This window comes from Notothenia coriiceps, unplaced genomic scaffold, assembly GCF_000735185.1.
Source record: "Notothenia coriiceps isolate Sejong01 unplaced genomic scaffold, NC01 NC01_scaffold00034470, whole genome shotgun sequence".
Taxonomy (NCBI): Eukaryota; Metazoa; Chordata; class Actinopteri; order Perciformes; family Nototheniidae; genus Notothenia; species Notothenia coriiceps.
The window spans coordinates 1-59,225 of NW_011367171.1; the positions used below are offsets into that span (position 1 = coordinate 1).

General features: G+C 42.1%; 4 protein-coding genes across 10 annotated transcripts; all 4 read right to left on the reverse strand.

The window, feature by feature from the left end:
- Positions 1 to 11,816: 11,816 nt before the first annotated feature.
- On the reverse strand, positions 11,817 to 23,672 carry pbxip1b (pre-B-cell leukemia homeobox interacting protein 1b). The gene is made up of 13 exons (XM_010790598.1): positions 23,637 to 23,672; positions 23,011 to 23,043; positions 20,934 to 21,023; positions 20,042 to 20,120; positions 19,667 to 19,755; positions 18,595 to 18,997; positions 17,947 to 18,021; positions 16,066 to 16,302; positions 15,899 to 15,922; positions 15,390 to 15,442; positions 15,014 to 15,127; positions 14,612 to 14,840; positions 11,817 to 14,488 (listed from the first exon to the last, which is right to left on the reverse strand). Exons 1-13 carry the CDS (start codon positions 23,670 to 23,672, stop codon positions 12,999 to 13,001), a joined length of 2,952 nt encoding a protein of 983 aa, XP_010788900.1. The 3' UTR covers positions 11,817 to 12,998.
- Positions 23,627 to 24,336, reverse strand: lenep (lens epithelial protein). Its single transcript, XM_010790576.1, has 2 exons — positions 23,955 to 24,336; positions 23,627 to 23,799 (listed from the first exon to the last, which is right to left on the reverse strand). The coding sequence occupies exon 1, from the start codon at positions 24,298 to 24,300 to the stop codon at positions 24,079 to 24,081; it is 222 nt and encodes a 73-aa protein (XP_010788878.1). The 5' UTR covers positions 24,301 to 24,336; the 3' UTR covers positions 23,627 to 23,799; positions 23,955 to 24,078.
- A 544-nt stretch (positions 24,337 to 24,880) lies between these two features.
- shc1 (SHC (Src homology 2 domain containing) transforming protein 1) lies at positions 24,881 to 36,353 on the reverse strand. Its single transcript, XM_010790577.1, has 12 exons — positions 34,553 to 36,353; positions 34,254 to 34,324; positions 33,749 to 33,812; positions 32,605 to 32,724; positions 31,393 to 31,446; positions 30,978 to 31,029; positions 29,693 to 29,819; positions 29,447 to 29,594; positions 29,103 to 29,160; positions 28,649 to 28,765; positions 27,804 to 28,060; positions 24,881 to 27,649 (listed from the first exon to the last, which is right to left on the reverse strand). Exons 1-12 carry the CDS (start codon positions 35,144 to 35,146, stop codon positions 27,521 to 27,523), a joined length of 1,791 nt encoding a protein of 596 aa, XP_010788879.1. The 5' UTR covers positions 35,147 to 36,353; the 3' UTR covers positions 24,881 to 27,520.
- A 9,240-nt stretch (positions 36,354 to 45,593) lies between these two features.
- flad1 (flavin adenine dinucleotide synthetase 1) lies at positions 45,594 to 53,168 on the reverse strand. 7 transcript variants are annotated; one of them, XM_010790579.1, is made up of 11 exons: positions 53,059 to 53,168; positions 51,779 to 51,867; positions 51,361 to 51,529; positions 50,471 to 50,848; positions 49,719 to 49,832; positions 49,361 to 49,628; positions 47,654 to 47,801; positions 47,225 to 47,323; positions 46,851 to 47,040; positions 46,047 to 46,120; positions 45,594 to 45,945 (listed from the first exon to the last, which is right to left on the reverse strand). In XM_010790579.1, the coding sequence occupies exons 2-11, from the start codon at positions 51,784 to 51,786 to the stop codon at positions 45,810 to 45,812; spliced, it is 1,584 nt and encodes a 527-aa protein (XP_010788881.1). In that variant the 5' UTR covers positions 51,787 to 51,867; positions 53,059 to 53,168; the 3' UTR covers positions 45,594 to 45,809. The 7 variants fall into 7 exon arrangements, with proteins under 7 accessions (XP_010788881.1, XP_010788882.1, XP_010788883.1 ...); XM_010790580.1 differs by lacking the exon at positions 53,059 to 53,168 and adding an exon at positions 52,801 to 52,859; XM_010790581.1 differs by lacking the exon at positions 53,059 to 53,168 and adding an exon at positions 52,674 to 52,787.
- Positions 53,169 to 59,225: the final 6,057 nt, after the last annotated feature.

Below are 59,225 nucleotides of genomic sequence, written 5' to 3' on the forward strand. Positions count from 1 at the left end.
GAGAGAGAGAAGAGGCGCGTTCACACCAAGTACTTTTCCCACAAAGGTTCCTGAGAACTACGATTTAGTTGCGTCACACCAAAAAGTCCCAGGAACTAAATTAGTTATAGAGAACCTTTTTTACCCCCTTTTCAGTCCCTTCTAGAGAGCAGGGACCTTCGTGGGAGAAAAAGGTTCCTGTGTCTGATTGGCTGGGCGGAATGCAAACCACGCCCCGTCAAACTCCCAAAAACGTTTGTGAAGCTGCCATTTTATTATCATCGCATTGCATTATTAGCATTAGCCCAGCGCAGAAACGCAGAGAGACTAACTTATGACAACACAAAATAAAACATGGGAGCGGTGGAGATGAGGAGGTGTCGGCGTTCTGGCCATTTACTCGGAAGGCCTCAGTAGAAGCTGCTGGGAGTCCCAGTAGCTTCTACTGAAGCCAGTCATAGATATATATATATATATATATATCTGGTGTTTATATATATCTATGAAGCCAGTCCCTAACTCCGGGGACTTCCAGCCGGGGATTTTGGGCGGCTGTAGCCTATACGCTGTGAAGTTGTTTGCGGCCTGCCAGTAAACCCAAAGCAGAAGAAGAAGTAGTGACGTCAGCGGCTTCAATGGCCTAATCCACCCCCAGGAACTAATTTCCGGTGTGGAACGCGATCTGTACTTAGTTCATGAGAACTAAAGAGTTCTCAGGAACCTTTGTGGGAAAAGTACTTGGTGTGAACGCGCCTAAGGAAACACAGTGAAGAATTGAGTAAGGGAAGTGGCAAAGAGAGATACTGCCATATCTTAGACACTCAGACATCATGCCATTGGCTACAGTTCCTAGGTATTTTATTAATATGAAAATATATTTACATGGGGGTCTAAGGAGGATAAAAGGCTTATTTTTAGTTATTAAGTCAGGGAAGAGAGCACAGCATGACCTTGGAATCCTTGTGCACAGATCAAGATTCCTAATTAACTCTGTTATATATTACAAAGTACTAAGATCAAGTCATTTTACAGCATTCCACTTCATGTTGCATGTGTGATATGATTAGAAAAATACTGAAATGAAATGTAATGATTTCAGTTAAAAAAAACGTATAGTTCTGCAAAAAACAGTTCTAATCAGCAAAGCAAATCTGGCTGAAATGCCTTTCATCAGGTTGAGACACTGAAGTGTAATTCTTCTACTTCTAATTTCTTTATCAGAGCATAAACATGAACATGAACATGGGAAAAAGGTGAGACACACAAGTGATGTCAGCATAGAAAAATAGGGACAAGGGGGGTTGCAGACCCTGGAGGATCTTGAGGTAAACAGAGCGAGAGAGAAGGGGTGATGGAAGGTTGAAGAGGAGGGGAGTCTCTGAGGTAAACACAATGGGAGCTGTGATCTCTGACGGTGGACATCTGATCCCCAGAAGCCAGCGTGAGGCCACAGCTTCAGATTACTGCCTGCTGCCCGTCTGCTGCTGCTGCACACCGCCCTTAAAACTGTACGAATACACTGCTTACTGTGCTCAAATATGAACATAACACAGTACCAAAAGATTAAACTAGTCTGAAACATCTAATGCTGCTGTTATTGAGAGGGTCTACGAGTCATTTAAAGCTAAACCATCATCTGAACATGAGACAAACTGTTTTAAGATTGGTTATTTCCACTCACTGCATATTCCTAGTTTGACCTTTGACATAGGCAATGGAAACACATGTATGCTTTCATGGGATTTTAAATCTTGTATCAAAACAGTGAGTTTGCATACTGAAACCAAGGATTAATTTGTTTCCTGAATGAGCTTGTTGATTAACTTTAGGCCTTTCCACAGAACACGTGTTGACATGTCACAGTAGGAAAAGCACAGGTGTAAATAATAAAACTAATGATGGCCCTGTTCCATTTAGCCGCTTTGGTTTCAGGCTCCTAGTATTGTGCATGGCGGCTCTCTGTTACAACGTCACGGCTCACTGGGACACCTGAATAGAACAGAACCATCCATAATGTCATTGGCGACGCCTGTGCTACTATGACAAGTTAAGATGTCTGCGGTGAAAAAGGTCTGCTGTCCCACGATGCAGTGCAAGAAGAAAATAGAGGAACTAATCACAGCAGTAATATATACACAAAAGTATATATACCTTTGTGGTGGTGATGAGAGATACATAAAGAACGTAAAGTATTGAACAGATACAAATACATTTAGTTCTGAAATGGAAAAATTATAAAATGAATTGTGTACTAACTGCAAAAACAGAGTATTATGGACATTTTTCGATATATTTTTGTTTGTTATGTTTACAGCAGGTATGTATTATTGAAGTAGGAATTATAGCTGCGACACAGTGTGACAATAATATCTCACTTTCACTTTTGATATTTGATACTGTATGTTATTGGTAGATAGCATGACATTAAGACAGCTGATAACACAGCAAACTGTGTGCTAACTCAATGCTAAATGAAACTGGCACCTAATGTTTCATCTTCAGACTTTATTAAGGCAGTGAACACAAAATAGTTCAGCCAGCAGAGGGGTCTCTTTAGGTTTCTGTTCCCATTTATTTTTCTGTTGTCTCAAAAAACTAGGTTTCTGTTCCCATTTATCTTTATGTTGTCTCAACAAACAACATTTCTAAGGCAACTGCTCACAGAATATAAAGAGGGCCTGAATGAATGCTGCAGATACTTGAGTAGAGTCGATAAGTATCGCAGCAGTGGGGAGCGAGGCCTTCCTGCAGGGTTTCCACTGAGTATTGGAAACTACCTGGAGGCAGCGGCGGCCACAGGATGGGTAATGATGAGGGGGGGGGGGGCCTGTGGCGATGTTGTCGGAGTAACTGTAGAAGCTGCTGAAGCTCCTATCTGACACAGTCGTCACACTTCAATGCTCAGGCTGAGCACCCACCCTGGCCTTCTCACTCACACACACACACACTAGAGAGGGACAACACCAATTAGGACTTCTCGTGCATTAACCTAATTACTGGGTGAGTGAGAGCAGGCACACACCCTGGATTCTGTTTCATGACTCCCTAACATGCCAGAACACACACACACACACACACACACACACACACACACACACACACACACACACACACACACACACACACACACACACACACACACACACACACACACACAAGCTTGCTGTTCATCATTATTTTATAGGTTACTATAATTGTCCCAACACCCTCTCTGAGACTAATAGCAGCATGGAGCCTGCAGACCGTGTGTGTGTGTGTGTGTGTGTGTGTGTGTGTGTGGGTGTGTGTATTCTTTACAGGCTATATATCAAAATGCCTGACAGGCCACCCTCCATTAGTGTCTTTTCCAAATGTGTAATGAAATAAGCACGAAACCAAGTAGTCTTCAGTCAGACCCGGAGACATCGAGGCCACAGAATTACACAAGGTGCCTGTCGTAGGGTTTGTCAGATAAGCAGGAGGTGGCCTGACAGGGAGTGTGTGCTTAGAACAGAGGAGGTTATCCTGCAGCCTCGGCATGAACGGATTATCTTGACTATGGTGTAATAAATGTTCGTGTGAGGCCCAGAGCATAGCTTGTTGGCTTTACTCATTATTTTTGGCATTTCACTTGAATGTTGCACCACACACATTAGTTCACTGATTCACATGTTTTTGGCTTGAAATAGGATATTTGTATGTCCATATGAACCACTGTCAGTTGCATAAAGCTACGATAGATTGATATTTTTTCTGCTACTTTTGATATTTTTCAAAGCCTAAAGTTTATTAAATAAATATAAAAAGCATCTGAACAAATAAAAAAATTTTTTTTTACTTTTCTATCCTGTTTCTTACAATACTTCAGACAAATATTGCTATCCCATTAAATTATGGTCTGACGATTGTAAACTGCATTATCCGGTTTTAAAATTGGTTAAGTTATAGTTCCATGTTAATATGTTAAAAATATATGCAACACATAAATATGGTTATCTTTTGGCGGAGTTTAAGAGCATTACATGTCGTCTCTTTTGCTTATTTTAGCATGTGTTTTTCTGTTATATCCTTTTCTCTAATTGGTCATGTTTTGTACCACTTTTTAGGCTGCATTCTTAAACTGGTCTCCCAGGTCAAGCATACAGCTTCAGGTAAAGTTATAAATAAATATTCATACATGTCTTATAATAAATGTTACTGTGTTTAAATGTGTCTTAGACTTATTTGTACTATGTATTATGTCATTTTACCTATATGAAAATGAAGCTCCAAACAATTACAGTTTGTTTTAAGTGTGTGTGCACCTACCTGAGAGAACAAATACAGCATTGTGGACTTACATACGTTGGTGAGATCACTCACTAGCTTTAAGGCTCAACAAGTCCAAACCAGTTTACAGGCATGTCAGGCATACGGCCACCCAGCTCAGGCCATGACCCCCCCCCCCCCCCCCCCCCCTCTGAAGCCGGACACCACAAACTGTCTGTCCATCCTTCATTTCTCGGCTTTTACCAGGCTGCACACAAAGCTCCCAGGCCATTATTCTGCTACTTGATAGTTCATGAGCTCCTGAGCATTGATAAGTCCCAGCGATCAGCTCCACCCTGCTCGTTTTGTTTGGGCTGGGTGTGATTGACTCATTTCCTCCATGTTATCTGTCGTCGCCCTGGTCGGCATTTCTCCTGCGCGTCACACCAGGTCAAAGCTACTCGAGTCTCGCTACCGGAGTCTTACCATATCGTTAATAATTCAGACTGATAAGAGCCCAAATCTGACCGTCGGTACAGTGATCAGTATGGCTGTTTAACGGGGCAAAAATGGCCTTGGCGCATATGCCAAAACTAGTCAGCGCACCGTGCGTAACGGAGATGTCAGGGGCTTGCCCGAGTTTACATTTGTCCCTAAATAATCCTGACAATTTGTAGAGAGGCCAGAGGAAGAACTGACACACCGCAAATGAATAAGTAAACGTGAGTCGAGACTCCGGTGTCTCTGGAAGTGTAAAGGGATGGGGGTTAAATTACCAAGGAGAACCCGATTCCTGTGGCCATCACGCTGGGTATGACAATAGAGACGCCCGCTAATTATGCAACATGTATGACACAGCAGAAGAAATAAATGTAACTTATTAAACAGCACAATTAATTACATAGACACGACAGAAAAGTATCAGACTCACCGTTAGGATAGAACAACAAAAGGCAAGAAAGAAACTGTGTCGGTTACTGCACTCCTTGTTTCTCACAGATCCTCCTCTTCAGACTGCGCTAGATTAACACATATCTTCTCCGTGATTTAACTGTTCACTCCTGCCAACGTTTTTTTCGTTGTCATAGGGCGTGTGCTTGGGAAAGAAGGAATGTGAAAAGAGGCGCAGCTTAAGCAACACAGACGTTTTGCACCAACTTTTTGTAACAAACATTTCCGTTGTTTAAGAAAACAGAACAAGGCTTTTTAATGTGGATTGGTTCATATTTTTTGTTTTTTAAATAGCTGTTTTTATATTTGAACTTTTTTGGCACACTTTCGCTCAACGTGTAGTGGCATGCGCGCACTCATGGCTAAGTGCGCGTGTGTTCCAAGATGTACTCATGCCACACCCTAAAACTGTACCCAGTGGTGAAACGAAGGAAAATATACTGTTCAATAGAAAGGACACTTTCAAACACACTGTAAAAAATCAAGGTCTGAGCAGCAAGGAACATTTTGTTTACACTTTATTTTCAGCTTAAAACACAACATCTTGCCTGCCAGCACAACAACTCCGTGTTCGAGAGGGAGATGAACATCACAAGACACACACACACTTTTTCTGACATTATCATTCTGAAACTCCCTTATAGACCTGTAAGCACAAGCAGCTATGAGTGTGTATGTCTGAGAAACAGCTAGAACTGGTTTTTAGTATTGCTAATGTTGCAAATTGTTCATTAGTGACTTGTGTGTCAGAGTGTGTGCCAGATGACAGTTGCTGGTGAGAGAACCAGGAGAAATAAACACAGACTACTCTGCTTTAGGGTGTTTTCAATTGGGCTTTTAACCCTTTTTTTCTAACTGGCACACAGACAAGGGAGTTACATGCCTGAAACTGTTACAGAGCATCTGAGGACACTCTATTGGCTGAACCCCTCCTATGCTTGTTTGGGAGATGCCCAATCAGCTGCCAGGACTCCTTGAAGTTGAGCTCTCCATCATTGTTCTTGTCCAATGAACTCATGAGCTGGTGAGTCAGCAGCATTCTGCAGGAAAACAGGAAGACACCACATAAAATACAACAAAAAAAGTAGTAGTTAGAGCTAGAGTGGACTGAGATATTATTGGTTGTGTGTGTGTGGGGCGAGGAGACAGAGGCAAGCTGACACCACTGGCACATACAGCAGTTATATAATTTATGCTTCGTCAGCAGAAGTGGTTTGGCACTAGGATCTGAAGCTCTGTCACCATCTAGTGACCAAAGGGAATATTTCAACACTCCATGCGATGGAAGCACATGGAATTTTCCACAAAGGGCTGCCCAGTAGTTTTTGTTTTGCCTCAGATGCTGCTACTTTATGCAATTGTTTTCTGGTTAAACACGGCAACACAACCACAAGTACACAAGGCTAGAAAGAAACTGAATTCTCCGAAGGTTGCCAACTCTTTCTTCCATAAAATACTCATTGTTAGTGTGCAGTGAAACATAAAATGTTCTAATATACTGTTACAACATGATATAACTACTCTAGATCCAGGAAGGAGTGAAATAGCTAAATATTCATTTTAAGTACTGTTGTTCCACTCAGAAGTAGAGTGAGACCACATGTATTTTTATGTAGAAGAACAAAAATGGCCTTTTGAACACAAGTATGACTAACAGTTAATTATATGGTCACAGCAAAAAGGGCCAATGTGGTATCCAGATGATAACCATTTCAATACGAATCAGCCCTTGTGAGGAGTTATGTTTGACATGGCAAACAAAGAGAGTCAGAGCAAACTTAGAACATCTTTTTGATTTTTTATCAGTTTAACTTTAAAATGCTCTTTTCTTTAGAGCAGGAAGACGGTTGCAGCTGATCCAAAATCTACAGATAAGGCCAGCAACATGTTCTTTCTGACTTTCAGCCACAAACCTATGTGTTCCTTCTTTGGATATCCAACCCCTAATACATCCTCATAAAAATGTTTATTGATTCCCTAAAACACTTCAGCTTTTGGCAAATGTTACTCAAGAAGAATAGAAATGTGTCATTTTCAGGCTTGCATAATGCACATTTGTACAGACAAAATTACACTCCACTGGTGCATCTCTGCAGTGTTGTTGTTAAACAGAAAGCCTTAGCTTGATAAAGTTAGGAATAGCTCAAATCTTACCCGTTTCACCTCTGCTCACAGTGTCAGAGGAATACCAATACGCCTTGAACTGGGACTCCATCACAAGCCAAGAGAAGGTCCGGTCTGATCTTCGGGCCTTTATTTAAGGACAGGAAGTATGGTGGATTATTGTAAAAATCTATTCTATAATACAGTTCATTTATGATGTGGATTAAGCCTAAATTGGGATGGATCAGAAACTGGAAACACAAATGAGAAGCTCATAAACTCAGGTATTTGTGTGGGTAAGTGGTGAGGACACCAGGGTCTTTTCTAGACAACTACTCAAATGTAAACCATGTTTCCAAAACACTGCTGACCTTTTTCAATGAATAGAATTTTCAGATTCAACCCCAGCTATCTAGAGCAAGATATAGTGGGGAAAAAAGTATTTAGTCAGCCACCAATTGTGCAAGTTCTCCCACTTAAAAAGATGAGAGGCCTGTGATTTTCATCCTAGGTATACCTCAACTAGGAGAGACAAAATGAGAAGAAAAAAATCCAGAAAATGAAATTGTCTGATTTTTAAAGAATTTATTTGCAAATTATGGTGGAAAATAAGTATTTGGTCACCTACAAACAAACAAGATTTCTGGCTCTCACAGACCTGTAACTTCTTCTTTAAGAGCCTCCTCTGTCCTCCACTTGTTAACTGTATTAATGGCAACTGTTTGAACTCGTTATCAGTATAAAAGACATCTGTCCACAACCTCAAACAGTCACACTCCAAACTCCACTATGGCCAAGAACAAAGAGCTGTCAAAGGACACCAGAAACAAAATTGTAGACCTGCACCAGGCTGGGAAGACTGAATTGAGAATCTGAATAGGTAAGCGCTTGGTGCGAAGAATATCAACTGGGGAGCCAATTATTAGAAAATGGAAGACATAACAAGACACTGATAATCTCCCTCGATCTGGGGCTTCCACGCAGATCTCACCCGTGGGGTCCCAAAATGATCACAAGAACCGGTGATAAAAATCCCAGAACCCACACGGGGGGACCTAGCAATGACCTGCAGAGAGCTGGACCAAAGTAAACAAAGGCTACCATCAATAACACACTACGCCTGCCAGGGTACTCAAATCCCTGCCAGGTGCCAGACGTGTCCCCCATGCTTAAGCCATGTACAGTGTCAGCGCCCGTCTGAAGTTTGCTAGAGAGCATTTAGATGATCCAGAAGTGGATTGGGAGAATGTCATATGGTCCAGATGAAAACCAAATAGAATTTTTGGTAAAACTCACGAGACGTGTTTGGAGGAGAAAGAATGCTGAGTTGCATCAAAGAACACCTATACCTTACTGGAAACCAATGGGGGGGAACATCATGCATTGGGGCCCGTGTTTTTCTGCAAAGGGACCAGGACGATTGATCGTGTAAGAAAGAATGAATGGCCATGTAATCGTGAGATTTTGAGTGACAACTTCTTCCATCAGCAAGGGCATGTTGCAAAGATGAAACGTGGCTGGGTCTTTCAGCATGACAATGATCCCAAACAAACGCCCGGGCAACGAAGGAGTGGCTTCGTAAGAAGCATTTCAAGGTCCCTGAGTGGGCTTACCAGCTCCAGATCTCAACCCTATAGAAAATGTTTTGGAGGGAGTTGAAAGTCCGTGTTGCCCAGCGACAGCCCCAAAACATCACTGCTCTAGAGAAGATCTGCATGGAGGAATGGGCCAAAATACCAGCAACAGTGTGTGAAAACCTTCTGAAGACTTACAGAAAACGTTTGACCTCTGTCATTGCCAACAAAGGGTATATAACAAAGTATTGAGATGAACTTTTGTTATTGACCAAATACTTATTTTCCACCATAATTTGCAAATAAATTCTTTAAAAATCAGACAATGAGATTTTCTGGATTTTTTTTTCTCATTTTGTCTCTCATAGTTGAGGTATACCTAGGATGAAAATGACAGGCCTCTCTCATCTTTTTAAGTGGGAGAACTTGCACAATTGGTGGCTGACTAAATGCTTTTTTGCCCCACTGTATTTGTTGCTGTATGAATCACCTCCTTCAAGAAGGACTAACAATCAGAGTAAGGACGCGTTTGGGCATACCACAAATAGTTTAATGTTTACTCACTTTATGCCAATGTGCAGAACATAGTCTCACATTTTTCCTAAGCTTTATAAGGGTGTGAAACTCTGGGAAAGAAGCTGCAGATAGCCCAAAAGAAAGCAGTACATCAGAAATAATTACACTGTGTTGAGAAAACCTTTGAGAATTGGGCACTTGGGTTTCACTTCAGAGGAATAGTATCATTTTAGCCAAAGCTCTGACAGGATGTGCACAATTGGCATATTAGGGATGCAGTTAGTGCTGACAAGCACACTGGCTTTATCATCCACATTTCCCCACACCTCGTTTTCCTGTCTCAGTTGCAAGACACACACTCACAAGCACACACACCCATCCCCTTACACCTGAAACAGCAGTCCTCCGTTCTTCTCTTCCATTCCCTCGGCCCTCTTTGAGGAGTGCAGCTGCTCTCACATAGTAAATGAGAGAGGGCGAAGAAATCACATACTGTAGTCCTATAAAAGCATCAGGGTTTTCCACAGGCACTTGTCTAATGATTTCTATATTTGTATTTAAGGACTTGTTGGTCAATATTTAAAAAATAATCCATACTTTTTGAATTCCTCAACCTGTTAATCCCTGAGCCTGTTTTTCAGGTCTCAGGCTCAAAAATGACATTCCCAGAACAATTCACAGAGTGACGCGTAACCAAAACCGGAAGCTGCGATACACTCTGGTGGCTACCATTAGCAGCTAATATTTATTCTCCAATTTTAACATAAAAATTGAATTATGGATTATCAATAATCTTTTCAAAGTGACAGACACATTGGATTAACCTATGGATTAACCCTCAGCAGCGTTTTTTATCATTTTAATGCCATTGAACACGACTTTTGATCAGAATAACAGCTAAGGTGAGACGATCTCCCGTGTTTGCTCCGTAATGCTACGTGTTGTGATGTCTGTGTTTGCTTCCCCTGTGGCGAGTTCTGATTGCTCAGCGATGATACTAATACCTATATAATCTGTGGAATCTCAGCTTTAATCGGATATATTGTATGTGCAGTTACAATAAGTAATAAGGGTATCTTTAACTTGAGTTCTGTGCCCAGTGTGTTAGCATTTTTTTCGCTCAGGGGTCATTTAGACGCTTCTTATGAGACTTGTGTTTTGTTTTGGTAAAAATGGTTCGCATCGTCAGTTAGCTGAGATTCTTCCCGTTAATCTGGTATGACACATTAATAGGTTATTAAATATTAAGAAGCCCTGAGACACTGTGTCGTAAAAAAAAAAACCTGCAGCCCCCTCCACCGGGGGCTCTCGGGCTAAACAGCTTGCCAAACTCACTGCTGCAGAAGTAGGCCCTCAGAGGAGATGCATTTGTTTTCTGCTTTAAGTTTCATGCAAATAAAAAAGTGTGGGAAACTCAGATGACCTTAAAGTTATATTTATATACAGTAGCAGCACTTAAGGGTTTATTTACGTGTCTCTTTTCACAGGCTTTTTTACTTGGTTATCCGTTACAGAGAGGTGAGCATTAGGGAATGTAAATCTGCATGGGAGTTAGCATTTAGTTGAAAAGACAGCAGTTTAATTGAGTGTTTTTGTGAGTGTGTGACATAACCGCTGAAGCTACAGTAAAGCAGATTGAAGACCTTATGAGGAACAGCTGCTCACATTGTTATATCAGTACTTCACATGCAGAGAACCACTGCTAATTCACTGGTATTACATGTTACTTATTACACGCTTTTATCCAAAGCGACTTACATACTCAATACTGTGGACAATCCCCACAGGAGCAATTTGGGGTGACGTGTCGTGCCCAGGGACACAGCGACATGCTGACTGCAGTAGGGTTTGAAACGGCACCAAAAGCCTCCATTAGTAGTATATTAGTTATGTATCTACAACATATCAATAGTATTTATTAAAAAGTATAGTATTTTAACAAGGCCTTTTTCCAGTTTATAGTCTCAAAAAGGCACCATGCCTGACTGACAATATGTGACTGAATGGCATGGAGTCATCATACTCAATCTTACTGTCTCGATTTTCATTATTGTTTTCCCTCTACTACCCTGGGCCAGTACCACACCCATCTGGATACAGGGAATATAAAAATGAAGAAACGTCCAAAAAAAGTTTCCCCCCTGAGGAGAAGTTACCGTCAGCCTGGGAAAGGCAAACCAAGGAGAAAGGAGGTGATTCATCTGCAAAGGAACAATAAATATATCAGTCATGTATCATTGATCTGTCAGCAAACAGCTTTTCACAGATCCCACTGGATTTCAAAAGAAATAGGTGGGACAACTGGTCAAACAACAATTTTGTTATTATGAATTACCAACAAAACAAAAACTCACCTTCTTTCGAAATGTGCAGAATCCCAAGGACTTGGACATCTAATTCTGACGAGGAGCTGAAATCAATGTGTGTAATTAAAAGCACATGTAAACCAAAACAGACAAAACAGAGTTATTTAATCCCAGCGATGCGCCACATTTATTATTCTGCTCTTGCAACAGTAACAGGGCCAAATAGAAAACATCCTAACATACAAAGTTTTCGATGCTGCCACAAAGCCCACAGCATGTGGTTCTGCAAACACCCTCCGAAGATCTCTATGTGGCTTTAGACCTTTAATTTAGCAACATGTAATAAGTTAGCGTGTAAACAGATAGCAAGTACTAAATGCGTTTTTGGGAAACTATGCCCCACGACCTCAGTGCTACAACCAACCTCATCAAGAAAAGCAAAATTCCCGATAAAACAATAATTAAGGAACCTTAGTGCACGACATAAACTCAGTACCTGAAACAAAAAAAGCTCAACATGTTGATATCTTATGTGCCAACCAAAGATATTTGTATCTAAATTATGCCAAACTCTATAAATAAGTGAACTATGTAATTCTGCATAGTCCTTAAACACATTTAATGCAATATGTACAAACATTCAAAACTAAATCAATACAGACTTCTCTACTTTCAAATTAAATATTCACTAAACTGTTTCAGCAGTTCATCCCACCCTTTCTAAAAACAGATGGTTTGAATATAATCTAATATTAAGTGCAAAGCTAAAGCAATACAAACAAAGAGGGCATGTAGGTTCAGTGAACAGGACATCAGTGCAGAGGTGTGTTGTATGATAAGACTATACAGCAGCTGTCAATGAGGAGTAGCATCAACGCTAATCTAACAGGTTTGATTTCTCCTATGCAAAGTGAAGGAGTAGAAATAACTTCCACACCAACGGATATTCAACATTAGCTGCAGCCACAAATAAAAGAGATGTGAGTTTTTGAAGAAAGAGCACACGAAGGCTATGTCATGTTTGCATTACACTTGTTTCTGTAGCCTCTTGTCTTCTATCCAAGTCCATCCCAACACAAATGCACTCTCTTTCTGCCTTATCAGGGACTAATGTGTGTATGCATAGGTCAAATACAAAACGTCCCAAAACAGTGAAATTGAATAATAAGTTGAACTTCTCGGACAACAGAAGGGTAAAATAAGGTCCTGTTAAAACGCTGACAGGATGATAAATGTATACTGGTAAGCGTTTGTGGTCCAATATCAAATGTTCCCTTTGAATACCCTCTCATCCGTCATGACTACTCTTAAGCTACTTTCGACAGATCCATCCATCCCATCATCAGCCGCGTCCTCTCTCCTTCCTCCCCTCCCCTTTGGCCCTCCCCTCTTTCTCCACAGCCACCACGGGCGCTGCAAACTTCTTTATGACCTCTTTTCCGAACTCCTCCATTTCGTCCTCTAGGTCACTGTCCTCTAGGTCACTGTGCTCTTCCTCTGCATCCTCTTCCACCATGTCTTCCAAGATATCTTCCAAATCCTCCACGAACTCCGTGAAGCTCGTCTGCTCGTGGACGAAGAATCCCTCCTTGAAGAATTTGGCGGCTAGCTTTTTGAGCTCGTCTGTTTTGGAGGCAGCCACCCCGGCCTCCTCTGCTCTGGACAGGTAGGTTTGGAGGATGGCCTCGAACTGGAGCAGGGGGACGGGCAGCAGCCCCTCCGCCTGGGCGCAGGTCTCCACTGAGCTGCACTGCTGCGTGGCTTTGGGGTTCTGCTGGAGGCGGTCTCTCTGCTGCTCCCAGTACTCGGGCTGATCCAGGGAGGGTCTGCTGTGAGTGGGAGGGGGCTTCCTGTCCACCCACAGAGGCTCTTCCTTGTGGTTTTTGTGACCATTAGATTTGTGTTTCTGGGAGCTTGATGCGTCCTTTTTCCGATCCCCGTTGTGTTCCCTGTCTTTCTCCCCTCCTCTCTTCCACGCCTCTTCCTTCTTTTCCCACTGTTTCTTCTCATCTTTCCTCTTCCACTCCTTCTCATCCTTCCACTGTTTCCTCTCCTCCTTCCCCTTCCTCTCTGGATGTTTCCTCTCCTCCCACTCTTTCTTTTCACCCTTTCCTTTGCCGTGATCTTTGCTGTTCTTTCCTTTCCAGTCACTTTCCTTCTTCACCCACTCTTTCTTCTCTCCCTTCTCTTTCCGATCTTCTTTTTCCCATTTCCCTTTGCCACTTTCCTTGAAGCCATCTTTCCCTCCCTTCTTCCATTCCTCCTTGCCCTTGTTCTTCTCTCCTCTGTCTTTTCCTACCTTCCAATCCTTCTTCTCTTCCTTCCCGCTCCACTGTTTACCCTCCTTCACTTTCTCATGCTTTCCTTTGTTCCAGTCTTTCTCCTCAGCTTTCTCTTTCCCCTCACTCTTTCCTTTCCACTCTTTCTTCTCTGCCTTATCCTTCCATGGTTTTCCTTCATCCCCTCTGCTAGACTTTTCTTTCTTCAAGTCTTTCTCCTTCCATTGTTTTGTCTCATCACTGGCTTTCTTCAGCTTACCTTCCTTATCTTTCTCCTTTTCAAACTTTCCTTGCTCATGTTTTCCCTTCTTCCCTTCTGCTTTACCCCCACCTTTGAGCTCATTCTTTCCTTCCTTCCATTCAGATTTCTCTTTCCACTCCTTCTTCTCGCCCATCTCATTTGTATCCTTCTTCACATCTTTCTTCGTCTCCTTCTGGTCCTCCAAAGGCTTTGTGAGCTGTTTCTCTGTGGGTCCAGCTGCTTCCTGTGTGCTGTCCTTTGTTTGGACACTAGAGGGCGGTGTGGTGAGCGTCACAGGAGCTGCTTCTCCTGCTGAAAGGAAAACAAAAAGTCACTTGAGAAAGATGAGATATGAAAATTGAATTAACAGAAAGAAAGAAGGGGAAGAACCATACTGCACTTTCCCTAGCTGTCTGATCACTATCATTCTTGTACCTGGGGGGAGTTTTAATTCAGTCACAGTGGATCTCAGAGTTTCTAGCTCTTTCTGTAGGGCAGGGCCAGACTCCAGCTCTCTCTTCAGCCTCTCGTTCTCTTTCTGAAGCACAGGGAGAGAAGCCATCTTTTTCTTCAACCTACTGTTTTCCTCCTCCTCCCTGCGCAGCCGCTCCTTTGCTCCCTCTGCTGCTTGTCCCTTGGCTACTTTTAGCTCTTCTCCCTGTGCCTGTTAGAAAGAGAGAGAAAAAAGAACGGGAAAAGAGGTTCCTGTGAGCATATTACAAACTCAGTGGCCACACACACACACACACACACACACACACACACACACACACACACACACACACACACACACACACACACACACACACACACACACACACACACACACACACACACCTGAAGTTGGGCTTGTAGCACAGAAATCTGCTGGTTCCCTTCGTCTAATTTATTTAGAAGCTCTGTGCTCTCAGCAACAACTGGGAGTGGAGGAACCTCTAGATTAAGCCACTCCTGTCAACAAAAGACACACAGCACAACGACTTTAGACATCTTAGATTCAAGATGGCCAGACAGACTAGTGGAGCAGTGAGGGAACATGAGTGCAGAGTTGTAAAGTTGGTACAAAGTAGGAGTAATGTTGCAAGTGTTGTGGGTGGTCACACTAAAGATGCATGAGGGTAGTACTCCTTGTGCTGTAAACTAGGGACACAAATGGTATTTATAATAAATAAGAGAGAATACACAGACTGAATATATACGGCGTCGGACTGACCTGTTTTCCGGGTACTTCTGCATCTTTCAGCTCCATTGTGCCATAGTCACTCTCTGCAAATGAATTATGCAAAGCTTAATGTTCATGTGAATGAACACACTGTCAAAGAAAACAAGCAAAAGCTGTGCATGTGATGGAAAATGCCACCTTCCCAAACAATATTAAAATAACAACAATGTGCAACTTGTCTGTTCCTTATACACTATTTTCCTAAAACGTTTTACAGTGATCATGCTAGGAACAGCAAACAAAAACCTACAAAATGGGCATTCCACTTCAAACGATATGATGTTCATACTCATCGGTTTAAATGTCTGGTGATGCCGGATAAGGATTGTGTTACATATCAGCAAACAAGCCTCAAGGAAAAATCATTCTCTCTTTCGCTCACACACGTCTGCATGCAGTGCTTTAAAGGTTTTTAGATGTAAAACAAAAAAAACGTTCTGCGTGCACATTCAGACACACAAACATGCACTGACTCACACACATGTTCACGCATAACCTACCCTCATCCAGGTCCATGAAGACACCTGCAGGTACAATACACCTCAGTCTCAGAGCACCCTTTGTCTGCTAATGCAGTAACTTAGGAAATATTCCTCTGACTAACTTCACTTATCCAAAGTTCAACACAGATGTTCAACTTTGCAAATGTTCATTAGGGGAATCCTACCTGATAGAAAGATGGTGCCAAGGCCCAGCAGAATGAGAGCACCCAGGATGCACTTGTTCACAGAGAACCCACTGTCATCGTCCCGCCGTGGCAGCTGAAACTCTTCCTCCACTTCCTCCGCCCGTCCAATGCGCTCCAGAGCTGCCAAGAGAGACCTCCTCCTCCTCAACTCCGGCTCTGGCTCCTCACCCGTCTTCTCAGTTCCCTCCTTACCCACCTCTGAATCCCCGGGGGAGTCTGGGTAGTGGAGAGGGAGAGAATGAGAGGCTGTTGTACCTTGCAGAGGTTTAATGTAGTCTATGAGTAGTTGAGCTGCAAAAAAAAAAATTGCGATTATTTCAACTGTAATTGCAATATGATCGCGAGATTAGAGAGGATGACACTTTTAGAAACATTAACCACATTGTCTTTGATTGCAAAAGGATCATGGTGAGACTTTTAAAGAAGATGTTGATGTTTTTAAACATATATCACCTTTACACAATATATCACTGACTGCAGTTTGAACATTTCACTATTGTATATTGCTATTTAGATCAAATTTAGATGAATTGTGCAGCCATCATGGTTACCCCGAGTCCCAATTGTTTAAAGGTCCCATGTCATGGCCATTTCTACTGATCATAATTCCATTGTTGAGGTATACTAGAATAGATTTATATTGTGCAATTTTCCAAACTCACATTGGTTTCTCATACAGCCTCTCTGCATAGTATGTGTATTCACTCCCTGTCCTAAACGGCTTGTTGGAGCTCCTGCCCCCCCCTCCCTATGAGCCCACTGTGCTCTGATTGGTCAGCTCGCCCACTCTGTTCTGATGAGTCCACCACTGTTACAGCGGAACATGTGATTATGTGTTACAATGTCGTTAGCAACCAGAAAATGACACCAGTAATGACAAACATGAGAATGCTGCGTGGGGTCTGGGTGCCGTGTTGGCGGGACGTTGCGGGGCTCGCTGCTGCGAGGAGCAGACAGTGTGAGCTGGGTTACTGGGGTCGTTTCCTGGTTGCTGCGTGGGCTCGGCGAGACACGGTGAGGCCTGGCCCGAGCTCGGCCGGAGCATACACACATAAAAAAAATGGAAAAGAAACTCTCCAACGAGGCGTTCTGGGGCAGCATAGACACGTCTTTTCTGTGTTAGAGTTTTACTCGCTACAGGGTGTACTTTGAGGGTTTGTGAATCTGCAGACCGTTTACATGCTGAAAAAGCTACATAACACACAAGGGGACGGGTAATAACCGGAAAAGCATGACATGGGCCCTTTAAAAACAGCTGATAATGTAATGTGAATGTGTCTATGAGACAATTACGTTTCCTCTCATGTTTGTTTTTTTCTAAACTGTTGCAATTACAAAGTTGATGTTAGATAGCACAGCAGCTTTAGCGCTGTAAACAGTCTGAAGCTGCAGTTTACTACAGCTGGGAGATCAGACCTGCTTCTTTATTGGCTCTACTGTGCATGGAACGCTGGTTAATTCACTGCATTGCTTTCCTCATGTTCCTTTAATTTGCATAAATAAGACTTCAATGTTGAATAAATGGCCCAGAAACTAATTAAAATGGTTCATTTTGGAACTTCTGCTAGGGAAACCTTCCAAACTACTGCCATCCCAATTTGTTGTAAAAAGAGCAATGGGACCATTAAAGGGCTCTGTAAATAACTCCCTGACGCTGAGCTCTAGTTGGTAAACAAAAAGAGGACAACAGAAATGCACAACAGAGCAAAAGAAGGCTCATTTTTTCATGCCGTAGCGAGAAAAATAGCTGCAGAGCAAAAACGCCACACTGCAAAAAACTTTAGAGGACCCAGTCCCTCTGAAGCCAATTAACTTCTGCAGGGTGTCATGCAGCCTCTGTCACATCATGCTGCCTCGTACCAACCAACGCCTCTGCAGACAACCTCCTGGCCCAGATACTGAACAATTCCAAAACCAGCTGGTCCACCAAGTACACTTCAAACACAAATAGTACATCCGGCTTAGTGTCCAACAAATAAAAGGAAAGGATACAGGCATACCAGGTGACCATCTTTATAGAAGAACATACATAGGATAAAGAGGCTGAGGATATAGAACAGAGAGTTAACCCAACAATCAAAAATACATGTTCCTCTCACCTGCAGTGCTATTTATCAATCTGGATTGTTTTGGTGTGAGATGCTGAGGGTTGGAGATACCGGTAAAAACGTCTGCCTTCTCTTTGATATTATGGGAATAGATGGCAATCATAACATAACAGGGTTACTCAAGATAATCAACAGACCTTGTTGTGAGCAGTTTCACGTAGGATCTATTGTTTTTCCACCAAACTAAAAATAATCCAACGAGTTAGCACAAGCCTGTTTATGTTAAGTGTGTCAAATGTGTTTTATTTGCTGCTCTGAGCACCGCAAGCGTAGTGCTATCTAGTTCTGTTATACGACAGATATCTCCAACACTGAGTAACTCACACCAAAACAATCTGGTGACAAGTATCACTGTCCCTTTTTTCTATTAATGACATGACTAAAGTTGTGTTGATCATACCTGCCTGTTTCCCTAAGTCAGCTGTTCTTGGGAAGAGGTCAGACTCCTCGCCTTCATATTGTAGCTCCTCCCCGTTCAGCGAGTGCAGCGTTTCTTCCTGTACGAGCCTCTCCACTTCCTCTATTAACTCCCCCCCTCCCAGAGTCTCTGTGCTCAGCAGGGAGGATGGGGGCTCATCAGGGGAGGGGGTTATGTGGGTGTAGGAGTCAGAAAAAGAGTCCGGGTCAGGGCTGGCCCCTGCCGGGCCCTCTGGGAGGCCCTCTGATTGGCTGAGTTCATCACTGCCAGGAACAAGGCTGTCGGAGACTTCCAGAGAGCTGGGAGGGGGGGCTTCAGTGACGGCGGCGGGCAGCTGCTCTGTTCCCGTGTCTTCACTTAGCTCTGCTGCTTTGTCTTCTGATAGCTGGGACAAGAATCAGGTCATTACAACTCCTGTGAGGTTTGAACTCAAGCTATGTGACTAATTCAATAGCACAAGACATGTTGAGCAGTATGGTAAATATAAAGCATGTTGGCTTAGTTTAGCTCATGTACCCGGGGGGGGGAGTAACACGATACTACCTAAAACTGTTATTTGTTCTTTATATTTAGTTTAATACCTAGGGAATTTTTTTTGTAAAAGAATCAATATAGGTACAAATAACAATCTTACTGTTTTACAATGGGATATGTGCTGGAAATGTTTTGGGCTAGAACCAGTTGCTAAGCAACCTTCAGGAAATTAACTGGCCAATAAATAGTCCAAAATGGTCCAAGAGGATATTGCTACCTTCAAACTGAGCCAACTGTTTCCAGTCTTTGTACTAAGCTAAGTTAGCCGGCTGTTGGCTGTAGCCGTATCATCATGGACAGAAATTAAATTAGTTTGGAGTGTCAATCTAATTCTCTGACAGACAGTCCATAGTGAGATATTGCTTTGAATTAAAACACAAGAAATAGGTTAAAGTGACATGGTGGTGCATTTCTGCATTTTGTGCACATGCTTTACATTTTTAAACTCAAATACTTGTACCGTTGTTTTTGAGCTGATTAACAAAAACATAATAGAAAATTATGTGTACTGCTGGCTCACCAGGTGGTGGCGCTCCTCAGGGAGCTCCTCCGCTGACCCTGCCTCCTCTGCGCCCTCTGCAGGCCGGCTCTCCCCAGGACCTGCTTCATCTAACACAGAAACAACGCAGGAAGGAAGACAGTTGTTAAATATATTTAAAACGGGACTATTTGAAATGTTAGCATAACTTACTTGGGATAAGTGTGTGGATAGCACAAAATGATCTGCTGTGGTAATGTACATCTTTATTTTAAATTGTTCCGGTTTTTTTTATTACCAAAGAAGACCCATGGGCAAAGCAAGTGATAGACTTGATATTATAACAGGTTTTTGTGTGAGATATATTTCCTGTGTCAAACACAATCTCACTATCCTGAAATGTATTGTGACAATCACCTGCTGCAGATGTGAGGCTTTCTTCATGGTGCTCCGTCCCCTCCTCCGCTAAAGGCCTCAGGGTTTCAGCTAAAGTCTCCTAGGACAAGCAAACAGTCAACAGGAAACAAACATTATTACCGTGTGTGTGTGTGTGTGTGTGTGTGTGTGTGTGTGTGTGTGTGTGTGTGTGTGTGTGTGTGTGTGTGTGTGTGTGTGTAGCCCTCAGGCCAGTGCCTCTAGAAACACTCCACCCACACTTTTCTTAAAGAAAACATTGTGAGCATCCTTTTATGATAAATAAATCCAAAAAAGAGAAGAGTCCCAATTGAATGAAGTAAATGGGGGGCCACGATATAAACAGAAAATTGAACAAAATAAATTCACAAAACATGCAGTATGATCCAAGTCTCATTTATCCAGTTTTATGAAATGCTCCCTTCTTCACATGCATTTCTGCTAATACCTAGCCATTTAAAATACTATGGACTCAGAAGGACAAGTAGCCCACCTGCATAGGCGTGAGATTGTTTACCCGGATGTGTTTTAATAAATAAGGCACTAGTTGTTTTCGAGAGACTAAACTGTTATAGTTTTCCTTGGTTTTAAACTCAGCACCATTAACTTCAATGCATGAAAAATATCTCCACTTTTTGATTCTTCGTTTACCATGCAAGACAAACATTAGTTTCTTTGAGAACTCAATGTAACACAGGGTAAGTAGTTAACAAACAAATAATTATTTAGAAGTTATGTTTTTCTTTCAAGGCAGTTTGCACTCCTGACGTCTTCTTACAATATCTACTTAATATCAAGGTGACCCAAAAGAAAATAAATTAGGACAAGGAGCTTTTTTCAATGAAATAATGATTTTTCAATGAGGTCATGCACAGTGACTTCCTAAGCTCTTAACTGAGTGGTGATACCTCAGGAGTGACGATGGTCCAGCTGTTGTTAGCACTGCTGACGCCAGACATGGCCCCCTAGAGGTTGTACCTGTCTCCTGTAACACAAGAGGAACAAACAAAACAGATTACAGAAGTTCACTGAGAATAAGACAAATGAAACATGTACTCTTTTGTGTGTTGTGTCTATACATCAAGCTGGTTGTGTGATCCTAAAACGATGCTAATCCTACATTTTTCTATAACGGCAATTAAAAAATGCACTTGTTACTGTAGCGACTGCCAACAACCCCATTGAGCAGGTGCATTACTCAGAAGATTGACACTAGCCCACAATTATGGTGACAGTGAGTACTGCAGCTAAAACATATTTACATATTCTCTTTACCCATGCTCTGGATTTGAATACATGGCTTTGCTATTCAGCCCCACCCATTCTGACAATAAAGGAGCTACTGTAACATATTACCCCGTGTGTGTGTGTGTGTCTGAGGACATGTGTTTAAGTGTGCAGGAAGTCCAGTTCCCTGAAACCATTGAGTCCTTCATTAGTAGTTTGTGTGTGTTGTGGGCCTTTTGGTCACCCTAGCTTTTGACTAGCTGGGAAATGTTTTGGCACGGGACAGGGGTAACTAAGGCTGGCACCATTCTTAAGATACAGACAGAAGAATGAGAGTTTCCATTTGAAAGTTACTGGTCTGTCTACAAACCGGTACATTCACACTGTATAATGGATATACCTTTTCCTATGTGGAATTTGGCTTCACAATGTACTGCAAGATAAACATACAGTGCTGTTTTCCTGAATCTCTGTCAACAGTTATGTTGCTGATTAACAAAACACCTTCCAGGATCCAGATCACTCAAGCGGAAACAGACTGACATTTCAATTTCACCTCCTGTTCAGATACAAGTGTCAGGTTTTACAGCTGTATGAAGCCCTTTCCTCTCAAAACAGCAGAGGAGAACATAACAGAAATACATATTTATCATGGGTCTGGCTTTTATCACTGAAAGCTAACCGCTTACATTAACACAACATTGTCTGGTAATGATGACACACTTCACTCGCCAAATTCAATTCTCTCCCAGCTCCGCAATTTAGGTCTTCTAATCGAGTGTCTCCCAAGAGAAGTCTACTGAATCTAGCCTAGGGCCCTCGGAGCATTGTGAGGCATATAGTGGAATGGCTTAAATAGATACTGGCTAAATATAGTTAGAGCGAGTGGAGACAGAGCATGTAGAAAATGGCCATAAGGAACAAAATAGAGATAGAAATGTATTCTAAGGACAGAGTTACAATAATTATTTTAACTGCACCACAAATCTAATGCTTTTAACAGAGGAAAATGTACTTTTCTATGTCCTGCACTTGGTTTTTACTCACAAATATAACCTGTTAAGCTTCTAAGAGGCTGGGTTACATCACATTTTCATAGCAGTCATATTTAAAGAGGCTACTTGACAGCCTGCCTGATCTCAAATTATTAATACCATGTCAAACAGTGATCTGCTATTAGTTTAAATGTAGCCTTTTTGTTCTTGAGCAAAACACAGCCAAATGAATGTTAACAGCTGTAGGCCAAATCTCACCATCTTGGTCTCAGCAGGGGAAATTACCAAAAAAGGTCAAAAGAATAAACCAGAGGACAGCCCATAAGGAAAACAATGTTAGGCTGTCAGTAAAAGCAGCATGTTTACAGCAGTTCACACACACAGCATCATAGAATAATAATGTATCTTTTAGTTATTGAGACCGCTTTAGAGAAGGGGCGTGATGTCTGTGACAGGAAATGTCATATGGCAGTGAGCACAAATAAAAATAAAACTTATAACCGAGATCAACTAAAAAATATCACTTCTGAAAAAAACTCATTGAAGACTAGTGTGAGCAGGCTTAAGCACTTAAGTTTAAAAAGCAAATAAATTAGATTACATTACACAACTTTCCACTTTAAGTGTCAACCGAGCTACCAGGAAAAAGTGAGTAAAACTACGTTGTCGACGCAATAGAAGAACAAAAAACAGACGCTGTTGCTTTGGAATATAAACACTGGTAACGTCAAAATGTAGGTTTATTCTTACCGTGGTTCGTCGATTTACTTCAGTTCCCACAGTCTGTCACAGATACAGCAGCAGACACTTCTGAGTCTTCCCATCCAACCTGCGAACTTAGAAAGTGCCTCATGAACTTGCAAGATTGCCCTTCTCGTCCAATCGCAGACAGCTTTGCCTCTGGACCCGCCCCGCTTCCTCCAACTCGACCAATGGCATGCGGCGTCAATGTGCTTCACTGGGAAATGTTCCAGGTTGATTGACACACACAGGTGACGGAGGGTATGTAAAACATACATCATCTTATATGCGTGAAGTCCATCAGTCCAAGGGTCAAAGTCCAAGGGTCGATTCAGATTATTCAGGTTTTTGGTTACAATATCCTTCAAGACAACTTGTAAAATGTCTCAATGTTTTTGTTCAATACCTAATTCATTAATTGGACCTCAATAAAGACACACTATTGTGCAAACTATGTCTAAGTCACATTAAAGTTGGACACCTAATCAATATTTCTATATATATATATATATATATATATATATATTCTTCAGCAGTACAGGTAAACTAAAATATTAACCAAAACAAAATGAAAAAACATGCAGACATAACGGTTATCTTTTTTCTATTCATCAGTTCTTTTATTCATTGCACACCAGTTTGTGTTGTACAGTGAACACCAGGGCTGCCATTCCTCAAGTAGTCAGATCAGCAGGGTTGAACTCAGGAAACTCTGACCCATTCTCTCAGCGAGCATTTGAAGCTTCTGAAAAAGTGCAAGTGTGTTTCCTGGAATCCAAGAAGAGCATCCTACAACCACTGAAAAACAGAGATAAACATTTTTCAACACAAACTATACCCCATAGAAATGGCTGCTTTCTAAAATTGAGATCCTCACTCTAACAGTAACATAAATTGCAATATAATCAAATTAGACTCAAGTAGTTTGTTGTCATATGAGACAAAACTCATACTTGCCAATGCTTTGCCAGAACTGCTGATCAAACGCTCCATTCTCAATTAAATAGAAGTTGGTTGAAATAACACTCAAGGAGCCGTCGGAAAAAAGTGAAAATCAATGTTCAACCACTTGATCTCTTAATCCAGGATCTCTTTGATGCACCAGCAGCAGAGCAGGAAATAAAGGCACTCCTTAACCGACTGGATAAAACCGTAGGCGACGTTTCCTCCCAATAAGTTCTTGCCTCTTCCCAGACCCATGGCCATATCCCGCAGATTCTGTCCCAGAGAGGAGGAGGAGGGCATGGCCTGAGGACGCTGGGGATGCATGGCTCCGGAGAGAAAACGAAGCAGAGGCATCAAAGAGGCCAGCCGAAGAGAAGAAATAGGAGGTGATGTCTGACAAGTTGAATCAGACTGTGCCAGTGCAACAGCTGAGGTCTGCTTCGTATTCCTGCCACAGTTAGCCCCTCTACTTATAACCTCCTATACAAGCTGCAGGCTGCCTCCATTCACATCCTGCTTTTTCGCGACTGTTCTCTGCTTTCAAACATCCGCTGATTGATTAAAGGCCTTGTTTACCTTTGCTTTGCACTATTCCCTTCTGTTGTATAGGACCCCACACACTCTCTCCCTGCACTCTAATAATCCCTGAATCAGCCCCCTACTGTTACAGGCTCATCTGTTAACAAACAAGAGGGTTCCAGTAGCTCCATCAGTACCACTGCCACTGCACCCCACTCTTTGTTCAGGACAGTACTGTATGTGACAGGTGATCATACCTACCAGCAGTGTCTGCTTTGTTGTTTATTTTCCAAAGTTGTTTGGTGTACTTTTATAGATAAATGAAGTTATCTTATAAATAAAGCCTTTACAACAAAGGGCCACACCCTCAGGCCTAACACACACTTATATCAGAAGCCAAACTCACAGAGAGAGATGAATGATATATGTATTTATATATGCAATCTATATTTTCAGATACAGGTGTAAACTAAAAAACAGAAACACAGAAAGTAAAAATCAATATCTTTGCACGCTATTCAAAATTAACCTTTGGCTTTCACAAATTAAAAAGTACAACAGCATCATCAACACTATCACCATCACCAACAACAAACACATAAAAAAAAAAGAAGGATTTTCATGCAACAAAGGCATCTGTGATGAAGGAAGATAACACAGGACTGGTTCACTAATGATGACGAGGGTCCAGTGGGTCAGTTTATGAACACACACTCACAGTATTGGCAGATATTAAAGCTCTGGTTTTCCCATCTCTGACCTACAAAAACCTAAACAGGCAGAGTGTGTGTGTGTCTCACTGACCCAGCTGTCAGTCAGGTATGTGTATGTGTGCATTACATATGAACCCACTTCAGGGTCTGACGACTAGTTGACAGTTAAGGTTTAGCTTAAAAGATCCCTTCTCATGTTTCAAGAGTTTGGCATCGACTTCTTTGACAAGTTCAATTGGATTCAAAAAGAGCTACCTCAGTGCTGTGTTTTTTTCTCATATAAGTTATTAAGGACATGAAAACAATAATCCAACACTGAACTGACCAATCAAAAGTCTATGTTATTTACAGATGGTCAGGAAATTACCCCTCCCTCCACGATGACATCAAGTATCTGTGACTATAAGCTGAATGCAAAAATGTGCATCAGAGGAGATTGCCATCACTGGATCTGTGTGTGTGTTTATTGGAGTGTCATTTTTGCAAAGTCTTTGTTTAACTTTGTTTAACTGAAAGGCTTGTGTGAGATTCTCCTGTAGTCTACTACATTTGAATTAAGTACATAAGGTGACTGCATTGAAGTGACGTGACTGCATTGAAGAAACAAGGCACAATTAAAAAGATATAAAAAAACAACAACATCATCATCATGAACTGAGGAAGGAGAAATGGAGAAGGACAAAAAATAGCGTGAACTTCTCCCCCCTAGGTCCTCAAAGTTTGTGAAAGCAGCACACTGAGGAGCAACATTTGGCTTAACATTAGCAATGCTCCGAAAACAGGTATGTACTTTTTGTTCAATTACCACCAAACCACCTCATTTTCTTTTTCAAAGCACATTATTCCCTCAAGTGATTGAGGGAATAATAAAAATAAAGCAACATCACGATTCACAAAATCACCTTACCAGTTACAATGATCATTTTGCAGAGGGAGAGTAATTGCATGGACTGTTCAATGTTTGCCTACATTTAAAGCACTCTTTTTTAAAACTCCTTTGCTTTCAGTCATAATCCTCCGTAAAGATATAAACCATAGATTGTCAGTGCAAACACACACTAAGTGTCAAATGATGCTTCTCTTAACATACTTGCTATTGCGTTTTTTTTGGTGACATCAATACACAATTTACTTACAAAATCTCAGTTTTGATTATGTAGTCAAACACAACACCTAGATTCTTCTCCCCCCTAAATCCAATTTTAATATGCATATTAAATCTAAACTTGCTCCCTATGCTGTAAGCCTACATGATAGATAACTGCTGATAGTTGCCATGGCTTTCTCTGCTGTTGGCAACCAATTCATGTTCTTTGGCATGACAGGTGGTGCAGACCGTGTGTGGTTTAAAGGTGTGTGTGTGTGTGTGTGTGTGTGTTTACAGAGGGATTAGGGAGATACAGCTGTTTAGATCCTCCTCAGAATGTCCTAGAAGTAATGAGTCCCAAGATAACAGTTACAAAAAAAAAAGGACGTGGCGATTGGCATAGCAATCCCCCAGTTTTGCATACAGGCTTTCATCATCGCCAGGTATCACTCCAGGGGTCAAAGTTCAAAAGTCCTTAAAAGGGGAGTGGCTTGGGGCAGCCTCCCCTGATTAGGTTAGAAGCAAAAACTCGTTTATGCATAATCCCCAGGCTTTTTTGCTTTTTTAAAGTCAGGTTTGCTGCTGAAGTGCTCCATTGACACTGGAAGTGAAGAGTCTATGTCTCTGGAAAAAACAATCATTAACATCCAGTTCCTGTTTTGCCAAATATGCTCCAGCGACAGTGTGAGGAGGGGAATAATTTCGCTGAATGAAACAACACACGGTTACAAACACTGAAAATCTCATTCAATGTCCCATTAATGCTCCTTTCTTCATGTTTGAGTCCTTTTTTTTTGTACAAGATTCCATGTATTAGTTCTTATTTTTTTCTCATAAATTGCATGTTATTTTTTTTTCTTATAAAAAAAATGCATTTTGTTTTCCGCCCTGTTTTAAAATTAGCAAAGGGCTCCTCCCTGGTTCACAGTAGGCTGTTGAGAAATTGCAGCGGTGCTTCTCCGTGTTGGAGGGGTGCGCCTGAAAAGAGTTGGGGGTCGAAGACTGCAGGTCATAGTTCAGCTTTCAGAAAGGAAAGGAATATGTAGCAACAGCAGCAAGTGTGTGATTTACAGAAGAATTATATTTTTTTGGCTTTCTTTGCAGTGTTATGTGCATATTTATTATTGTATAATGTGTGCGTCTGTGTTTAGTGTAGTGTTGCTGTGTTCAAAGCATATGAAGGTGTCTTTGTCTTGTGTTGAATTGCTTCAGGAGTGTGTGCATTTGGTGGAGTATTGCATTGGTTTGTGTAACGTTAGGCTCTGCGCTCTACTGGCTGTTGCAGACACACTTCGCTACCAGCAGATACGATGGGGAGTCTGTTGTCCATGTGGTAACTGATCAGGTGACTCACACTTTCAAACCGATGGTCTTTTGTGCGGACCTAAAAGACATAAAAAAAGTGTTAAAGGCAAGTTTGAAAAGATACAAACCTATACAACCATGTGTTAGGAATACAAAATGGCCAATTCATGCTTCTTCCTCCCCTTTGTAATCTCTCTCGCCCCTTATGATCTCCTCCCCCCTTCATGACTCACCACTCCTTCTGGGTCGACTAGTAGCAGGTGTTTGGGCTGACCCCCCTGCTGTCCCGTGAGGACATACTGTCCAGGCGTGGTTCCAGACTCTCGCACGAGGAAGTCTCCATCGCGGGTCAGAAGCCTCTCTGCCTCCCTGCGACTCAAGCTACCGTGGAACCAGGACTCGCACTGCAGCTGCTCCACCAGAGGGGGCGCCGCTGACACCGAGTTTGGACCACCATGTCCAGAGACTCCCAGGGCATCGTCAAACGGCTCTATAGAAAACAAATACACATATAATTGTATTATTTTATTGTTTATGCACATGTATAGGAAAACTCATGTTCCTCGTTTATTTTATAAGGAAGATGATTGGACCTTATCCAAGTGAAGCGCATGGATTGACAGATGCGTGCTCTACTCTGATAGTGGACTCTAATGTGAAAAGCTTTACGCAGTCAACCAATCATGTAACATAAAATGCCCCTGTAATGGACAAAGGCACTCTAATTCCCTTATCTTCCTCCAAGACTGCCTTCTGCGGCCAGCTCCACTCTTCAATTAGCCTTTCATATGGAATGTAAAGCACACACTACTCTGCTCGTCTCCTCAGTCAATAATTAACCCCTATTCTTTCCACATGGCAACATAACTGCAAATTTGTGCTACCGGTATTTCTATTCATTAAGCTTTCAACCCACAGAATCTTTCATTTACAAGAAATCATATAATAACTTATTTCAGTTATTTAATTTCCCTGCACTTATTCAGTGTTTTTTTAGACAGCAGTCCATTTCAGCTTCAATTATCGAGCTGGTGTGATATTACTAACACATAATAGAAAGACCGAGTAAAGCACTTACTCATGTCAAAAGCATCTCTGTGAGCATTTCCATTGGCTGCAACTGGGAGACGGGGTTTGTCAACGTTGACGTATGAAGGGTCGTCGAACAGTTCTCGTCCCCCTTCTTTGGCACCCACTAGAAGAAGGAAAGGAAAAAACAGGTAAGCGACCTTAGCACAACTTTTCCATTTCTTCCTTTGCCATGCACAGTTGATAGATTAGTTACAATTAGCATGGGGTTGTTGAGTTACGGGACAACATGTTGTGTGCAGTCAAAGTGACCTTGACCATTGTCCACCAATATCTATCAGTTCATCATTGAGTCCAATTGGCTGTTTGTGCCAACATGGTGGTCGCAAGTTTATAGATTGAACAAATAAAGAAAGACATAGTATTGTAAAAAAAATTTGTGACTGAGTTCTATCATAATTGCACCTGGATGAAAATCTGTCCAGTGCCTTACAGAGACTCACCTGGTAGAGGCGGCAGAGGCTGCTTGTGGATGTCATTATGGCCTGGCTGTCCATACGGCTGCAAACACAGAGGAATAAAAACAAATAATGACTCATAACCACATGTGGGCTTGCTCTTGTGTCTATATACACAAATATATTCCTATTAATAGGGTTACGAAGGGTCACTGTCAATTTGTATAGCACAAACAGGGCAACTCATATTATTGCCCTTTCATTTTCTCGTCTTGATAACATTTTGAAGCGAGGTTTTTTAACTGGTGTATCATCTATTGACTGCAGTATAAGTATAGTTTGGATGTGTTGAAGCAGTATCTGTTGCATTTTATATGCATATTTCTCACCAGCGTGGCACCCGGGCGGGTCCTCATGTCAACCAGTCCACCAGGGGGAGGCTGTTTTCCAGGGAAATTATTATAGTAAGGGACGTCAGGAGGTTGAGCAGCCTCTTCATCTTCTTCCTCCCACGCAGAGCCGTCAAACGGAGCCATTCTGAGACAGAAAGAGGTGATCAAAACAGATAAGATAAGACAAAATACAAACACAGGCTCATGTTTTGGGCCTGAGTGAGGGACATGTTTTGCATTTACCTGTCGTGAGGTGTGACCAGTTTGGGAGGGTTCTTTAGGTACTGTTTGAAACGCAGTTCAAAGGCCTGGCCAATGGTGCTGATGACTTCCTGGGCTAAACCCTCTGAGCACTCCAGGATATGACAAGCTAGAGAAGAGGAAGCACACATGACTAATAAGGAAGCTGCAGCAACATGTACTTGAATATAATATGCAAAGATAGAGAAATATTTGGAATTGCAAGCAAAGAAGAATACTGTGTATGCATGTGCATTTTCAGCAGCAGTACATTCTTACATGTATCTTGAATAATGACACTTAGGTAGTTATTACTGAATTGAATAGAGAACACGAATAGTTCTAACTATAATAATATAGTTTTAAATATATCATTTTTCTGTTGCTCCTGAGCTAAATGCGAAACAGGGAATTTTATTTCCATCCATTTTAGATAGTTACATTGAAAATTGATCACATGTTCACATATTTAGCATAAGAGCATGGCTAAAGCAGAATGTGCCAAACAATTAAAAACCGTTGTTATTTGCTATGCCTATTTAGTGTTCAATGCACTGTTTCTTCCTTCGCTCTGCACTCTGAGTCTGTAATGTCTCAGCTCTAGTGGGTGACTTCTCAAATTCAAAAGAGGGTAAAATATGAATAGAGCCATATCATTAATTTAATAGGATTCATTATAATTTCATAAAACGTCTTGTTCTCATTTATTTACAGCAGTGTTTCTCAAACTTTTTCATACCAAGGACCACTTAACCAATAAAAAAACGCTCGCGGACCACCTAACTCCACAAATATAAAAAAACACAGTTTTTCTAGAACAGATTACAAATCGCCTGAAGATGGTACAAACAAGTGGCAACATGTGTGATGAAGGTGTTGCGCTGGGCTATATCATGCAATCAAAAGTGAAACGTAACCTCGCTCCATTGCGGAGATATTCTCGCGAGAGTGCGGAAAACTTTAATTAATTAATTAATTTCAAATGTGAAATGTTACCAATATACTCACGGACCACTAGGGGGCGCTCACGGACCACCAGTGGTCCGTGGACCACACTTTGAGAAGCACTGAATTACAGCATTATACAGAAGTACATGTAGTAGTATTTTTAAAACATATTTCACCATCCAGAGACTGAATGTAGATAGAAAATGTGGAACTCGTGTACCGAAGGATCGCGGTCAGAGTTCTGCTCAAACCAAGGGACTGAGCAAGTTGACTTCAATATGATTTTTTAAGAGCCTCTTTCGTCAGACGCTGCCTGAGTGAAGGTGTCCTTTCTGCTCACCTCTCTGGTTGACTGGGTCTTTGGCCACATATGCTACGTACTCAGCCGTATCCTGAGGGAGACAGGGTGAGAAAGTTAGGAGGGAAGGGTACAAAAATATCAGGAGGAAAAAGTGAAGGGCAGGTTTGAGATAGAAAGGTTAAACAGAAGAATAAGAAGAAAGAGATCGAGCAAAAGCTGCTGTCTTAAAGTCAAAACAGAGGTTAAAAACATACATTGAGCTGAAAGAGAAAAAGACAGGAAGTACCAAGATCAAGGTTGAGAGACAAAGACTGCAAACCAGCGAGGCAGCAACGGAGTGAGTGGCATTCTTATGAATAGACAATGACAGAAGACAGGAAGGAAGGATATGCAGGCTGAAGAAAGATGGAAAAAGGCCAGAGTGAGATTTGAGCTGAGCTAGACAGTGACTCACTGGGTCTCCTCCAGAGGCGAAGGAGATGGACTGCATGTGATGGTTGGCGATTATCTGTGGAGAAAAAGAAAGAGAGAGAGAGGGGGGGAGAGAGGGAGACAGAAGGAGAGCACGTGGGTGACATGAAGTATGTGGGAAGTGAGATGAAAGCATGTGGATGGAGAGACAAATGTGGAATCATTACTGGGAAAAGTGCTTTCCCCTCCATTGAAGCTTCAACTGCAGCAGAGATACAACTAAGTGGGACACCTTTTTAACAGTCTGCAGCAACCACCCATTCAGGATCAATAAAGACATCAACACTTGCTAATGCTCCGTGCACAATGTGCGGTCTATGTCTGAGGCTTTATTTGTGAATAGATGTATGTGTATGGCATGTTTCTTTGTGCACGGCACTATCCTGTGCTGATGCCACAAAGAAATAAACATAATTCAGCAGTTATTAACTCATAAGCGGAAGATCACTTCCTGCCCCGTGGCGATGCAGGAATGAAGACGATGGTTGAGAGTAGTTTGTGCTTCATGCAAAATAAATGAGGCAAGGGAAGAAGCCTATTACTTCCCTGGGCATCTTTAAAAGGTCACAACACATACAAATAATACCTTGAGTTAAGTGGATATTTATTAAGATATTTTCTTGATGTAAAGTCTAAAACATATATTTCTTTAACAATTCAAGTACGACTTTATTATTAAATCTGATGTTTATATTAAATACAGAGTAAAAGTGACGGATATTATGTTATTGAAGCTTTAAAAACATTATTTGAAATGATCATAAAACTCTGAAGTATGTAGGTCATAATAGTATATATAATTATGATAAATAATAATCAGGCGTTTAACATAGTGTAGCCAGCTTTGAATGACAAACAATATAATATTTTTAAAAAAATGTATAAAGTTACAATCGTATAAAAAAAATTAATTTCTAAAAATCTTTTTGAAGTTAGTTTTTATAATCCTTAAATCCACATGAAATACCTCAAGCAGTGAGATCTTCAGGTTTGCTCTGCTTCAGTAAACTGCACAGGCTTAGTGCTCTCCAGATACCAAACACACCTCTGGCTACAGAGCTCTAACTATCAGACGCATCTCTGACTCACAGTCAAATCTCTGCAGATCAGGGACAACTCTACAGACACCAACAGAGTTTTTTAAGGAAAAATACACAGAAAAGCAGCTTCAAGTGTGAGCTGGTTGTAGTCTAACCTGTTTGCAGTCAGCGGCCAGAAGGTTGAGGCTGCTGGTGGAGATGGTGAGGGTGATTGTCATGCCGGCAAATTGCAGGTTACTCTTCCCCAGGATGGATGTCATACAGCGAGAAGATGGCTGAGAAAGACAGGGATTTCATCAATGAGTAACAAACAAGGTGCAAAAACATAAACAACAGGCTTTTTTTTGTACTCCAACATGGCACGGTCGTTCATTGAGTCCCCCCTGCCTTTGCATGAGCCTGTGGGCGTATGTGTGGACATGCCTGTGTGTGTGGGAGTGGAAGAACAGCTGCAATTGTAAAAATGATCCTGTCTCCAAGGCCAACTGTGTCCAATGAACATCTAGCATACTGAAGGCTGGGCCAAGAGCATCACTCAGACCAGCAGTGTTGTGCCAGCCTTTCATCCCAATCCTCCTCCTGCTCTCATCCATATTTGCCTCAGAATATTTGGCGTGCGCTGTGAGAAATATAGCATGAGGGCAGGATGCACATTGCTCAGCCACATTAACCTCAGTCCAGCCAAATCCGAGGGACTAGACTGCTTTTATTCTAGTTTACATCCTTAACTAGACGTTGTCTGGTGCGCCAGACATTCCTTGTTTAAATCCTACTCTGACAGCGGGCTGCTGGATTTAGCCACCTGTTTTATTGAGTGTTTGGGTGGATGTTTAGTTTTACAGGAACACATGGAGTCTTAACGCAGCAGACTCTCGACTGCATCTGCGTTTCTTTAATGCTTCTCTGGCCAGACAGTGGCTCCACACATGCTACTACTCCACCTCTCCAGCCTCCCTTGTGACAAGAGGGTGGGAAAAGGGAGACCGGAGAGTGATTGGTAATTAGGCCACTAACCGCAGAAGAGTACAATCATCCTAAATCAAGGTGTGTGTGTGTGTGTGTGTGTGTGTGTGTGTGTGTGTGTGTGTGTGTGTGTGTGTGTGTGTGTGTGTGTGTGTGTGTGTGTGTGTGTGTGTGTGTTTGTAAGGGAAAGTGTGTGACCGAATAGCCAACTGACCACAGAGTGGACAATCAAGCTAAATCCAGCTCTAATCCTGAAAACTCATTCCCACCGCCCACTTAACCCGTATAAATAAATAATGCCGTGTAAGGGTGTGTGCTTGTGTACATGTTGTGTACCTTTCTCCGGCGCTGTGCTCCTTTGGCTCCGGGCACGGCCTCGCACACCACGGAGATTGCCTCCCTGAAACACAACATGCAAGAATTACAATAACATGTCATTAATCCTTACACCTTATCGGAATCACAATTATGTGGACAATTAAGTGAGAGCTGGCAGTGGCTGATTTAATTTATCATCCCTACACTGTGCTCGTCTTTTCCATGGAGACAAACATCACTACGGAAACCAGAAGGATACCACAAGGATTCCAAAACGTTCTAATTTAGGGGATGCAAGAGCTGCAGGCGTGCACACACACATACAGTCACTAACTGAGTAAGTAATAAGCAAGCAAGCAAAAGCGAGCGGAAGCCGAAGAGGCGTCAAATACATATATGAGAGGTGGGCGGTGCTTTTTGTCTGACCACACTTCCCCGCACCATCTCGCCCCCACATGCAGCGATGAGAAATTAAGTGAGCAAAATGGCCCGCCAGTGACAGAGGAGCAGTCTGTAATCTCACCTGGTGACCTGAGTTCTGGTGTTGAAGTCCAGCGCTCGCATCGACTGTAGCACTTCCACGCAGCCCATGTACTGAAATAGGAAACAGGAAGGCAACGCATTAGGATCAGACATTTCCTGCATCACAGTCCCATTGCACAGATGGAACACAACAGAGGAAGAAAAGCAATGGTGTTTTCTTTTAATTTCTGGAGTCTTAAAAATGTGAGAGAAGGCGGTTTATATGCATAGAAACTGTCTGGACAGAGGGATGTGTGATTATATATTTTAGGGGGTTGTAAGAGTGTGCCAGACACTCACCCGGACACTGTAGGAAACACCGGCGGTGGTGACCACACTGTCGGAGTGCAGCCAGCCGCGGGTGGGCTTGTTGACAAAGGATCCATGGCGCGTCCACTCGTCTCCTCCCAGCTGCCCTCCTTCCACGCGTGCCCTCCTGGACGCCCCTCCCAGCCGGTTCATGTCCTGCAGAGGAGGTCGGGGAGGGGGAGAAGGAGCGGTTAAAGGGGGAATTAGGCGATGAAAAATAGGGGAGGAGCTGGAGTTACTCCTGTCGTCCCCAGAGGACTCAACAGGCGCGTGGGGCAGCTGCAGCCCTCTCGAGGCCTTGAGTCCAGGGAGAAGAGTGGCAGAGACACCCAGGCGGAGGGATCCCATTCTGGGGAAGAAGGAGCAGAGGGTGGTGGGGCTGTTCTCAGCCTGGCGGGGAGAGGAAGGGGGCAAGATGGGAGTGAGAGACGAGGAGGAAAAAGAGGAAGGTAAACCAGGGGAGGGAGTGAGCGGGGTAGCAGGACTGGATGGAGGGAACGATGATGGATTGGAGTTTGTTTCATCAGTTGAGCTCAGCGATTCACTCCGAAAGTGGGTGTACTTGGTTTTTGGGACGAGCTCCATAGTGAATCTGCAGTGTCAAGTCTTTAAATCCACACAGTCTCTAGTGATTCAAACAAAGTCTTTATGTCTCAGTATTCAATGTGTTTCTCTATAAGGACACCCAGCCATCTGTATGTCTCTGTCAGCATAAGAGCAGCACCCATCTGTCTGGTTGTCTGTCCTCCACTCGTTACCAGGCGGCTGAAACCCAGCTGCTTTGAAAACGGCTGTACCCACGATGAAAGGAGAACGAGAGGAAGAAAAGTTGGATGTCCCAGTTAATGGAAGAAGCCGATGAAAAAAGTTTATTTCTTCTGCACCAGTGCATATCATGTTGTCATCAGTTCACTTTTAAATCTGCATCAAGGTTCATATGTTCCCAGGGACTGAGGACGACAGTCTTAGCTCTCCACAAAGTGTTCGTCTTGGAGTTTTTGCCACAATGTAAAACAATATCTGTGAGTATCTTGACCGGACTTAATAGCCTCTCAGTGAGGGCCTGTTATCCAGCTGTCGGCTTCACCATGGAGAATCAACACAAGTGATTGTCTCTCAACGCCCCCTCCCATGTGTCTTTGCACTGAGGGGTGCGCTCTCATATGTGATGTGTTGACACGTGTGTGAGGCTGTATAAATCTTCCCTGCCCACACTGCTTCTTAAGATTATCTGTGTGTGTGTTGTGGTGTGTACATGCGTGGAAGTGTGAAGCCTTTTGGCAGCTCTATCCTGCTTGACACATGCCTATAAAAATCCTATTAGCAGCCAACGAGGGGATCACAAGGGGGTTGCGCGCATGAACACTCCAGCAACACACACAATAGACAGCTCCAATTGTTTTTCGATACTACAGTGAGCACCTGCGGGGCTGAATAAAGCTGCTAAAGAGAGGAGGCTTACTGATGTATGGCTAGTATCCAACGCAGCACGCTTTCTTTAACACCTACTTTCGAGTGCATCGTAATCTCAAATCTTACCACGCGTTCCTGTTTTACTCCCTCTCTTTCTTCCTCCAAATTATATCATGTCCTCTCTGAATGGCCCTGGCTCTCTCCCTCCCTGCGTCTCCTTCTTCTTCTTCTTCTTCTCCTCTCCTCTTCCAGATAACTTCTGGCCCTACCCCGTTCTCTTTCTCTGCACACTTTCCTCCCTTCTCCCTGTCTCTCTTCTCCTGGAAGCCCTCTCTCTTCCTCCACACAATGTACTCTGCCAGTCTCTGTCTCTCCAACGCCTCCGCCCTCTCCCTCACCACCACTTCCTCTCTCCTCTTCCAGATGATCTCTCGCTCCCCCTCACCCCCTCCCTCGTATGCTCTCCCGTTCTCCAGGCTGTCTGGTTAACAGTCCCCTGTATAATATATTAATGGTGAGCCCCGTCTTTCCGCCTCGCCAACTTTAATATTAAGGATCTAGAGGCCAGGCACGGTCACCTATTTAGACACAAGTAGAAAACAGAAAAGAAGCGAGTAGAAGAATGGGCCGTTAGAGTTTGGCCCGTTCCTGACTCAAGTTCCTGATATGGCTAAAACAAGTTGCCTTGGTTCAAGTATGTTTCCAAAACTGGCCAACTCGGTAAGGATGTTTTTTTTTCTAGAGCACCATTAGTTAGTGGTAAGCTGACTCTGAGATGTTGTCTGTGTTTGGTAGTGACACACTCTGCAGTAGCACGGTGGTGATGTAACACCAGAGAATGTAGGTCATTGGCTGATGACGACTACCGGTGGGCTTGTGATGGTAATGAGACCTGAATTGTCCGGTTTGAGCCCTCAACCCAGCATTCCCTGAATGGTGCTGGATGCTCCTGGGAGTTGAACTCACCAAGCTGGAGAGGCTCAAATAAAACTGTTGGTATGTTGAGTTTTTATTTGCAGCTCTCTTCTCACCCTATTACTTGATTACTGCGTGGTTTAAAACAACAAACCCAGATTGTAGTCAGTTTCCTGAGAGAAGAGCTTTGACTCAGCCCTATATGGTATGAACAGGCCACATGTCTTATTCTGCATAGTCCAACCTAGAAGGCAAACAACAGTCTGTTTACAGTAACAGTCTCTTGCAGAGTCCAACTAACTAAACCATGTGCAGCAGTTTGACCTCAGTAGAAGGTAAGGCAGTCCTGCAGCAAGCTGGCTGGCCTACACCTCAGTGCTGTTTACGCACCTGTTATATTTAAAATCTCTTGACCTTTACTCCCTGAAAGGAGAGCAAGATTTACACCACCTTGCCTACACCACTTATACAACTCTGTGAATCTGCCACCGAAGTTTCAGTGATGCCAAGTGAGGAGGTTGACTTTACCACACACTAACATTTCCAAAGTTAACTGTGTTCAAAGAACTACGCACCAGCTTGTAGTGGGCGCTGAATGCATGGTAAAGGAACAGTCGCCCACACCAGTCTAGCACCACAGAGGGGTTGTCTAGTAATTCTAGCTAGTCATCCATCTGGTCCTGGCCAAAAAGCACCATGGAGGATCCAGTCACACTAACGCACTGCCAGACAGGGTGGGATGATCTCCAGAAAACTGTAAAGAAGTATGGCTGGAAAAAGTCACAAAAGACACCCTGTATTTGGACAATCAAAAAGCAGGCAGAACAAACAACACCATCTGTCACAGACCTAATTAAAACAGAAATTAGTCTTGAGAGGGAATTAGTTCTTAAAAAGGCAAAAGATCCTAAATGGACACACAAGAGGAAAATCGACAAAGGGATGCTGACAGTCTCAATGCCCTGCCCGAATTGTTTAAGTGCACAGAACACAATGTAGGTCAGGTGACTGCAGGGGGAATGACCCTCTGCATGAGGATAAATCCTGACTCACCTACACACAGACAGTGAGGGGAACAGACTGTCACAAAGAGCAGTACTAATGATCAGTGATTAGTGGCACAGCAGCGGCACTGAGTGACATGTACAAATGCACGATAATCAAATGTATGCAGTCATTCCTGATATTGGCAGCTTCACTGATGAAAATTGTAGTTGCCGATAAAGGTGAAATCAGGACAAGCGGGGCTGCGCCGATTCACACTAGACTAAAGCAAAGAATGGGGAGGGGGGAGACAGGTGACCTGAAACAACCCTGATTCTCGGAGACTGCTGCGCTCCGAATAGACAAAGGATGTCTAGTAAAGAGAAAACATTCTAAGAAAGAAAATCTGCAAACAACCATGTACTTTTCTTATCTACACAACTTACACAGTTATCCTAAGGGAACAGCACCGGTTTTAAAATACAAGACACAAAAAACGACTTTAAATCTTGTTCTGTCTGCAGCTGCTGCCCGTTGCTATGGCAACAGACATTAAAAAGAGATGCCTGCGGAGGAAATTTACGGAGAAGTCCCGACAACCACAGAAATCTTCGGACAAAGAGATAACTGCTTTGTCAAATCACATGACAGCAATTAGCTGCTGCATCAAAGGCTGCACATGGAGCTTGTTTTCCAACAGCAGGAACAACTAAAGACTCAGAGAGAGATCAATAGGTTACAGGAAATGATCAAAGTTTGACCGGCGTCGCGCCAGCCATAAAACCCAATCAATGTTGACATCCCATGTCGGCTGCATGCACTGATTCCGACTATGGCAGGCAAAACTGTTATTATATCAAAAGAACAATTAGCACTTTCCTAATTACAGTATAAACAACAACAGCCACACAAACCACTTACTTCTAAAAGACAACACTGATGTTTAGAAAAGTTGCATAAAACCCTGAATATTCTCAGCAGCAGCTAACAAAGATAGTGATTGTATAACGTCCTGCAGAGAATGCTCATAGAGAATAGAAAGTTATGTCACAAAGAGTCTATGTTTAAAAAGACAAACAGAAAAGTCATTCAAATAGTTTGGGATAAAGTGAGTCTGATCAATTTCTCTAAGAGTTTTTTTGTTGTGAATGGCTAAATAAATAGTTCCCTTTTTTGGTTTAAAAAGCCTACAGTTGATAATCCATGGTGATTAATCTAAAGCTTCTTTTTTACATGAGAACCACATTCATTTTTAAACAGCCTCAGACTGTCCGGTCTTCTGTCCTCTCCTTCCTCTTTCTGGTTCTCCGTCCGTCCACTCCCTGAAAAACGTGTTTCTCCTCTGATCCGCTCGATTAATTCACAAAGTCACTGCCGGCAGCTTCTCTCCATCTATCCTCTCCTCCGTTTGGCTGCCTCCTCTTCTCTTTACTGCCCTCCTCTCCCTCTCAGCAGATGGTGTGATGGCAGTGCTGCCAGGATGGACAATGGCACTCCTTCATTGTGCTCCTCTTCTACCCTCTCGTCTGTCTCTCATTCCCACTTTCCTTTCACCTCTGTCTGTTGGAGGGACGCGCACGCTGTCTGTCCTCCCCTCCCCTCCTCCCTGTTTGGGTGGGTGAAGCTGCCTCCCATTTTCTCTTTGACTTTCTCTCTCTCTCTCTCTCACACACACACAGACACACACACTGGCGTGGTTGCTGCCTCCCCACCTCCCTTTCTCACATCCTTCCTGTTTCCTCCCCCTTCCCCCCACCTCTCTGCAGCCTCACTCATTTAACAGGGTACATGTGTATGCACATTAAGATGCTGCGCTCCTGCACATTAACGCACACAATCCAAGGGGGAGATGAAGATGTGGCTGAAGGGAGGAAGGGGTGAGGGGAAGGAGAAGTGTGTGTTTGTGTGTTCATGTTGGCTGGTCAAGTCTCCTCCCTTATTCATGTTTGGTAACCTGAGAAACAGAATAAAAGAGGAAGGGAAAGAGAGAGAGGGAGGGATGATGGAGACAGACAGGGGGAGAGAGTTCATTCTCCCTCTATGGGCTGAGAGTGTAACATGAGGTCACTCTATTTAACCTTAATGAAAGTGGACAAAACAAAAAAAAAGGACAAATATGTTCCTTCACATAATAAACAGTCTATGTTATTACTATAACTACAGCGCTCTAGGGGGAAAAGGACAGGCAATTAGCAGGCGAGCTCAATAACAAGCGAGTGATTCTGTAGAGGCAAACAGAAGCAGAGGTCCCCACAGAAAGGTCCCGACACTCAAGCGTTTCTGATAAGATGGCAGTGTAGTGGAAAGCAGAAGAAAGCACACACAGGGTGACGCGGGGACAAAGCAGAGTGGATAGCAAGGAGTCCTCAAATGACACCCCAATGTTCAGTCCCTGCAGTACTACGTCTGGCCACTACACCATCTTGTAGTGGAGTGGTGCATTCAGGTTAGTGTGAAGGATGAAAAACAGAGAACTGCAGAAACCCTGGGGTGTCATTTAAGGTAACATCCATCCCCATACAACACACAGTGAGCAGCAGGACCCTCCACCCTAACCTGCACCATGCCTGTAACCAGTGAACACAGGACACACTGTGGCTTAGGGTTGATAAGAAGATAATACTCATTTATTAAGTGCATATTTATTTGCTCTATATTTACTCAGCTGGCAGTTTATGAGTTACATCCAACAACAAATAATGCAGTCTAGAGCAATAATCCCACAAACGTAAACCTCCATGATCATAAGGTTGGATCAAAACTTTTTCTTTTTTTTTTAAATGTTCTGTACATTAAAATCTTAATAAATGTAGGATTTCTTTGAGGACTCTAGTATTAGACTGCATTTTTTAAACTAGATGTAACTGGCAACCTATAGTTAATGATAACTCACTTAAACCGCAATAGATTGACATACACAGGGCTGCACAATTACTCATGATTACACACTGTGACTTAATTTTCCAGTTAAACATGACTCTATATTACTGGCATGCTAGCCATTGTGGTAAAAATGTTCTTTTTCTCTAATCCTCTGTAAGTGTCTGGCAATATAATGTATTATACTGTATTTAGTTTACTGTATAATGTGCTTTGTTGAGAATCTGTTAAATAATTCTTCTGCTGCCCCATAAAAAACAATATAAATGGGTCACAGAAAGCTCAATTTTTTCATTTTAGTCTTAAACTAATACAGTTGTATTATAATTAATTAAAAATAGAAATGCAGGGCACATCTGGAGGAACCTTGATTTCATCATGTATTAAGAATTTAGAATTATTGTACCACTTCTAAAAACTTCAGTCTTGTTCATCACGAGTCACATTTAAAGCATATTTATCTGTAAAAACACCCTCTTTAAGATAAGTGTGACAAATATTTACTTCAAGGATTGTTCATTTACTTTTGTTCAGCCTTTAATCTATCCTTATCTCTGAATCCTATATAAAAACCTGCTTATAACTGATTTACGTTTCAGAAATGAGACCTGAGGACCTTTCTATTTAATATGACTTTGTGTTGAGAAGGAACGACCCCTTTGCCATGGTGTCATGCTGTGTTTTTGATTAGCTGGTTATATCATTTGAATGTCTTACCATATATTCTATTGGCCAACACAAGCTGCCTTTGAGTCTGTGACCCTAAAAACACCAAACTGCACATCAGCATACTGTACACATAAAACTCAAGGAGCCAATCACAGCGCACTGCAATGCTGCCCTCGCAGCCATGTGCCTCCCAGAATGCTTTGCTCCCAGGATCAGCTGTGGAGAGGGTCATGGGACCTCCTTGATATGAACAGCCCGGTTGGTTCAGCACACAGAGACACAACATTGACAGACAGAGCAAGAGCAAGAGTGAGAGGAGAGAGGCAATCATCTAGTGTGCATGTTGAAACACACTGTGGAATGAAAGGAATTAACTGAAAGGACCGTGTGTAGGATGTTTGTGTCTTAGCCTGCCCAACGCGAGTCCGCCAGTGTGTGCATATTGTTTTTTATGCAGGCAGTACATGAATAACTGTAAAAGCTGCATCGAGTCAGTAAGATGAAACAGTCGGAGACAGGCCGAGACAGAGCTCAGGATCTAAAGCACACACGCTGCAGGGCCAAATCTGCTGTCTGCTCTTATACTGTCTCTGTGTGTGTGTGTGTGTGTGTGTGTGTGTGTGTGTGTGTGTGTGTGTGTGTGTGTGTGTGTGTGTGTGTGTGTATGTAATCTGATTTGTCTGCCTAACTCTACACTAGGTCAAAATGAGCATAGAAGAGAAAACGGGCCTAGTCACTGACCTTTTCCCAATTGGACGACAGCCAGCCTGAGACGCTGTCTAACATCAGTTAATATTACGGAAAAAAGAGACAATGATGAAGATGATGAGCACAGATGATGAGGGAACAGCGGGAGCATGCTTAACTGACAAGGGAGAGCCTCTCTGATTGGAAAAGACACACACACACACACACACACACACACACACACACACACACACACACACACACACACACACACACAAGGGGTGAGGGTGAACATTAGATTAGACAGGCATTCAGCAGGAGGCTTTTCTCCTGGTTTCATAGCTCACCACGTACACAGCAAACATGTGAGCTGGCTATTTTGGGTCATGCCAACCCCCCCTCCACCACCCCCTCTAACCACACTCCCAGATCTCTATATCCTTCCATCATTCCCTTCCTGCTGCCACTCTCTCCCTCCACTTACAACTTCCCTCTCGCTACAACCGTTTATTCGCCATTAAGAGCGTTACTTCTTTCTTTAGTACTTCAGTTCCCCTGTTAATCTTTAACACCAGATTGTGTAGCAATGAGTAATACAACTGTTAAGTGCCAAGAGTTAGAATGGAAAGCTTTGTCAGGTCTTGTTTGCATGATCCTATCCTAAATGTCCTGATTTAAGAAATAACTTTTATACTCAATTTATACTATTTAATTTCAGCAGTCTCTTTATGTGTGGTGTAGCTGCTTAAGCTAACATATTACAAGCTGCTGTTTTTGTTTTGTGAAGACATTCCTAAAGGCAAGGTATTGAAAGTACTGTTTTAACGTAACGTTTTATAAAAAGTATTTTACATAAGATTTACATTTATTCATTTGGCGGGCACTTTTGTCAAAAACGAAGTACAAAAAAAGAAAAGTGGATCAAAGTGAAGCTTTGGCCCATTTTTCCATGTCCCGACAGGTATTGTGTTGATACTATTATCAAAGAATGCATAACAACACAGAGTCATAGTCTGTTACTTTTGCCTAAACTTTTAATCCGACTTTTTTTAGGTTAAGGTAAAAATGAAAATGAAGACTCTACAAAATAAACAAATTAAATCAGAAAAATATGACTAAATAGATCGGATAGATAGGAGATGCAATTGTGTTTGAGTTCATCTTGCTATATCACTGCTTTGGTTTGTATTTTAGCAAAATATGTTGAGGTAATCAAATAACAGAATGGAGAATGTAGAGAAAAAATAATCAGTAATGCATATAATGATTTAGTGGGTTAAGCTAAATAGAACAGCTAGAAATCACATCACTTTACTGTAATTCAGCCTTTTAAACCAGGAAAAGACTAAACTTAGGTTGTCATATTGCATTACCCAACATCTAAGACAATAAACAGTATGATATCATATTGTCCCATTTACTTGTTTATTGACCAGCCCTCGTTTTAAGCGTTGCTTTAAAAATAAGTTGTATTTGTATTTTATTAAAATAAAGAGTATTCTGCATTTTAAATGCCTTATGCAGAGCCGGCCCGACCCATTAAGGGACATAAGCGGCCGCTTAGGGCCCCGCAGCCACTAAGGACTCCCTAACAAAAAATGAAAAAAAAATGAAAAAATAATAATAATAATCTCAGTACACCGTCGCCGTGATAAGTATGTTTAATTAATTTTGTTAATATGCCTAGATTGCCTACTCTCAAGTTCATGTATTATATTATTGAGTCAATAATATAATACATTAACCGTGCTTTACCTGAACCTCATCATGACACTAGAGAGGACGGCAGGATTGTAATTTCCGTGTTCAGTGAATGCAACAGAGGCAATACACCAGACCAATCACCAGAGAGTTGCATGGAAATAAACATCTGTCTTATTGGCTGACAGGTACCTATCCTGTGACAATGTTTAAACTGTCAGTCGGACTCTGAGTTTTTGAAGATGGACATAAGAAATGTTTTTCTTAAAAAAGACGACAATTCTCAAGTGGTGGCTCACACAACAACCCCAGAGCAACAGGTATGGTATGTAAATGTCAGTAAACTTCCAAGTTATGCGAACATGTAAGCAAAGCATAAATTACAGCTACGTTGACGTTACTTTGAATCGCGGGGGTAAGCTAAACCGTTAGCAATCAACGTAGCTGTAATTTATGCTTTGCTTACATGTTCGCATAACTTGGAAGTTTACTGACNAATCAGATTTACTCACGACTGTTTCCACTCGGAATTGCCAACAGCTACACCATTGTTTGGTTTCCATGGTAGCGCGTATCTTTAGTAGCGCGCGAAACTGAAAGTCTGAGAGGGTGAGGCAGACAGTCACAGAAAACTGAACAAGAATCGACAACTCTACCCTCTGCTCACTCCTTTCCTGTAAAATACAGGTCCAGCCCTACATATGCTCCATCAAGGATGGTGCTACAGGCCACAAGGCAGTGCACTTAGAACTACAATAAGCATGTTAATGTTAATCTACAGCTCCGGCAACCCACTAGCACCCGCCCCCCCGGTTTTGAAATGCTCCCGATTTCTGAGGTCTCAAGGTTGGCATGACAAGTATGGCTTCAACAAAGTAGGCCTAACATATTGTAGGGGCATAAAGCCTACTTGTATTACAGCATTATACACACTTATTATTACATTATACTTATAAAAGGGGAGCAACTCCGAGACATTGTAAGTCTATATGACTTTAATTTTCTTCCACTCGAACATCATTCCAGACAATGTCCCGGTGTTTTTACCGCACCAGCTAAACACACACACACCATTACATTTCTGCAGTTATTATTAAGCCTCTGCTCATTGTCTCTTTTATTACTGTTATTATTAATAAATCAAGCAAGCCGTGAAGCCCGGACAGACAAGTTAGGGGGTATGGGGGCCGGGCTGAAGGAGGTAATTGTCGGTGTAACAGTGTGTGCTACCCCGCGGTGGCCTCGTAAGCGACCCGCTTTATTAGATCGGCCTGTATCGATCCGCGCTCCGCCGCGTTGACTAATCTCCAGGCGGGGAGAGAGAGAGAGCGGATCGATGGGCCTGGATTCAATCATGTCTGAAAACAGAGAAGGTAATTTATTGTAATCACGTGTGCTAAATGGAGAAAAAGTGAGAACAACGCGCCCGTGAGGTGCTCAAAGAGAACTGCAGCATCAGGGTGGAGGTTTTCCAGAGAAGAGATGCTCCATTAAATAACTTGTAGTGTGTAATATGGATATTCAGCAAGACACAGAGGAGTCAATAAGAGACTGACAGTTGACCTTCAGTTCTCTACATGCTGCTGCAAACTGGGTTTTCCCACCTTGACAGAAAATGTGTTCACAATACTGATACCTTTTTTAGAGGCTGTCTTTCTTGTATTCAATTTAGAAATAAGACAAATGGATTCATGAATAAGAAAAACCAAGAGCAATATTGAAAGCCCTGCACACCACTCTCTATATGAGAGACTCCTCTTAAAATAGAGACATGACAATGGAAAATGATGACAAAGACTGATGTTTTATTGAAGAGCTCAGAGAGCCATCACTTAAGGCTGAAACTCACATGTATAAACAAATAGCAGACACACATAGACTTCTTTAACAATTTCATTCTGAAGGTATTCCGCAAATATTCACATGAATACTTTATAGAAAGGTCCATATCTGAAACCCTTCCTCAGCAACAGGTGAAACAGTGCAAAGTGTGACTACATCAGAGGCGGGAGTTTCGCTCCTCTTCTTCGTTCTCCAGGAGGTAGGCCGCCCTGTATCGCGTCACCCCCCTCTCATCCACCATCTGGAGGGAGGCATTGCGACAGCTGTTGTCCATACTGCCCAGAGAAGTGTACCTGCAGGTCCAACAGAGACATTTAATACAGAGGATGATTGTACTCCTCTGCTGTGAATAATGGAGGATGCAGAAAGTGGTAAAAGTTGAATGTGTTCTTACCCTTTATCATAGAGAATACAGTAGGGAACATATAACGTCCTTATGAACGACCAGATGTCATGATACGTCCAGTCCTGAGGAGTGTTGAAAGACATTTAATTGGTTTGTGATTGATTCATGATTTGTTCAAAGAAATGACTATAGCCACTCCAAAAGAATGTGCCATTTCTAAATAAATAAGCAAATCTAAAAGGGGAAAACATATTTGTGTTCAATATTTGTTGAGAATTTCTCACAGAGGTGTTCATTCATACATGTTTTGGGGGGGTTGTAATGGATATCATTACAGGTGTATCTGTTATTTGTGGCGAAGGTGGCAAAAATATTCATAGAATTTTTTAAAGCCTCACAAACGTTGAATCGCATTAAGCTGAGCAGGTGGTGTGATATTTTGTTCAGCCTGTGGATCTGCACTCTGAAACTTCAGTCAAGATGACAAATAACATTAAGTGTAACAAGGGGAAATTGCTTGGCTGGAGCAGTGAAAACAGATTTGTATTACCAGTCAAAAAGCAGTTTTCCTGCAGCACTATATACACTAACTTGAAGAATGGAGGGACAATGAAAGACTGATTGTTTTTTTTTTTTATAATAATAAATGTTTGCAGATGCTCTTAGGATAAGGGCAATGTGTATTTTTCATTTAAATGCGTTAGCTGATATTGTTTTAAGTGGATTCTCCTAGCCCCTGGTTCATGATACGAATGCATGATAAAAATAGTGAATATCTAATAAGAGAAAAACTACCAGGACATAATGAAACCTTATATCTATGTAACATATGTATATGTGTGTGAGTCTCACTAGTAATGGGTTGACTCTCATGTAGTCGGGCCAGCCGGGGTCAGTGGGACACATGGCTGTGAGTCTGTGTGAGTAGGGGTCAGTCCTCCTGGTCCCCATCAGGACGGCCTTCAGCTCCGGCCTCCTCTCCTGCACCTCACTCAGCGCCTGCCGAATACTGCCCTCCACTGAGATGATCTCCAAGTCATATCTACAGGACACACATGGCAAAATAATGAGCTGCTGTAGTGAAACATGGAGGATTAGGACACGTTTTTGACCAGAGACACAACTATTAAGACTTGTAACAGCTGCTGACTCCTATTTATAATATATATACAAAAACCAGCTGAAAAGTCTTTAGCAGTGTAAAATAGTGTAGATTGATGGTTCACCTTTTTATTGTGTCCTGAAGGAATCTCTCCATCTCTGGGAATGGAGAGACAATACGGATATACAGAGCTTTCAACTTGTCTTTACCATCTGGAAAACGCCTGAGAGTGGCAGGAGGAGAAAAATGGGTCATTAAAAAAAGCCACAGAAAGAGATTAGGTGTTTATCGTTGTCACTATCTGCCATGACATTTCTAATACAGGTCAAGAAAAGTCCAAACACTCAGTCTCAGTCTAGTAGCTGCTAAACTCATTTTCTTCTTCATTACTTCTAGCAGTGATGCCCCCCTGAGTAGAAGTGGTATCATTATGTTTTTAATTTGACTCTCTGTTTCATCTCATCTCTCTGAGGTGATTTGTTTTGTCCTGATTAAATCTTCCCTGGCCCTAAACGTTCTAATTGTCTCACCCCGTCCTCTCCCCTCCTGTTACCGTTTCAGCGCTGCGTGGTAGAGATGGAGCAGCGCCGTGCAGTCTTTGCCTCCGTTGAAGCCGGCGCAGACCTCCTCTGTGGAATACTGATCCAGAGCAGCCTCTATCGTTTTCAGTGCACACATAACTTTGTCACCCAGTGGTGTGCCTGTGGGGAATTAAATGAAATGTGAAGTCAAAGTTTTACAGTTTCAATATAATGTATCCCTTGGTCTTATGTACAATTCTAAATAAAACCCTGTTTGTCCTTTGTCTCATCATATTAATTATATTTTCTTTCCTCTAATATAGTTTTAATACTCGCTCTGATTTTACAGCAATAATTACTTTAATAATTTTGCTTTATTTATTGGTCCCAATGCCTGTGTTAAGTATAAGAGTTCTCTGCAATATTCACTTTATATTAACTTAACTTAGTTTTACAATCACCCTCCACCAGAGGTGGGAAGTAGTGAAGTACAAATACTTGGTTACTGTACTTAAGTACATTTTTATGGTATCAGTACTTTACTCCACTATTTACATTTTTAACACAAATACCTGTACTTTTTACTCCTTACATTTTCAAAACAGGCTGGTTACTTTAGTTTTAATCTGCGTTTGGTGGCGTGATCTTTATTATTAAGAGTCATTGCGTGCCTATTGATTTTAACACGATCCTTGTATCCATCATTTCCTGGTCTTCTATAAAGCCCCTGTCACACTGTCCCGAAATTGACACCCGATGGACACACGAATATGGAATTGTGAATTTCGCACGAAGATGGCCCCGAACCACACACGAAGGCAACATTTACATTACATTTAAGACATACAACTGCAACGAAAGTAACACAAACAATTATGTTAAAGTATTATGATACTGTACTGATATTTTCCGACTTTCTCCGTCTTTATATGTAGAAGATATTAAGTTTTCTCCGTCATGTTGTTTCCATAGCAACAACAACTTCCTCGCCTTCAAAATAATATATTATATCCTTTTTAGTTTCACAGAACACAAATTGGGTTATTTACATAATATGTTTACATGATTTTGTTGTGCAATAAAACAACCTGATGGACACACGATAAAGGAAATGTTCAAATTCGGCTCTGATCGTAGCAACATCGGGCCATTCGTGAGGGCATCTTAAGCCATCTTTGGCATGCCGAAGATTTTGCCACCGCTCCCGAAGTTGCTGCCGGAGCCTGATAAATTCCACCGGCGGTCGTACGATGTCTTAAGATGCCCTCACGAATGCCTTACGAAGGGCAAAATGGACACACGAAGTCAACACGAAAATGAACCTTCACAAGGTCCTTCGGCAATGCTTTGTGATGCCAAAGATGTTGCCACTGCTCCCGAAGTTGCTGCCGGAGCCTGAGAAACTCCACCGGCGGTCATACGATGGCTTAAGATGCCCTCACGAATGGCCCGATGTTGTTACGATCAGAGCCGAATTTGAACATTTCCTTAATCGTGTGTCCATCGGGTGTCAATTTCGGGACAGTGTGACAGGGGCTTAAAGGGAGGTCAGTTACTCTTTTCAAACAGTTGGTAGTTATGGGTACTTTTTACTTAAGTACATTTTGAAGCCCATACTTCTTTAGTTGTACTCGAGTAAAGAAGTTTAGTCAGTACAGAGTATCTGTACTTCTACTTGAGTAAAGGATGTGTGCACTTTTGCCATCTCTGCACCCCACCACCCTCTGTCTCCCCCTCACCGCTGTTGGCCAGCGCGTACACCTCAGTCGTGGCGATGGACACCGGGTCAGTGACTAAGGGCACCACGGTCCCCTTGGGCAGCTCGTCCAGCAGCTGTGTCCGCGCTTTGTCCACCTCCTCCTGGCTGTCCGAGTCCAAGACCAGCCGAACTCTGTGATAGTTGCCCAACCAATCAGGGTAGGAGCCCAGAGCCACCTTCCGGCTCCAACTAGCCTGCAGTCTGGTCAGCACATTGGCAATCTCTGTTTCATCTGCATCCACAAACACCTAAAAGCAAAGATCAGTTAGTTGTATTAGTTCCAATACACAGTGTTCAGGTGGATTTGTATGTATTGATGAGTACGGTCATGGTGTTACCTCACGAGTGTGAAAGGTTGTCCCTGAACCAGCAAAGACGTGCTCCATTCCATTGAAGGCCCTCTCCATCAGAGAGGGAATCCCAGGAAAGATAAACACGTTACGCACACTGACCTGGGAAAAGATAGTGTGTTATAAAGTGTGTGTAAATGTAGTTAGTGCAAACAATTGTGTGGCTACTTCAATTTATTATTGGCACTAGGTAATCACTGATTTGACTTTACATCTAGAAAAGTTCATGTTTGTGCATTTCTCCGTCAAACTGTTCAGTAAATATAATTATAAATATACTACTTAACCAGTAGTAGTCCTATAGTCTTTTTATTATTAAGGAAAAAGCTAGATGCAAAACAAACATAAACAGGTGTGTATTCCTTATATTGCTGTTTAAATGTTTGCCCCTTGTAAGAAGCTGCTTTTAAGTCCTGCAACTCTGCTAAGTGGTTGATGTTGCAATCTGTCTGAAACACGACCCCTGAACAGAAATGAACAGACAAACAACTTCCTGAAAGTTGTCAACTAAACAAAATGTATCTGCACTAAAAAAATCCAACTGATAAGTTAAAACACAGCACAGCAGATACATGGGATATCAGTTATAACGAAAGGGCTCTGGGGGTCAGTCAGCAGGTGGAGGTTGATGATGATACTCTGTACCTAATTGAGTGTTTTATGACAGCATGATCCTACTTCAAAGATCTCAGATTGATGGAAAAACTAAGCTAATCCCCCTTCACCCAGCCTTCACTCACCACTGGGTAGCGCAGCAGTTGTCCAGTCTGAGGGTCAGTTCCATAGTTGAGATTGGCCGAGCGAGGCACCATGGCCAGTTTCATAGCAGCATTGTTCTTATCTGTTACACCAAAAAATTCCTCAACCAATAGGGTGAGCTCAGGGTGGGCATACAACTCTTCTTCGAACGCCAGGGCTACACTCTCAAAGGTGACATCGTCATGCGTCGGGCCTATGCCCCCTGAAGTGATGAGGTGCGTATATTTAGAAGAAAGGAGGGACACCTCGTTGGCAATGACCTCCTGTACATCTGGTATTACTGAGATGCGCTGCACAGATACCCCGAGCCTCCTCAGTGCTCGAGTCAGAAAGGCACTGTTTGTGTCCCGTGTGTGACCCTGGGAGACAAAAAGCACAAGAAGAGACACTCGGTAAGTTTCAATACAGTGTTTCCACCAAAACATTACAAAGGCTTATCAATGACTTTAAGGTTTAAATGAAATGCAATGTCTAACAGTGAGTATGTTTTGAGGCTAAGACTGACACTGGACGGAATCAAAGACTTCATGTTTAAATCATGATAATGTCATGTCAAGAAACAGTGGTGAACTTGTCATTTAAAAAAAATAATACAGCAGCCACATCAAATAAACATCACAGGGATTGCCTGGGAATATACAATCTGGATCCTGGACTGCATAGCGGTCCAGAGAGCTGATGCATACTGATATATAAGGGTGTCATGTTAGTATGTTTATATTAATAAAATTATACTCTCAAAAGTGCACATTTTATTGAGATTTTTTTTTAATCCAACAGCTTTCAAGGAATCTCAGTGGGATACTACCAATCATATGAATACAGTTCAGTCGCACAAATCACAAGTAAGTATCCAACAACACTATATCACCTTGAGAATCTCATCTCCAATGATGAGAATGGCTGCAGTGGGAGCGTCCCCATTGGCTTCAGAAAAAGAACTAGATCCATGGGGGTTTGTTGACATGGTTGCTTTGGAGAGTTGAGCTGCCAGTCTCCTCACACGCACCACTGTTCTACTCAGATTGGGAAAAGCAAAGCTAGAAGACAAAGAGAAAATGCTTACAACACTGTTCAATAAACATGTTTACTTAATCCATGTGTCGTGTGGTTTGCTCTATTTGCCATCTGAACAAAGCCATAAATCTCCCTGGTAATAAGCAACGCCATTTTGTCGTAGCCTACAGTAAAGTAAAATTTAACTTCAATTTTCAATAATCTGTCTCTGTCTTTTAGTTGCTTTTGTGATCAACTATTGTGTTATAAGTAGAGTTCATTTAGAATCTTACGTCAACATGAGGATTCAATATGGAGTATCCCAAAATATTTCAGTTCAGGCCCTCTTCTGCATCATAACTTGTCTCCTACCAGGGAGTATCTTGGAGCAGACATGTGAAAGAGCAGATTTGTAAAAAAGGAAGGTAAGACAAAGGGGAAAAAAGAAGAATCTGTAAGCGTTTTGTCAACTTTAGCAGCAAAAACACACAAAAACTGCTAATAATTCAATGTTAGTTGATGCACTGACTAATGTCAACAAGTGGAAAAATGATGAGTCACAATTACTATATTACACATAGTTTAGTACACCGTATATATATTTGCGAGGAAAGATTTATAATTTTATAACAGGTCTAACTGTAGCCTGATTTCAATAATATGATGTTTTGGTCTGTCTATGAGTTGTCTGAGGCAAATGTGAAGGATTGACAAATAAGGCTGAACATGCCGATAGGAGTGAAGGAAAAACAATCTTGCGAAGAAATGAATTGAAGGGGGGGGGGAAGAGAGGAGTTTGAATGGTTAAATGGACAGGTCATGTGCCAACTGTGTTCAGCGGTCAAAAGAGGTGACAACAACGCATAGAGTCGGTGCGAGAAAACGTTCCCTCTGTATGTAAAAATGTAGCCTTCATCTTCTGTGTACACTATGGGAAGGCTTTGCAGAAGCATGCTAATGTCTAACATATATGCACATTATGATGCGTAACACTGAATTTACGTAACTAAATACTTAAATCAATGTCATGCACATTTATGACAAACTACACACATAATGGCAAATATACTTCTATGAAAAATCTTAGCTAACTATAAAAGTGCCATATCTCCTTGCTAGCTTACTTATTAACCCACTATTGTTTTAGTTACTAGCAACAAGCAAGCAAAAGCGTTCAGGTACACTTACATACTGTAGTAGCTTATGTCCTGACTCTACTGCCGATTTCTCTGCCCTACCATATAGCCTATGAAGAAACACGCAATGTTGTGTCTGTTATTTGTGAAACCTTATAATTAAATCCGAGGAAACTTACTCCTGAGCTGCATCTGACCTCATTACGTATCCGACAGTTTGTGGCTACATGTCACTCAAAAAGCATACCGTTAGCCGCCCAATCACATTAAGGAATGGTTTCCGTGAGGACTGAGAGCCAATCAGGTTTGAGAAGGTCCCTCTTAAGGGCCAGCCTTATTTTATCAACACGGAAGTAACTGAAAGATGCAAGAGTCCGTGAAAACGATGCGGAGAAATATATGTCGTTTGGCAAAAGTAAATAAGATAATCAGCTTACCTTATATTAAAGGTACTAACGACGACTCATTTATCTGTGAGTTGACAATATCTGCACTCGGATAGCATGCTGCTAACTGCTGCCAAGACTTCTTCGACTTCTTCTCTTCTGCTCAATAAAAGAAAGGGATTCTTCTGCCTCTGCTGGCTGGAGAGCAGATAACTTGAGATTGATACTGACCGTCTAAAACTTGACTATAGGTGTCGCATTGGCATTACTTATACAAACTGTATCAGTATGGTCTGAAACCACAAGTCTGCATTTTGAAATAAAGTGGATCGCTTAACTTCCACAGCACTGTCCGGCCGGAGAATACATTGATAATTGAAGATACATTATGAATAATACAAAAAAAGCAAACACCATGGGTGCATGTTAGCAGGGCTAAATGAGTTATAGTGTTAATCAAAAGCCAATTTAAGTCAAAGTATTAACCAGTTATTGGCATTTGTATTATTTATAGTTTGGCTTTCACAGTCACTTAAATAGTGTATAATGTGGTGACTAAGCTATATGGTTTGAACTAGCATAGAAAGACACAATATTATGCAATAGTTCAACCGTTTTTTTATATTCCATATTAGTGAGTGTATGCCTTTATCCTCCATATCTAAACACTCAAAATAATATTTTGAATAAATTCAACTAAAACCACTATAATTTATCTGCATAAAGGTATAATTTACTGCAAAACTGTTACATTAGACTGCGTTAGTTTAAACTTGGTTTAGGTCTACCTCATTAACTACTAGCTAGGCCTAATATTTACAATAATAATAATTGTATGATAGGTTAAACGCCTCATACTAACACATTCACCCAATAACGTTTTAAGGGCTTCAGCACACTTTGAACCACTATGGTATTGGGATGATGATAATACTGTGATTTCTTTCTTTCTTCTGGTAATCTAAGCACGAAAACGAAACTTCGCATGTGGTTCTTATTAAAGGTAAGTCTCTGCTTTTGGCTCAGTCTGGGTTTTCTACATTTGCGCAATGTACACTGAATGGGCCAGGTGCAAAACAGGCAACGCACACACACACACACACACACACACACACACCAGATGACGTTGCCATTTGTTCGCGGAAGTGGCTTCTGTCGTGACCGTGGAGGGGGAGGCAGGGGGAGGAGGAAGGAAAGGGAGAGGAAAGAAAAAGTTTAGACTAATCTCTTATGAAGTTTATTAAAACTGTGCGGCGCCTGGCGGGATAAAACAATCATCGACTTTTTGTCCTGTTCGATGAAATTAAGCTGAAGTTTCCGAAGCAACAGTTTGGTGGGCAGCAGGAGCAACTCGAGAGAAAGGGAGGAAGATAGCTGGTAAGTTGCTCGTTAAAGTTGACCACACTTTTTTGGGGCATGGTATTACTCTGTTGCGTGGTCTGCGTCAGTGTACCACAGTTATTGTACACTTCAAAAGTTTGAGGAAACTGTTCACTTACAACATTAACGGTGCCCGCAGGGAAGCATTGTCCTGCCTTGAGTTATAATAAGACGACACAGTGTAGGGAAGCCTGTTGGGTTACTGTAAAAATGTTGCTCAGGACACAACTATGCTGTGCATACATTAGCATAAATGGTTAACTTGTGTTCGTCCTCACGCTGTCAGACAAGTTTTCAGGGTTTGTTATTTAGACGTCTTTGAGTCCCAGAAGCTGCTCTTAGAAAACTCATTGTAGAAACAGAGCACAGCCACTGTTTGTGTATTGTAGTTAGTTTAAAATAGGCTATGATGAAAAGTCAACTGAGTGTCCTTATGCTGATGCCTCTTTCAGTACACGAATAGAGAAAAGCTCTCTAAAATGCCTTTTTGTTATATCAAGCATTTTTCTCAAACATGAGTCAGTATGATACATGTTGAGTCAGTAAGTCCTTACACTAACTTAATAGGTAACTATTTGATAGCCCGATGATAACTGTTTCATTCATAAAAATCAAACATTTGTTGTTCTATCTTCTCCAGTGTAACTGAATACATACCATTATCTGAAATTGTATAGAGACAACACAATCGAGATAGTAATTGGCCAATTCATTATTAATGAAAAATTATGATTAGTTTCAGCCTGAAAACTATAAAGTTTAGGGTATATCAGAGTTAAGCTAAATCTCTTCAGGTTGCAATAAGTTGCCAGTGAGATAAGCTGTAGCCTATCAGTGCACACAAACAAATCTGTACACAATCCAAAAGGGAAGTTACAACTTTAGTGAACCATTCCTCCAAACGTATCCATGGAAACCAATCAGCAGAACACACCCCAGATCTGTTGAAACAGGGTCACTGTGACAGAGTTAAAGTTCACCAAGAACCAGTGAAGGACAGACAGACTATTATGGAAAGGGGCTCAAGGGTATGGGGGGGGATTATTGAGGCGACTGAGAGCAGTGGGCTCAGTGCTCTTATCAGGGTAAGCCACACAGCTCACACAGCAGCCCCCTGACATTATATTATATGGAGGAAGTTATCTCCGCTGATGAAATGGAAGGGAAGAGAAGGTCCAATCAACAGCTGATCCGAAAAATTGTCAATTCAGACATATGTCAGGACCCAGACAAACAAGTCATGTGCACCTAGGCTACACACACACACACAAATGGACAAACACAACGACAGTCCGAGACGCAATCTGTCAGTCACAGCGGAGAATCTCGGCCACTCTATCACAACATTGGCACAATCCAAAATCCACTTGATTAAAATTGGATCTGTCCAATTCTACTCAAACGGTATCCGTCAACAGTGACAGATTTCGTCCTGATTGACGGGACATCGTGACACTTGTGATTGTTGCAGCTTCACTTTGACAAGTGTCTGCACATAGCCATACACTGACTCACGCACAGACATACAATATTTGTTGTAAAAAGTTAATGTTAGCGCTAATTTTAGCCTTGAATTAGGCTTGTGATAAGTGATAACTAAGCTGCTTAAAGACATCAAGGCTGTTGACAGGACATTGTGTGTGTGTGTGTGAAGATGTGTTTGTTTCTGTCTGATGTGAGTGCTATATATATCTGCCTGCAGACCTGTGCTCTGGGAAACAAACTGTAGGAGGTTTGTTATTGAGGTCATAGCATGTGGTTGTCCGTCTCTACTTCGACACAATGGGACTGAGCCTCAGCTTGTTTCCTCCTGCTCTGCTGGCTGGAGTACAACATGCTAAGTGCTTGGTACACTATGTGAACCGCATTTTTTGTAAAGTCCTGTCCTGTTAGAAATGAAAAGTGACTACAGCTTGGATTTCCTAATTTACATTAAAAGCAGAACTTGGGTCACACTAAAGTGACAGTTAATGGTGTTTTTTGATTGGCTTGCTCTGATTGCATTTTAGAAGTTATCTCTTTTTTACAGATCAGGGCTCCTCCACCCATTTCTAGCCCCAGGTTATGTGATGGGTGTGAGATTGAAGTTGCCTTTGGCAACAAAGGTTAATATCAGGTGTTACCAACGTTTCCTATACGGATTTTAGAACAATACATCACCAATAGGATTGTGATAACACTCAAGGCGCTGAAATATTTACCTGCTCTGCAAAAACTGAGACTAATAAGGCCAGGGCCAGCCCTAGACTTTTGGGGGCCCTAAGCGAGCTTTGGCTTGGGGGCCCCCCTCCCTCTAGCGCGTTCTCACACAACACGGAACCAACTTTTGTCTTATGATGTTAGCATAAGCAGGGGTGCACATAACTGGTACGCAGGTACGCATGCGCGGCAACAATCTGAAATGCGTACCGTCTCTTGTGTCACAAAGCAAAGCGCACTTGTGAAGCTTTTCCAGATGGCAGTTAGATCACCGGACGACAGAGTCGGTCTCCATTATGCACAGACAGGGCTGCTGTTAACGTCGGTCTGTTCAAAGGAATTGCGCTAAAACAGCTGATCACAACGGTCACGCTCTGTGGTCACGGAGTATTCCACTAGCCCCCCCGTCGACTTTCCTGAAGTACTCCACTAGCACCCCACATATTGTATACATAAGCATGTAAACACCGTGGACCTAACATCCTCTAGGGGGGGTCCGGGGGAAGATTTTAGAGCAACATTTAAGAGATCTATGGATACATCTCTCAACACCCATATGAAACAGAACTGTGAACAGATTTTTCTTTATGGCTATTTTACAAATCACTAGGGATGCACCGATCGCCAATTTTGGGGCCAATCGGCGGAATCAGTATCGGCCGATACCGATCACCGATCCGATCGAGTGGGCGGGGCCTATGGGGATCTTCCATTTAAAGGGATGTTTAAAACTCAGTTAATGGGACTCATTCACTGGCGCTTCCACAAACAACAACCAACATAATTATTACATTCAAATGAGTACTTTATTCAAGTTTACTTTAACTTTGGATAATAACACTGGAGAAATGAGCGGAAGCGCTCTTTTTTTCCTCTCTCCCCCTCTCTCTCTCTCTCCTGACAGCCTATCATTATCTCATGCAGATCACTGATCCAGTAATTAGTGACCCGACAGTGAAGAATACACATATTTACAACTAGTTTAGCTAGTTCCAGAGGTAGATAAAATATTTAAGTGTGTAAGGTCTAACTCTTAGTGTGTGTGCTGCTCCGCTCACCGGTCCGTCACAGCGAGTGGAGTACTCCACTAGCACCCCCCCTCCCGTTGCAGTGGGGCTGCAGGATTTCTGCTTCACACACGTTGCATACCGCTATTTTATTGTCCTTTTCAGACACCTTAAAATACTGCCAGACTGGTGAAGCCATTTTGGCGAGCTTGTTTTGCCGCGCACTGAGAAAAGTGTCATGTATTTTCCGTCATCATTTTACGTCATGCGATCGGCATTTTTAGAGAGCACCAATCGATCGGTAGAGAGTGAGTATCGGCCGATATCGATCGGCGGTCGATCGATCGGAGTATCCCTACAAATCACTCCCCTTTTAAACTGTATTCTTGTTTTGTCATATAGTATTTCATAACTGCTTTTCATTTAGTCTATCTGGCTGTCCATCTCATAATGTTCACATAGAAACTAGCTTTCAATAGGAATATCATTCAGAATAATTATAATTTCATGCAAAAATCTGGCACAAAAAGAGGTTGCACATTTAAATTCAGGTGTTATTATGGCACCATCAGTGGCCAAACAGACACATTTACTGCTGCAAATACGTTAGCAAACATGCTATCGACACGTAAAACACTGGCAACTATGCCACCATTTCAGTTGACTTTTTCTCAGAAATACTGTGACATAACATCCATATATATGTCAGTGCTAGGTTGATGCTTAGCTAAGCTAACAATGAAACACTTTAACTGATAGGACTCAGGATCAACTGTGTACTGTAAGGTAGCTTCTCTAGCTTCATGTCGAACAGTAATTCAACATTTCCCAGAGAACTTTCTTTGAAATCACCAGGTAACGCCAGACCCGTCTTCATGGCCCATCCAGGATTTGGGCCCGCAGTTTTAATCAGGGCTGAATACAACATTTTAATTGTTTTATTATTATGTTTATGGTTGTTATTTGTAGGGCTCTGTCGTAATATTTATTTTTGTTTTAAACCATGTTGAAAGATTAGTTTAATATAATTTTTTTATTTTGCTATGAAATTCTGAATGAAAGGCTGCGCGCGAGACTGGTTTTTTGCTGGGTTGAGTCGTGTGGGTTTTTGAGTGAGACAGATGCGGCACAGCAGCCTGTCAGTTTACTCTTGCTAGGTTAGTTTGGCTATTATCATTTATATTTATCTGCAACAATGGATATCAGGAACAGTGGTTCATGAAAGGAATATGGCAACTCAGCGCCAGATGCAGGCACATTAGAAGAAATCAGTTACGTTACCAACGAGCTAGCAAGCCAGCCAGGGACAAGGGAGGCTGGCAATCAATTATATTTTGAAGAGAAATTGACTCTCAAGCCGGCTCTCTCACAAACTCCTGCTCTGTGCGCAAGCAGACCGCTGCACACGCTATCTGCCTCGCTCAATCTCTCTCTCTCTCTCCCCCTTTCTCTCCATCGCTCAACCTCACTCCACCCTGCCTGCGTGCTTGCCCAAGTTGGCACAGCGTTACAAATGTACCACAAAACCAACTAATGGATGTAGCCTATAATAAGACCGTCAACAGCCTATCTATGTCCTAAAACCCCTCTGATTCCCTAACAACAATTCACGAGCGCCTCCCTAACCCCCCC

Coding starts and splice junctions, on each gene's coding strand:
- pbxip1b (XM_010790598.1), bottom strand. CDS start 23,672: ATGGCAGCCCTGGTGTTCACTGTACAACACAAACTG. Junction 21,024..23,010: donor AAGTAAATCGACGAACCACG/GTAAGAATAAAC, acceptor CTTGTGTTACAG/GAGACAGGTACAACCTCTAG. Junction 15,128..15,389: donor CAGAAGTACCCGGAAAACAG/GTCAGTCCGACG, acceptor TTTTGTTGACAG/GAGTGGCTTAATCTAGAGGT.
- lenep (XM_010790576.1), bottom strand. CDS start 24,300: ATGCCTCTGCTTCGTTTTCTCTCCGGAGCCATGCATCCCCAGCGTCCT.
- shc1 (XM_010790577.1), bottom strand. CDS start 35,146: ATGGAGCTCGTCCCAAAAACCAAGTACACCCACTTTCGGAGTGAATCG. Junction 29,161..29,446: donor CCCGCCCGGGTGCCACGCTG/GTGAGAAATATG, acceptor CTGTGTTTGCAG/CCGTATGGACAGCCAGGCCA. Junction 28,061..28,648: donor CAGAGATGCTTTTGACATGA/GTAAGTGCTTTA, acceptor TGTTTTCTATAG/AGCCGTTTGACGATGCCCTG.
- flad1 (XM_010790578.1), bottom strand. CDS start 52,823: ATGAGGTCAGATGCAGCTCAGGA. Junction 49,833..50,470: donor AACTGCTGCGCTACCCAGTG/GTGAGTGAAGGC, acceptor ATCTTTTCCCAG/GTCAGTGTGCGTAACGTGTT. Junction 47,041..47,224: donor CTTCAGGACACAATAAAAAG/GTGAACCATCAA, acceptor TGTGTCCTGTAG/ATATGACTTGGAGATCATCT.